The sequence below is a fragment of the Dendronephthya gigantea genome, unplaced genomic scaffold (genome assembly GCF_004324835.1).
Source record: "Dendronephthya gigantea isolate DGI-Jeju-01 unplaced genomic scaffold, DenGig_1.0 000099F, whole genome shotgun sequence".
Classification (NCBI taxonomy): domain Eukaryota; kingdom Metazoa; phylum Cnidaria; class Anthozoa; order Malacalcyonacea; family Nephtheidae; genus Dendronephthya; species Dendronephthya gigantea.
Genome location: NW_021163109.1, coordinates 644681 through 711939, shown reverse-complemented (window position 1 = coordinate 711939; position 67259 = coordinate 644681). Strand labels below are relative to the sequence as shown.

At 34.5% G+C, this 67259-nt stretch overlaps 5 protein-coding genes across 5 annotated transcripts; all 5 read left to right on the top strand.

The window, feature by feature from the left end:
• Nucleotides 1-5557: 5557 nt before the first annotated feature.
• Nucleotides 5558-10312, top strand: LOC114534387 (contactin-associated protein-like 5). Its single transcript, XM_028555827.1, has 2 exons — nucleotides 5558-5869; nucleotides 10088-10312. Exons 1-2 carry the CDS (start codon nucleotides 5558-5560, stop codon nucleotides 10232-10234), a joined length of 459 nt encoding a protein of 152 aa, XP_028411628.1. The 3' UTR covers nucleotides 10235-10312.
• Nucleotides 10313-24991: 14679 nt separating this feature from the next.
• Nucleotides 24992-30436, top strand: LOC114534399 (EGF-like repeat and discoidin I-like domain-containing protein 3). The gene is made up of 5 exons (XM_028555837.1): nucleotides 24992-25022; nucleotides 25592-25830; nucleotides 26602-26632; nucleotides 27540-27865; nucleotides 29631-30436. The coding sequence occupies exons 2-5, from the start codon at nucleotides 25741-25743 to the stop codon at nucleotides 29775-29777; spliced, it is 594 nt and encodes a 197-aa protein (XP_028411638.1). The 5' UTR covers nucleotides 24992-25022; nucleotides 25592-25740; the 3' UTR covers nucleotides 29778-30436.
• Nucleotides 30437-30549: 113 nt separating this feature from the next.
• LOC114534386 (coagulation factor VIII-like) lies at nucleotides 30550-46007 on the top strand. Its single transcript, XM_028555826.1, has 9 exons — nucleotides 30550-30968; nucleotides 31583-31667; nucleotides 34654-34784; nucleotides 35156-35394; nucleotides 35589-35619; nucleotides 37042-37364; nucleotides 38582-38676; nucleotides 39855-39946; nucleotides 45868-46007. Exons 2-9 carry the CDS (start codon nucleotides 31660-31662, stop codon nucleotides 46005-46007), a joined length of 1059 nt encoding a protein of 352 aa, XP_028411627.1. The 5' UTR covers nucleotides 30550-30968; nucleotides 31583-31659.
• Nucleotides 46008-47310: 1303 nt separating this feature from the next.
• Nucleotides 47311-52311, top strand: LOC114534385 (contactin-associated protein-like 5). Its single transcript, XM_028555825.1, has 3 exons — nucleotides 47311-47610; nucleotides 48257-48403; nucleotides 52282-52311. The coding sequence occupies exons 1-3, from the start codon at nucleotides 47311-47313 to the stop codon at nucleotides 52309-52311; spliced, it is 477 nt and encodes a 158-aa protein (XP_028411626.1).
• Nucleotides 52312-54779: 2468 nt separating this feature from the next.
• On the top strand, nucleotides 54780-55915 carry LOC114534384 (coagulation factor VIII-like). Its single transcript, XM_028555823.1, has 2 exons — nucleotides 54780-55100; nucleotides 55769-55915. Exons 1-2 carry the CDS (start codon nucleotides 54789-54791, stop codon nucleotides 55913-55915), a joined length of 459 nt encoding a protein of 152 aa, XP_028411624.1. The 5' UTR covers nucleotides 54780-54788.
• Nucleotides 55916-67259: the final 11344 nt, after the last annotated feature.

Here is a 67259-nt window from a genome sequence, read left to right as displayed (position 1 = left end):
GTGATTGACGGGAATTGAACTTTAATGGAATTAATTATCATGATTGACAGAATGGGAAGAAATTGGAGGAAATTAGTCTTGAATGCAAGTTCTAAAGAAACATTTGGATTTTTAAATACAAGAAACCGTTTAATAAAGAAGTATTGCATCTTAGTTCATATTTGACGCTTTAGTGTTTTACATTGCCAACGATTTGTGTGTGACTTCTTATAGACTAAAATGAAAAGTAGTTTAGGGCAAATTGGTCGTTGATATATTATGGCTTCGTGCATTAACTGTATTGTCAAATTTCACACACGCAACCATGCAGGTGTTTTTCGTATTAGCATTTCATGAACAGTGCTGTCCAGAAATAACACAACAAAAACCGAGGTCGAACCGCGGTGAGACGGAGGTTTAATCTCGGCCTAGCTCGGTCTGAAAGAAACTTCTTTAAGATGTTTTCGATATATTTGTGTTGTCGTTCTCAGCTGGTCATAACATTCCGTTCAAAAGCGAACGGCCACTGCGAAGGTATTTTTCCCTTTTAGATCGTCTGCGGTGTCTATCGGTCGACCGCAACAGAACCGTAACCGCAGTGTTAGGTTATTTCAGGGCAGTATAATGTAGCTTTTGACAAAAACAGTCATGCATGTTTAAAATTGTTACTTTGTCTCTACTTTTGCTTTCAATTGCAATCATTTTTGGAAATGTTACAACGGGTTAGTGTTTCATTAGACTGCCCATAATTCAAGGAGAGAATTTGTTAAATTTTTCGTTCATTGAAAAACTTTGAATTTTAGGTGGTCCATCACTGTGTTGGATTTAATTTAAGAAAAACAGAAAATGCTCAGCAGCGAATGCTTAGTAACTTTCAAGTGACCAATGTATCCAATATCAGCTGTAGCGAATTAGCGAAAAGAGATTTGGTTTTGATGTAGCTATGACGTTGAAGCAGTGTTAGAAAAGACATAATTATTGTTAAATTTGTCAAAATCTAAAGAACGAAAACTCTAAAAGTAAAAACGCAGCTAGTTGTCATAGCGACGCAAATTTTTGAACAAACAGTGCAAGAGTCATGATATCAAAGCTCGTTATCATATTTATATTACCTCCTAATTATTATCAGAGCCCTGAAGCGGTAACATGGAAACTGGGATTGTTGTATATCTTGAGAAAATGGGATTCAGTTCTAATAACTAGGATTTCGACTTTTTTAAAGGTTGGGATTTCTACAATCAATCAGTGTGGTTTTTCTTATAAAAGTCCAATCGGGACTGGAATTTTGCAAAAATTTGAGGTGGGAAATGGGTTTGGGACGTATTAACAACATCCAATAGTTAACATGTAAGGCACCTCAACTAATTATTATTTTATGCTAATTGGACTTTACTGAACTAATGTAATGCGTCATTATTGCAGGTGGCAGTAACTTCTATAAGAGAATGTAAGGACACGGCAGAAGCTTATATTAAAAGTAACAAAGTTTAGCTTTTAAGTTGCTTAGCAATAAAACGTATTTTAACGCTTGCGTGCTAACACCTGCGCTGACAAATACAGGAATCGAATTGTCCTTTACGTCGGGAAATTCAACCTTTGTGTACAGCAAGAGCAGATACTAGGATTATCAACATAAGGTGAGGTGGTGATTAAAAAATTGTTTGATTTGAATGTCAGGTTCTAAGATAAAAAGAGTTAGCTAATAATAGATTTCAAAGTATCTGAACAATGCCAGGCTACGTAGGTCTGAGGGTTGAGCAGTTCCATGGAACTGTGTCTGTAGAACTGCTCAACCCCATATAGCCTGGCAATGTTCATGAAATCGTTTCTATTCAAGAACGTATTTACATTCATTGGTGTCTTATTACGACGTCGACAAGTCCTGTACATGGTCATTGCATATAGAATCGGTGGATGTCATAGAGCTTAATTAACATGCGAACAGGACATATGCTATTGCCTGATTCGAAATCATTTTTTGGTTGTTTCTTAAATCATCTTAGATCGGCAACTATCTTATTTTAGATATTTTCCAAGAAAAAAGGAAATCAACAACTTGATTTTCGAGCTTGTGGCATATTGTTATTCTTCGATGCGATTCTTCTATTGTTATTCTTATGTTTCTTCTGTGTGTTTGTTGTTTTTGTAAATGGAATCGGGGGAGCGCCTTGCATGGGATCTCGTATTCCGTTTGCATTTTCTCCGTTAGAACATTGTTCAATAAATTTGATATAAATATAGACTTAACAATGAACAGCGGGAACCCAGAATCTCATCGGCCGATTTTGAAAAGCACATTTTGGAAGAGTTATGCCGGTTATCCGGCAACTACTTAGTTATGATGTATTATTGATAGCATTACAAATACATACCTGCAAACAGTGACATTAAGGTGAACTTTACTTTGATACCCAACGAACATGATAAAAAATCTAAAAAAAAATCGTTTATTAACAGTGCGCACTAGACATTGCGTTTAAAGAAACTTTGTTCAAATTTAACTATATATATTTTAAGTTGTAATTTCATTTGTAAATTTCACGACATTTTAATGAAAGTAAAAGAAAGATTTTGCTTTACAGCAATGCCACATTGTATAGAGAATAGTTACTAAAAAAACTTTAGGTACTGAGCAACTCGATCGGTGTAATATAAATTATAGTTATATAATTACATACTCAGTTAATGGCTGCAGTTAGCCAGTTTTTCCCACTAACACCGCGATAAAACGGCTGCGCACGCGCAAAATTATGAAAAATAACAAGCGTCGAAAAGTCCCGAAAACGGCAGTGTTTTTTTTCTTTTCCTCGCAGTTGTTACCATAATTATTGCGAATTTTTGAAAGACGCTGCCAGGCTGCTCTCTTGTTATATTGGTAATAATTATTTGCAAAATAAATTTGAATAGATAGCTGAAATTTCATTTGAAGGAACATATTTTATCTAATAGGCAATGTGGCTCACAGAAAACTTCATTACTCCTTTATTAACACTGGCAATAGCGGTGGAGGACACGATCGCAAGTCTGCACTTTTGCTATGATTCAAGTTTCGAAGGTCAGATTTAATTGCTTATGGTCGTAAATTTGTACAGATTACACCAACCCAGGACGCTACTTTTAACTTTTTTACTTCAAGAAAAGAAATATCCTAGATTATGCAAATCATTTCCGGTCATTTCTTGACCAGTTTATATGAGACAATGCTTTAACGTTCTGGGGCCGGTTTGAAAAATTCCTAACTACATTAATTTTACGTAGTTAAAGTGGTCTGATTTACACTCTCGTTGTAACATTGATTACATTTCAATAAGAATGATGACTCGATTAAGTCAAATTAAATCAGTGGTTAAGAATGGTTTGCTATAAAAATAATTACATTACAGATGCACAATTACAACTACATTACAGTTTGAATTATGCTCCCGATGAAACAAAGAACAATGCGTTCTTATGGCGAATTCTTAGGTCAATATCAAGCTTATAGCGTATCTCGTAGGCCCTGTTCATATGATCTCTGGTACCACAGCAAACAACCCCCCCCCCCCCGATACCATTGTACAGATAAAACCGTATTCATATTATGGCAGTTGTAGCACAAGTATTGATACAGAAGGTTTCAATTCGAGTAAAGAGGGTAATATAGAGTAAATAGGGAAATCGAGTATAATATTCCGCCGCAAACTTTAGGTTTCAGGCTAAATACAGCAATTCACTCAACCGTATTTGTGTATGATTGGGTTGACTGTGCTGGGGAGTGCCTCAAAGAACCGTGTTGCAGATCAATCAACTTTAAGAAAGAATTCATCTTACAAAATTCAGAAGATTATAATTGCGAAATGTTGCACAATGTAATCACCAATGTATCAAAGAACTTGTTGGAAGCAAATTCGTCCTACGATTACGTATTTTTTCATAACCCAAAAAAGGTAAAATACATCTTATGTATTACAATTTTAATGATTATTTTATAATCAGAAGTATAATTGTACTTGGTAGGTTAAAACCTATCACCTATGTCGGTTCTATTTTATAGCGTGTAATCAATATCAATAATATTAGACAACGTGCAAGCGGTAGTAAGAATTAATATCAAAGGTAGTTGAGGACATTATAGGTGAACTAATTCAAGTTACAATGTCCCAAGAACGTGGTTTAACAACTTTTACACATGTAACATACCAGTTGATCTCGCGCCTTTGTTTTAACCAATCAGCGTGCGCCATGAAAGATTCTCGAAATAGAAATCCAAATTGCAGTATTTAACCGATTATTTATTTTCTTGCACTTTGTGAAACTAATAAAAATTTTGTGAATATGTTTAGTGATGAAAATTAAATTGGATAGAGATAAATTTGATCAGAAATGAATTGACAAGATATCGATGCAACCAAAAAATGTGGATTTCTATTTCACAACCACTGAAACCTAGTCTCCTCGCGCCATTTTAGATCAGCTGGTGGCAGGAAAATTCCTATGAAACTCTTATTTACTTATCGTTTGCGCCAATAATAATAATGATGTATGCATGGTGTTTAGGAGTTGTGTAACAAAAACCATGGCGAGCTTATACTCAACATCTGTGCAACTTGATTATACAGTTTGGCTAAGAATTGACTATTCCCCCTTTGAACCAAATTGAACACTATGGAAATTCAAAAGTTAGGTTGCGAAATGTTGAAAGTAATGAAAAATATCAATATTTTGTATATTATATTTCACTTTAGGATTATAATGCAAGTTGCATAATTCCAAAAGGTATGTATGTATTCATAGGAATTAATCATAAGATAAATCTAGTAAAACATTTGGCATCACCTTTTATTCTTGTGAAATCTCACTGTCCCAATTAAGATTCTAATAGCAAGCGTGATTTAATTAATATCTGCAAAACGGTATTCGTTCTTATAATGTTGGCTAAAATAGTACACTCGCAAAACTACACGACGAGCAACAACAATAAATTTATGGATTGAAAATGAAAGGTACATAACATAACTAGCAATATTGTTGCTGGAAGATTTCAGAGTAACTAAATCTCTCAATAGCTGTTTTGTAAGTGAATTGAAGATGCATAGCAGTCGTCTTGCGAATTCTGCAACGGAGAAAATTATTGTTTTTATAATTATTTTTGCCTCTATAATTATGATTATATTGTTAACTATAACGTTTTTAGACTCTTAGTGAGTGAGTGTTCAGTATAACAGTATCTCTGCAAGATCGTTAGGTGGGAGGGAGCGGAATTATTTATACATTAATGTTAACAGCGAAAAAAATAGTCAATTAAAAGTGGAGTCAGATAAGAATAATTGTGGACACGATAAAATTTTCTGAAACCCTGCAGAATTTAGGCTTTTTTTTCTAAAATGTTGAATTTTTTATGTTGATTTGATATTTTATGAGATTGCTTTTTCATAAGCAACTTTCTACCTTCGAATCATGTAAAGCACAATTTCGTTCAGGATCTGCAGGAAAATCATGTCATGAAAACAGTTTCCAGACTGACTGCACTACCCAACTATGAAATATGTAAAAATTTCAATTTAAATTTACCAATCAATTGATCGATACAGCGTGCAAAATGGATCTCGGGATGGAAAACGGTAATATTACTGATAGGCAAATCACGGCTTTCAGCGAATGGAGAACAGATCATGGGGCGGCTAATGGAAGATTGAATTTCACACCACGAGATGGAAGAAAAGGGGCATGGTCATCGCGGAACAAAGATCTTAATCAGTGGCTACAAGTTGATTTCCAAAGATCTACTCTGGTAACGGGCATAAGTACCCAAGGACGCAATGGATATAATCAGTTTGTTAAAAGCTACACCGTCTCTTCCAGCCAGGATGGAAAAATATTTCAACATTTTTTAGAAAATGGAGCAGTTAAGGTGCGTATTCTCCAAAACTTATATCTATTACTAATTTTTTATTAATATTTTATGGAGCAAAAAATTGTTGCGCCAAAATATGCAGTTTATTAATAATTACCAGTGTGACAAGAATTGCAACGCTGGTGATAAACCCTGCATGGTATTGTGTAGCGAAAGACTATCACACAAAAGGAATTATAGTTATTTTGAAGCAGCCATGTTTTTTTTTAAATTCAAATAAAGCGATGTTATTCGCGAAAGCATCAGAAAAATTCCTAAATTTCAACATACGATAGCGCGCAAAAAATCTGAACAAGTGCCTCAAGATTACACTATTAATTTTATAAAGGAAGCTTTTAAGCTAAATAACTTTATTTTAGTGATCAATGTTACTTGCATAATCTATAGTAAACATGAAAGTTCGAATTGATAGCCAAATGCAGATTACTCGTTAATAGTGTGGTCTATATGCATGCACTGTAAATTCAAAAGAGTCGTTTTGACCAGGGCGAGTCATTTCAACACCTTTATTCAAAAGGTCATTTTTACTCCTCTAATGTGTCGTTTCGACTCTAATAGTCGTTTTAACTCCGACATTGGGTTAAAATGACAATTCGGAGGACTCGTTTAGTTCCTTTGAAGGGTCACAAGACTCTCGCAAGAGTCAATAGACTCTTAAGTAGAGTTCACATGGAGTCATGTGACTCGTTTTTGGAGCCATATGACTCTTTGTTGGAGTGGTGGAACTCTTTCTTAGAGTCATTCTGGCTTTTATAACAGCCACTTATATACAAAACAAATAATTTGCATGTTTAAAATATTAAATTGAAGTCATTAGGCATGTTACATGTATTACAAATCCTTTGTATTTGAAGCAAATAACCAGTCAACACATTAAAAAAATACTCAATTATTATGACACAAATAACTTGATATTAGTTGTTATCGTTTCTTCATGTATCGAGAAAGTCTTATAAATTTGTTAAGTTGCTTATATGTGTATGTTTGTGTCTGTCTATTTGTTGTGGAAGACATATCTCTGTGTGGTGATTCCAGCCACTGCATGTGTGTAGTTCATTTGTAGTTTATGTGTAGTTCATTCTAACTTTTTAACATGGCAAATTTATAAAATAAAATAAATATAAAAAATATATTACGCTGCATGTATATAGGTTTTATATCTCTTGAAAATGTCAGCTGGAACAGGATATGCACACATAAAAATATATTATACATAAATCCATTTTAATAGTTCTGACTCATGCTGGTAAGTATATGCTGATATCAAAAATGACAAATAATCAACAAACGTTCTGATTGGCTAAGACAGAAAGTTTGAATTTCAATGAGAACGTCAGCAATTTAACTGTCATTTCGTAAACCTTTTTGTAAAAGCGTTTCATAAACTTTGTGCAAAGTAAAACGGGAAGAAACAAGATATATGAAGCATGACAGATACCAAAGATGAACAGGGATACAATCAAGACCGAAAGCCGTGTAAGAGAAATAATTCATAATCTGCATGCAAGCTTAATTATAAGTGTTTTCAAAGGGTGCGTGTTTACTTTGTTTCTTTCGTATTTGCTTCGCAATAAGGATGAGCTGTATTGTATAATTTTCAGCTTTGTATGCCGTTTATTTGTTTAATTTTCAGCTTTTTATGCAAACGGATAAACCTGCAAAAGGCTATTACACCTTTGCTATAACTTCAAAAAGTGTTTTTGAAAGTGTAATTTGAATTTTGATATAAAAAATACACACTATGAAGTATAAAACGTTTAGCCGTCGACTATAATTACAGAATAAAATAACATTTGAGGCTTTTTCTTTGTCTCTGAAGTTTTGTACTGTTTTAATCGTTTGAAAATTCGATTTTAAACCATTACTTAATTAGTTGCTGCTAACATATGGCCATTTACCATATTTTAATTTTAAAAATGTATACCCAACCCATTTTTTAAAGACACCGGACATTTGACAGATGGCCTGTTGGCCGATATTTTAAAGCCTGCATGCTTATATATAGATATTTATTATATAAATTTCTCTTCAAAGAAACATATTTGCGGGATGCATGTATGGTATGCTGTAATACTCACTGCATATACCCAAACTCTGCTTTTGTATTATATGCAAGCTTCATGAAACTAATATTGGTGTACAGTACTATAGTAAAATTGATGCCACAGAATAGTCGTAATGACCTCAAATAAGAGTAAAATCGATGTCAAAGAGGAGTGGAAATGACTCCAAATAAGAGCAAAAACGATGCTAAAGAAGAGTTCAAATGACCCCAATAACAGTACATTGATGCCAAGGAAGAGTTGAAATGACTCCAAATGAGAGTAAAATCGATGCTAAAGAAGAGTCGAATGACTCCAAATAAGAGTAATATTGATGCCACAGAATAGTCGTAATGACCCCAAATAAGAGTAAAATCGATGACAAAAAGGAGTCGTAATGACCCCAAATAAGAGTAAAATCGATGCTAAAGAAGAGTCGAATGACTCCAAATAAGAGTAATATTGATGCCACAGAATAGTCGTAATGACCCCAAAGAAGAGTAAAATCGATGACAAAAAGGAGTCGAAATGACTCCAAATAAGAGTAAAATTGATGCCAAAGGAGAGTCAAAAATCAAAATGACTCTTTTAAAACGACACTTTTGAGGAGTTAATTTGCATTTTAACTGTTGCAAGAGTCATTTTGAAACGACTCCATGGGTAGTCAAAATGACTCTAGTTAAAGGGTTAAAATGACTCTTTACAGGTGTCAACCCAAAATGAGTCAAAATGACTCTCTTCAAGGAGTCGTCCTGGGGTCAAGAAAACGACTCCTTTGAAGGAGTCAAAATGACTCTTTTGAATTAACAGTGTGTGCTGCCACAGATCTACTATCGCCATTACATGTTTTTATTCTTTAAGGCCAAAGATTGTTAAGACCTCTTAAGATAGTTTCTTGAAAACGTGAATTTTGTATGTTTCTTATCATAGGCAAGCCCAGAAATGTTTTCGTTCTCGTGGCGTTCGCGCGTGTACGCGAGTCCACTCGATCTATTATTATGACATATCATTATATCATAATAATAAAACAATAAAACACCGCAACGGGAAATAAAACAATCATCATGCGATTATTTTTAACTTTTAACTTCGTATTTTTATAAGCTACACCGCCAATATATATAACACGATTACTCGCGTACATATATTCCTTTCCCCAATCTTCCCCCAAAAAAGACCCTAATTGCATGTACAAATTTTTTACGTGCAATTATTCCCGTTATTTCCTATTAATAAAAGCTAATATAATACGGCATGATGTTAATGAATTCACGGCAATTAGGTATATATTCCATCGTAATTATCGCTACAGTGGTTTTATTACATGAAAGTAATCACCACACAAAATTAACTTTCACGACCCAACGTTTCGACTCTTCGGTCTTGTGTCTTCATCAGGGGTGATCTGATGTTGAAACTAAGTTCCTTATATACTCTCGAAAAATACCCCGTGCCGACCAGATGCAATTCCTCAGCGGGTGATTCCTCAAAAACAGGTTTTGCCATAGTTCCATATATGCAGGGAATTGCTGATCCAATCAGGAGAATCCTGAATCATTGTGGTATAAAAGTTGCCTTAAAACCCTTTCAGACACTCGGACATACGCGAAACCCAAGGATAGCGTAAGCACTAAACAGAAAACTCATGCTGTATACTCTATACTATGCGGTGATTTTGAGGAAGAGTATCTAGGTGCAACAAAAAGCCAGTTTGGCACACGTTTAAAAAAAAATCAAAATGCCGTTTCCAACTTAGACAGTTCAAAATCAGCCTTAGCGGAACACAAATGTCAAACTAACAATAACATTGCGTGGAATGATTCAAAAGTCATTACCACTAATGATCGTTATGGACAAAGGCGTTGTTTGGAAGCCAGGCATATTAATGCCAGTCTTTGTGCCCTAAATAGGGATGAAAGAAGCGATTTGCCAAACCAATAGTTACATCTGGATTATAGATGACCTCATTTTGAGAGCATAATAATTAAAAGGAACCGAGTTTTAACATCAGATCACCGCTGATGAAGACACTAGACCGGAGTGTCGAAACGTTGGATCGCGAAAGTTAATCTTTGTGTGGTGATTACTTTCATTTATTAAAACCAGAGTAGCGATAATTACGATGGATAATACGGCATTCTAACTGTGGCAAATATTTTCCCAATATCTACAGGAATTCCAAGGTAACACAGACGGATATTCCATTGTCCATCACACGGTGATTCCTCATATTTCAGCTCGGTTCATTCGCATTCATCCAACGGCTTGGAATGTACATATCTCAATGAGAGTTGAATTTTATGGTTGTTATGTATATTGATTCAAGCAACGATTTTTCGTAGCATTAGTAACTTTATATATCTTATTTTGCAAACATATATGCAAATAAATATATATGTAAAAGCGATGATTGATAACTTTTGTTTCGTTAAAGGGCGTAAGGTTTTGATGGGATCTCTATTATATGTGATTTAACTATTCAAGTTTAGGTATAAAATTTTGAAAGTTAAATGTTGTAACATAAAATGATTTTATGTAACAAAGATAGTTAATTTGGAGATGATCATGTGTGCATTGTTATTGTTATAATTAATTAGGTTTTCATAACGCAGTCTTAACGAAGTATTTGAGCGAAGGCACTCGCATGTTTTTCATTGTTTCCAGACATGCCAGCAGTCAACGTTCTGTTGCGGCTTTCTCGTATGCTGCAATCCTACAACGAATGTAACGCTATACGAACAACAGTTTGGCATAGCAGTTTGACAACAGTTTCATGCATGAGCTTGCATACGTTGTGTTCCTTTTCTATCACGCCTGGCTCACGCTCCTTCTTGCAGGGCCATCGAGAGACGTGCATTAATTAAGGATTAATGCACTCTGTGAGTGCACTATCGGGTTTTGCATGCAGGAGTTCACAAACAAGGAACGAGAAGTTCAATACTGCACGAGGCGAAGCCGAGTGCAGTATTGAACTTCGAGTTCCTTGTTTGTGAACGAGTGCATGTAAAACCCGATAATGCACAAACAAAGAGTGCATTAATGCTTTTAATATTCATTTTGAGTAAACTCCTAAAAACTTTTGTCGGTTTTAGAATTTTCAAAAAACGAAAGCAAATAATTAATGTTTTAAAATTTACAAGAGTTTATTTATAAAATTATATTTTACAATCAATATTAACATTCAAATTGAATATTATAATAACATTATAATTAAGCCATATAAGCTACAAAATTATTGACATCTAACAGAGATAAACATATTTTCTGAACCGAACGTCCACAACAACCCGAAACGTTTTTATTATATATTTACCTCAGTTGTAAACAAGCTTTCTACTGTTTAACAATATTAAATGTGACATTGCCATTATTGAATGTTGCATCGCGAAGGAAATTTAATGTCGGGGACTGATTCACGTTGGCGACAATGTTGTTTTGCACTTGACTCCCGCAAGTCTCGCTCTCGCTGTGGCTTTCCCGAACGTCGCATTCATGTTTGTCTTGTTCTTGCAATTCGTTCCCAAATCTTGCAAGAATATTAGAAGATTCTTTGTCTTTATCCAAGGTTTGTCTGTCACAGTAGAATTTCACACTTGCTTCATTTCGATGCCCAGAGGTTTGCATGATTCTGTGAATGGGTATTCCCGCGACGTCCAAAGCAGTAATGGTGGTTGACCTCACACGATGGTTGCTGTAAACTTGGCTTAAATTTGCATCGATTGAAATTTTTTTCATCATAGTTGCTATACTGTTTACGCCAATTGGGTTGTTTTCGAACCAGATCTGATCAGCTGTGGTGAAATTTCTTTTAGGTTTCTGGAACAGAGCCATTTGATTTGGATTAAGAACAGCGAGGAACTTTTTGAAATATATCACAGGGCACCGCATAGTCCCAGTGCTAAACATTTTGGGATCTCCTTCGTCAACTGCTTTATCTGCAAGCCCGCCTTGATGGTTTTTTGTGCTCTCGCTGCGAGTCATCGCCACATATTCTGCACCATTCCCATCTCGTCTAATCTCAAAACTTTCTTTGGTAAGGGACCTTTTTCGAGGGATTTTCACGGCCTCGGCGGCAAAAATGAAGGCTTATATTGAACCAGTTTACGGGAAGTAAACTTAATGGCGTTTCGTCCCTAAACACTTTCGTTTCGTAGCACTTTTTAATATCTTCTGTCGAAATAGACGAATGATGATGGACTTTGCCTTGTCCCTCAGACTTTATCAGCTTTAGTTTGGCATTCAGAGATTTATTTGCCGCCTTGAAACTCTGGTCTCAGATGATAGATATGTTGCTGAAATCTGGCAATGAAGACAGGTATCGGTCAAGTGCTGCACAAATGGACAGATGTGCTGACGGACTGCAGTGATCTTTTAGTGATTTTTTCAGCTCTTGATAAAACTTCTTTAATCTCTGGCAAAGAATATCAGGGGCGGAACTTTCCAAAGTTTCTTGAGGGTATTTCCTTGATAGCCAATCTGTTAATTAAATCGTAAAGCAAATATATGCATGATTTGTCATTTCGAGTCTTTTTTACTTAATCACTCTTCGCCACTTTATATCATTTTTAAACTTAACTAAACAACACATGCTTACCTTTAAATACAGAAACACCCCAAACGGGCGCCCGTTTAGTATTTTTGGGTGTGGATTGATCTATTGATTTCTTCCTCACTAAGCTGGGCAAATTTTTCGTTTCTTGCCGCCATTTTGATAGTGCAATAAATCCTATAACGGCACTGCCGTGGCGTTGTTGTTATATAACATTTACTCACGTGGTACAAATCGACCAATCAGAACGTAAGTTTACAAAAAATGAATATTAAGTAGATTTAACAGTGACTACGAGTACGAGATTCGTCATTCTCACGCGTTGTTTGCTTATACGCCAGCCGCTAAAACTCGTAGTCGTTGGGCTTTCGGGTACGAAATTTACCAATTAACTTGTACTCAAAAACCCAGCGACTATACGAGTTTCGCCTGATAGCGTAAGCAGACAACGCCCGAGAATGACAAATCTCGTACTCATAATTATATAGGCGCTGCTTAAACTCCCTATTTTTGACATGGCAGCTATACATGTGCAACAGCCTCGCCTATGTTACGAACTCAAAAACGGGACGTGCTTTCCTATACGCAATAGTAAGGAGCTCAGGTTTCGATAACGAGAATAATTTCGCTCGTTTCTTCCTCTGCTTTGGCAATTTTCCGTATTCCGGATGTTCCGCAACACCCCCGGGCCCTTATTTTGCCAGCGGGACATCCAGCAAGCGCCACCACAGTTGTTATCAAACCTCCAGTCGTTGGGATCTAATCTTTTAAGCGCAGGTTGCAGTGTTACACACCAGGAGAGTGGCAAAGAGAGGAAAATTCTCAAAAGAAAGTCAAGTTTGCCAGGTTTGTCGTACATCTGTATTTGCTGCATAAGTTCATTGAAGATATTTGAGATGTTAAGCTGTTCAACTATGATGTGCAGTTTCGAGAGTTCCTAGATCCTCGCCAAAATTGAGATATTGGGCACAGTATTGTCGACGCGCCTCTTTACGTCATGATATCAGCATGGTCAGAAATGCAGGCCAACATGGTCACCAAGCATGCGTGACTTAGAAACTCAATATTCATGCCGTCGCGCTTAAGAAATGAGGGGGGAAAATTTTAATTTGCTTTTTATTTAATCCACAATTGAAAAATCATTCCAGTCCACGTCCAAAACATCATCGATCTTTAAACACTGAAAATTTGAGGGCAACCCGAGATACCTTGTAAGTTCCCGGGAAAAAATATTTAAACGATTAAAATTTTATAATCAAGTTTATAGTCCAGGCATATTACGTACCTTAGAGCTCGAATTTTTGCTCGTTGTTGGCAAACATCGGCAAATGACCAAGTCCAAGATGGTTCGTAAAGACTCTTGCTTTATGCACATCGCATCTTAAAAGCCCAAAAAGACGCTTAAATGTGTTCCCCAACGCAGTGAAGTTCATCAATTTCGTGCAGTGATTTTTGATTGCCATTATTTTCTTTCAGCTGTTGCTATGATACAACCGACATTGAGCGAGTGAGCTCTATATATATATATATATACCCATTTGCAAAAACGTTGGCCCCAGATAGATATATAGATAGATATATAGATAGATACCCAAAATCTAATTAGAATTGCATATGTTGTGTAATATGATTGAAATCCCATTATCAATGAAAGTTCTCCGGATTTATATATATATATATATATATATATATATATATATATATATATATATATATATATATATATATATATTATATATATATAATATAAATATATATATATATATATATATATATATATATATATATATATATATATATTTATTTTTCATTGATAAACAAATATGCCTGGATTACAAAGTTTTAAACATATATATATATATATATATATATATATATATATATATATATATATATATAAATATATATATATATATATATATATATATATATATATATATATATATATATTTATATATATATAAATATATATATATATATATATATATAATATATATATTATAATATATAATATATATATATATATATATATATATATATATATAATTATATATAAATATATATAATATATAATATATATATATATATATATTTTATATTTTAAAAAATATATATATATATATATTTTTTCATTGATAAACAAATATGCCTGGATTACAAATTTTTAAACATATATATATATATATATATATATATATATATATATATATATATATATATATATATATATATATATATATATATTGAAACCAAAAAGAAAATTTGTATATTAAGCTATCTTCCATAAAACCAGTAACTTGGAAAGAAAATTATCGGAAGCATACCAGTTTCTAAAACAACTGAAAATATGGCATTTTCATACGAACGTTTCATTATTAGATTTGCAACTTTAGAATCGCGTGTAATAATTTTGTTTTAAAAAAATTTAACTGTGACGATATCTCAAATAAACATAATAGTATAATATATTTTATACATGTTGATAAATGCGATTGAAAGCGTGTTTTGATGTATTATAGACATGTTGGTGTTTAAATATAATGTATTCCACAATATAGCTATTTCACTGCATGATTTATAATCTCAAAGCTTTCGATCCTCAAATCTTCATGCAATACAAAAGTATATACATGTACAGTAATTATATAGAATATATTAGTAACATATATCGTATGGATATTGTTGAACATTCAAATGTATTTATATGAATTTTATGTGCTTGTGTAGCTACTCTTTTGTCCGCTATAATTATTTGCTGTAAAAGAGAAAACTATTGAATGACCTAATTTAAAAAGTGCAAATTTTTTTGAATACGCATTCTGCAATATTTTTGGAGCTCCAAGCCTCATATAGTATCTTGTCGACAGCTGTGTAATGGCCTTTGTGAGGCTAAAATATATACACAAGATTATTATGATTTCAACTTTTCACAACCGGACCTAGATTATTGCTGAATTTTTCAAAGATTCGAGAGAAGTTATAACACGAAAAGTTCTCTACCGTTGGTTATCCGTTTTTTTTTAGATTAATTTTAATAAAGTGTCTTAGACGTATGTTTATTTGTGGAAGGTCACAATTAAATGTCTGTTCTTGAAGAATCGTGTAAAATAATCTGTTGTAATCGCAGCACGTAAGGCATGTTTTATTACCTTTACATGTCGTTATAGTATTTAATAAGCATCTTATTTTATTCTTTATTGACAGTTCGGAAAAAGACGTAGCTATATAAAACATGTCTAATATATATGAATTCCATTGTTACAGATGTCAGTAAATGTTTTAAGCGGATGAACGATATTATTTTAATATTGCTTAGCAAAGAGTTAAATTAAACTGAGTTTGCGTGAAAGCTCATGCACAGCTGCACCGAAGAGTATAAGAGGAAAATGAAAAATTGAGGTTTTTTTGAAAAAATCAAGTTAATATTTGTATACAAGGAGAGACAATATCGATATATATATATATATATATATATATATATATATATATATATATATATATATATATATATATATATATATATACACCCATTTGCAAAAACGTTGGCCGCAGATAGATAGATAGATAGATACTCGAAATCTAATTATAATTGCATATGTTGTGTAATATGATTGAAATCCCATGCAAATGTAATCATATGCAATTGTAATTAGACTTCGAGTATCTATCTATCTATCTATCTATCTATCTATCTGCGGCCAACGTTTTTGCAAATGGGTGTATATATATATATATATATATATATATATATATATATATATATATATATATATATATACATAAGGTAAGCAGTGATTCAGAATGAATCCTCGTGTTAATATTGTTTAAATATTTCTGGGTCTCAAAAAAAAGCGCGCTAAAAATATAAGCATACAGAACCAATTCATGCATTCAGCGAGTTATGTTTAGGCTGAATAAAGCCATACGTTGTCACATCCTCATGCGTCTTTTAACAATTAAAGAACAATTTTAATTTTAATTTTCACATTATTTCACATTTCACATCGTAATTTTAAAATTGAAGGCTTTGTCGGATACGATCGCCAAAATAGACTTTTGTTGGCTGGCTACGTTAACTACATTATCTAAAACTATACATTATCTACCCATAAATTATCATTTTTAGATAAGTTACTTAGACACTTTTAGGCCGAATAATATAATGTCGCCATAAATATTGATTACACCACAATTTCTACATTTACTTCAGTCTGATATTTTGTTTATTGATAATATTTTCATTAAGGGAAATTAACTGAAACAGCAATGAGGCTCATTGGTCATACATTAAGATTCTTTACTCCTTTAATAACACTCGTATTTGCTTTGGAGGATACCGTCGCCAGTGTAAACTTTTGTTACGATTCAAGTTTTGAAGGTAAGAGTGACCAATTCATAGCCAACATTTTCATGATTGTAAAGCAAGCGCCTTTAAGGAAGAACCTGTTGATTTTTTGTCATTACACCGACATATCATATTTCACCTTATTGCCAATCATTTTTCTGGCTAGTTTTAATGCCATGACAAAGGCGCTTTAGCTTTTTGGCCAATATAGACACGCTGAACTGGTCAACCAACATCATGGTGACTGTTGTGAGACTGATCAGGACAACTCTTTAAATCTTATTACCGCGACTTTACATTATCGTTTCCAACCTTTTGTGATAACAAAGAATTTATTTTAGAAACAAAGAATAGCTAAGTATTAAAGTCCTCGAATATATTTTTCTACAAACTTCAGGTTTCAGGCTAAATACAGCAATTCACTCAACCGCATTCGTCTATGATTGGGTTGACTGTGCTGGGGAGTCCCTCAAAGAGCCCTGTTGCAGATCTATCAACTTTAAGAAGGAGTTCATCTCAGAAAATGCAGGAAATTACAATTGCGAAATGTTGCATAATGTCATCACCGATGCATCCAACAACTTATTGGAACCAAACTCATCCTACGATTACGTATTTTTTCATAACCCAAAAAAGGTAAAAATTATATTCTTAATCATTAGGTATTGTGGACTGAAACAATCACTCGAGCGCAACATTTGAGGCTCTCGCACCGGCATCGCAAAAGCATCGGTTCGATTCCTGCCGGAGGACCTACAGTATCAAAAAAACGTTTACAGTTAGAAAAACGTCGTTAAATTAATCAGCGCGCAATGCTTGGTAAAGCCTTTGGCGGAAATAAGTTGTTTGACGCCCATTGGTTTATCTGACAGCAAAATTGTCTCAAAAAAGTACCATTTGTAGAGTGAGAATTTGTTAGCGAAAAGCACTTTTGAATGAGCTTGCACCGAAAAATGACACGTTTAAAATGCAATCTGATTACATGGGGGGGAAATATGGAACATGTTGTTTTAACTAACAAAGTTTTAAAGCATTTGGTCAATACCAACGCGAATGCATAGCCGCCAAATCTTGGATTATTTACTCTCTTTCGTTTTTAAATGTCAATTTTAAAGCCTCGTTAATTATGCAATGTCATGTCCTTGCACGCCAATATTTTTGCGTAAATTAGAAAACTTTTTACAGCGTTTAATTGTAAAAACTGTTGCAATGTCGATCCTTTACACTCCTCAAAATTTCGTTATTTACTGTGTTCGTAATTATGTTGTGATTAAGCAGAACGGAAAATAGCTCTGTCCTGCCTTTTATTATTATTTGTCCGTGAGTTTCGGTATGTTTGCGCTGTCTCAGCAACATTTCAGCTTTGAAATTTTCCCAAGTGTATTAAAATATAAATCAAACTGCAAAGAATTATTTTTAATATCAGACACACTGATGGCCCAATTGTTTCGCCACTCTTTTTAAATCATAGCTATGCCACAGTACACATAGTCAACAAAGAGCGTTTTTAGTTAGAGAGTATGATCGCAACAACAGAAATGTTACACGAGTTCTTGAAAGGTTTCAAGAACAGTATCCTCACGAGCGTTGTGTATCTCGTGTAACTGTTTATAACAAAGTACATCGTAAACGGGACAAGCTGCAACCTAAACAAGGGCAAGTCTGGCCGTCGCAGGACAGAAAGATGTCCAGTAAATATTCAGGCAGTTCGAGAAGCACTGGAAAACCAGAAAAATGGTGCACCTAGGATAAGCGCCCGTCGCAATGGTCTTGGTTTGACATCCGCTACATTCAACCGCATTACTCGACTTGATTTGAAATTCCATCCGTATCAGATGATCGAACGACATCAATTGTTGGACAACGATTATCAGCGACGAATAAATTTTTGCCAGCGGCTACGTCGTCAAAATCGGTGATTTCTCGAAAATGTTGTTATTGGTGACGAGGCCGGATTTGCGTTGAATGCCACTGTGAATACCCACAACGTGAGAGAATACCAACCACGCGGTCAAAAGCCTTTAGACTTCAACTACCAGTGAAGCAATGATCGCCATAAACTGACAGTATGGGTTGGCTTAATGGGTAACGGCAGCATTATTTTATCCATTCTTTTTTCGACAAAATTTGGACGGTGAAGGTTATCTGGAGATGCTGAACGAAGAAGTGATTTCTGCATTACGCAGAATGCGGCGTTTTGGGCCCAACAGAAACGGCTGATTTCGGCGTCTTTGGTGGATTCTAGACGGCGCACCACCTCATAGGAAGAATATTGTTTCAGAGCGATTATTTGGAGAACGACTTGTTGCATCAAACCATGCAGTTGAATGGCAATCGAGATCCCCAGATTTAACTCCGTTAGATGTTTTTCTCTGGGGTTACCTCAAGTCTAAATTTATGTGACACCACCGGCTAATCTAGACGACCTCGCGGATCCGTAACGAAATGGATATTCTAAGGTAGGACAGAACCATGGTTCGTCGTGATGTTAATAGTATAACTGCTAGGGCTGGTTTATGTATGGAACGAAATGGTGGTCACGTTGAAGATTAAACAGAACAATGTAATTTTTGGAAATAAACATCATTGTAAATAAATATTGTTAATAATATCTACGATCAAATTTCCGAAACAATGTTCAAATAAACACTTTATACGTTAAAAAGCTTAAACAATGCTTGAAAGCGTAAAGTCCCGTGGGGAAATCCGTGTTATAATTTATGCAAAAATCTTAACGTGCAAAGACATGACAATGCATAATTAATGAGGCTTTAAAAATAACATTTTAAAACGAAAAAGAGTATAAATCCAAGATTTGGTGGCTGTGCGTTCGCGTTGGTATTGACCAAATTTTTCCTGATTTTTTACATAAACATACATGATGATATGAATTATCGCATCACCGGCAATAATATTTCACCATAATAAAAATATCGAAAAAAATTTTGGGCAAAAAAAAGCCAAAAATCTGACCCCTAGGTCCAATTTACGGTCTTTAGCCCAAATACTCGCTGAGATATTTAATTTTTTACTTCTGCCCGTACAGCCTCATACGGACCGCTTGCGTAACCAATCAGATTGCAGAAACCCTAAAATATGAACTCGGGATGCAAGAAAAAAAATTATTGTAACTTCGAATTTGCTCTTGTAAATCGCTCTAAATTGATAAGTTCAAAGTTTGTTGGAAAACGCGGACTACGGTCTCCGGACTCTAGAGTGTTCTCTTCACTTATAGCAAATATTTAGATTAAAATATAATTGCATTAAAATTGTTATGAGAAATAATAATTTGACACGTATTTGTCGCATATTATTCAATATTAAATTACTGTTAAATATTTCAGAGTTTTAGAACCTTTTCGCTTTCATTTATATTCCTTTTTTATTCTTAAAATGTATTTTTATTCCAACATGTAATCCTAACAATACTTTTTAGTTGGTTTGTGGGTTAGAAAATTTTCTAAAATACCTCATTTGGCATTTCAATGGTGACGTAGATAAGCGGGCAGCCTCGTTCTTAAATTTCTAACATTATGATTGCGGCGAGCTGCCAGGAATATCTAACGATTACTTGCCGAAGGCGGATAATTGTTTTAGTATTTTTGCACAAGTGAATTGCATGACACAAGAATTGCATTTGTTCACTTGTCTCTTTGTAAGAAACGTCTACAAAACGGCTAGCTGTAATTTTGAAATTAGTGGTATAATTATTCACCTGAAGGTGTATATAACAAGCATAATACGTCCAATTTGATCAATCAGAATGCAGGGTTTGGTATATCCAACTGTGCAAAAATTCTAAAAGTTAATTAACACGATTCAAAACGCCCTTCGTGGAGACGCTTTTGTTTCAGTTCGTTCAAAATAGGAAGCTGTTGCATCCTATTCGCATTAACTGAAATCCCGCTTACGCTGTTAAAGTTCTATGATCACAGCACCCTGGGTACAAGGTAAAATTTACAATCTTTAACTAATTTGTAACAAATTATACGGTGAAAGAATTCAGTGTTGATCATGATTTATAACCCCAACAAATAGTAACGTGGCTATAAACTAACAGACGGTTTTTGAAGTAAGGACACAATTCGGGTACTATATATACATTCTAAGGTCTGAAATTTTGAGGTTTGTGGAATTAACATTCCGTCCAGGAATTATGGGAAAAAGATTCAACACTGTTCGAGATAATATTCTTATTAAATTTTCGATAGAAACATGTAGGTTGTATGTTCCCGACCTAATGATGCACTAGCGACGTAGACGTATGTCGCGTTGCAAAAAGCTCGACACGACCAAGCAAACCGAAATTATCACTTCGACCCGTTGCATGTAAGAATATTCCAGTGCGTGTAATTCATGTACAGTACTGTCCAGAAAGTTCCTAACACTACGGTTGCGGCTCGGTTGCGGTCGACCGACAGAAATGGCAGACGACCGCAAGGGGAAAAATACAATCGTGTTTGCCGTTCGCTTTCCAACGGAATTCTATGAAGAGATAAGAACGACAACACAATGATCATATCGAAAACATCTTATGAAATGTCTGTCAGACCGAGTTCCACCGAGGTTCAACATCGGTCTTACCGCGGTTCGACCTCAGTCTTACTTCGGTTGAACCGCAGTTTTTTATGTTATTTCTGGACAGTACTGTACATATGTCAGGTTTGCCACACATTTGTATTTCTCGACACCTAGAACAGAGCAAATTCTGGCTTTCCGCCTGAGTATATCTATCCGTCAGTCTCTTCCACACTTGACAGAAGTCAATGATAACGCATGAAGATAATTCAGCTGAAGAATTTGTGTGAATAATGAACATAAATAACACGTTGCACATCTATTTATGCATCTTCGGCAAGATGTGAGGTCAGATGTTTGAAAAAATATACGCTTAGTTTCCCTTCCTCTTTAAAATCACGTGATGAAAATATTTCGCTACTTCAGCAAAATATTTTGTTGCTTTTGATGACCGAAAGTGGTATTTCCTGACTTGGCATTTTCGTGTTGGAAATCAAGAATTATTGACAGAATTGAAAGTTAATGCCGGAATTGATTATCATGATTGAGAGCATGGGAAAAAATTGGAAGAAATTAATACTTGAGTTGAGTCAGGAATGCAAATTCTAGAGAAACTTTAACATTTGGATTTTTAAATACAAGAAACCGTTTAATAAAGAGGTATTGCATCTTGGTTCATGCATTGCATCTTAGTGTTTTACATTGCCAACGATTTGTGTGTGACTTCATATAAACTAATATAGAAAGTAGTTTAGGGCAAATTGATCGTTGATATGTTATGGCTACGTTCATTAACTGTATTGTCAAATTTCACACGCGCAACCATGCAGGTGTTTTTTCGTATTAGCATTTCATGAACAGTGTTGTCCAGAAATAGCAAAACAAAAACCGCGGTTAAACGAGGGTCAGACCGAGGGCGAACCGTGGTGAGACAGAGGTTTAATCTCGGCCTAACTCGGTCTGACAGAAACTTCTTAAGATGTTTTCGATATATTTGTTGTGTTGTCGTTCTCAGAACGGCTATTGCGAAGGTATTTTTCCCTTTGAGATCGTCTGCTGTTTCTATCGGTCGACCGCAACCGAACATAACCGCAGTGTTAGTTTATTTCTGGACAGTATAATGCAGCTTTTGACAAAAGCAGTCATGCATGTTTAAAATTGTTACTTTGTCTCTACTTTTGCTTTGAATTCCAATCATTTTTGGAAACATCACAACGGGTTAGTGTTTCATTAGACTGCCCATAATTCAAGGAGAGAAATTGTCAAATTTTTCGTTCAATGAAAAACTTTGAATTTTAGGTGGTCCATTACTGTGTTGGATTCAAATTAAGAACAACAGAAAATGCTCAGCAGGGAATGCTTAGTAACTGTCAACTGACTAATGTAACCAATAACAGCTGTAGCGAATTAGCGAAAGGGGATTTGGTTTTGATGTATGACGTTGAAGCAGTGTTAGAAAAGACAGAAATTGTTGTTAAATTTGTCAAAATTTAAAGATCGAAAACTCTAAAAGTAAAAACGCAGCTAGTTGTCGTAGCGATGAAATTTTTTGAACAAACAGTGCAAAAGAGTCATGATATCAAAGCCCGTTATCATATTTATATTAGCTCCTAATTATTATCAGAGCTCTGAAGCGGTAACATGGAAACTGGGATTGCTGTATATCTTGAGAAAATGGGATTCAGTTCTAATAACTAGGATTTTGACCCTTTTAAAGGTTGGGGTTTTTCTTATAAAAGTCCAATCGGGACTGGAATTTTGCAAAAATTCGAAGTTGGAAATGGGTTTGGGACGTATTAACAACATGCAATAGTTAACATTTAAGGCACCTCAACTAATTGTTCTTTTATGCTAATTGGACTTTACTTAACTAATGTAATGCGTCATTATTGCAGGTGGCAGTAACTTCTTTAAGTAAATTAAAGGACACGGCAGAAGCTTATATTAAAATTAGCAAGGTTTAGCTTTTAAGTTGCTTAGCAATAAGACGTATTTTAACACTTGCGTGCTAACACCTGCGCGTACAAGTACAGTAATCGAATTGTCGTTTACGTCGGGATATTGAACTTATATATGTTGAACTTATATATGTACGTACAGCAAGACCAGAGACTAGGATTATAGAAATAAGGTGAGGTGGTGATTAAAAAATTGTTTGGTTTGAGTGTCAGGTTTTAAGATCAAAAGAGTTAATAATAGACTTCAAACTATCTGAACATTGCCAGGCTACTTATGTCTGAGGGTTGAGCAGTTCTATGGAACTGTGTCTGTAGAACTGCTCAACCCTCAGACCTATGTAGCCTGGCAATGTTCAGATCGTTTCTATCAAGAACGTATTTACATTCGTTAGTGTCTTATTACGACGTCGATATGCCCTGTACATGGTCATTGCACAGAACCGGTTCATGTCATAGAGTTTAATTAACATGCAAAGAGAACATATGCATAGCCTGATTGGAAACTATATTTATTTGTTTCTTAAATCATCTTAGGCCGCCAACTATCTTATCTTAGATATTTTCCAAAAAAAAGGAAATGAACAGCTTGATTTTCGAGCTTGTGGCATATGCTTGTTCTTCGATTCGTGCAGCTATATAATTTATGTTTCTCGTGTGTGTTATTTTTTTTGTATATGGAATCGGAGGAATGCCTTGCATGGGATCAGTACCCCGTTCGCATTTTTTCCGTTTGAGCATTGTTCAATAAATTTGATTAGACTTACGACGAACAGCGGGAGCCTAGAATCTCATCGGAATTCCGGTTTTGAAAAGCACCTTTTAGAAGAGTTATACCGGATAAAACTACTTAGTTACGAGGTATTGATATAGCATTACAAATATATACCCGTAAACAGTAAAACGTAAGTAAACTTTACTTTTATTTTTCCTAACAACCCAACGAACTTGATAAAAACTCTAAATTTGATTATTTTCTATAGTTTTGCGAAAGGGGAATAACTAGATCTTCGAGGAGAATTAAGATCTTTTAAATGAACACCCTTAATTTTCGATTAGCTACTTAGTTTCAAGAATATGTTGCCACATTATAAAACTGAAATAGCAGTTTATCAATAAAAACGTAAACAAATCGTTTATTAACAGTCCGGACTAGACATTGCGTTTAAAGAAATTTTGCCTCAATTTAACTATACTTTAAGTTAAAATTTCATTTGTAAATTTCACGACATTTTAATTAAAGTAAAAGAAAGATTTTGTTTTACAGCAATGCCACATGCAATAGAGAATAGTTAGTAAAAAAACTTTATGTACTGAGCAATTCGATCGGTGCTGTAAAAATTATGATTATATATTTATTCAGTTAATGGCTACGATTAGCCAGTTATTCCAACTAGCACCGCGGGAAAACGGCTGCGCATGCGCCAAATTATGAAAAATAAGAAGCGTTGAAAAGTCCCGAAAACGGCAATGTTTTTTTCTTTTCCTGGCAGTTGTTACCCCACGTATTGCGAATTTTTTTCAAGACGCTGCCATGTAGGCTGCATGCTCTCTGGTTATATTGGTAGCATTTGGAAAATAAATTTGAATGGATAGCAACAATTTTCAATTCAAGGAACATATTTTATCTAATAGGCAATGTGGTTCACAAAAAACCTCATTACTCCTTTATTAACATTGGCAATAGCGGTGGACAACACGATCGCTAATGTGCACTTTTGCTATGATTCAAGTTTCGAAGGTAAGATTTAATTGCTTATATAGTCGACGTCGTAAATTTGACCCAGGACGCAACTTTTAAGTTTTCTACTTCAATAAAAAAAATTTCGTAGATTATACCAATCATAGTCCGTCTTTTTTGACCAGTTTATATGAGACAGCGCTTTAACGTTCTGGGGCCAGTTTTAAAATTTTCTAACTACATTTTACGTAGTTAAGGTGGTCTGATTTATTCTCTCGTTGTAACATTGATTACATTTCAATAACAATGTTGACTCGATTAAGTCGAATTATATCAGTGGTTAAGAATGGTTTGCTATAAAAAGAACTACATCACAAGATGCAACATTACAACTATATTACAACATAAGTTCAAACTATGCTCGCGATCAAACAAAGAATAATACATTCTTATGGCGAATTTTTAGATCTGTATCAAGCTTATAGCGTATCTCGCCCCCCCCCCCCCGTTACCATGGTACAGATAAAACCATATTCATATTATAGTAGTTGTAACACAAGTATTGATATAGAAGGTTTCAAATCGAGTAAAGAGGGTAATCGAGTATAATATTCCGCCGCACACTTTAGGTTTCAGGCTAAATACAGCAATTCACTCAACCGTATTTGTGTATGATTGGGTTGACTGTGCTGGGGAGTGCCTCAAAAAACCGTGTTGCAGATCGATCAACTTTAAGAAAGAATTCATCGTACAAAATTCAGAAGATTATAATTGCGAAATGTTGCACAATGTCATCACCAATGTATCAAAGAACTTGTTGGAACCAAATTCGTCCTACGATTACGTATTTATTCATAACCCAAAAAAGGTAAAATACATCTTACGTATTACAATTTTAATCATAATCAGTCTTCAATATCAATAATATTAAACAACGTGCAAGCGGTAGTAAGAATTAATTAAAGGTAGTTGCATGAGGACTCAGTTGAGGTGAATTAATAACAGTAGACAATTGGGATTCAAGTTACAATGTACCAAGAACGTGGTTTACCAACATCTACACATGTAATATACCAGGTGATCTCGCGCTTTTATTTTAACCAATCAGCGCGCGCTATGAAAGGTTGTCGAAATAGAAATCCAAATTGCAGTATTTAACCGATTATATAACAATTTTGTTGGACTTTACGAAAGTGATAGAAATTTTGTGAATACGTTTAGTGATAACAAATGAATTTGATAAAGATAGATTTGATCAGAAATGAATTGACGAGATTTCGAGCTCTTTCTTGCAACCGATATATGGGTTTCTATTTGATAACCACTGAAATCTAGTCCCCTCGTGCCATTTTAGATCTCATGGTGGCAGGAGAATTCCTATGAAATTCCTATTTACTAATCGCTTGCGCCAAGAATAATAATAATGATGCATGCATATATGGTGTCTAGGAGTTGTGTAACAAACACCATGGCGAGCTTATACTCAACATGTGTGCAACGTATTTATATACCGTTTGGCTAAGAATTGACTGATCCCCCTTTGAACTAAATTGAAAAGTATGAAAATTCAAAAGTTTGGTTGCGAAATGTTGAAACTAATGAAAAATATCACAGTGTTGTAAATTATATTTTACTTTAGGACTATAATGCAAGTTGCATAATTCCAAAAGGTATGTGTTCATTTAAGATTCTAATAGCAAGCGTGATTGAATTAAATACCTACAAAACGGTATTCGTTCTTATAATGTTGGCTAAAATAGTACACTCGCAAGATTACATGACGAGCAACAACGTTTATGGTTTGAAAAATAAATGAAAAGTACATAACATAACTAGCTATATTGTTTCTGGAATATTTCCGAGTAACTAAATTTTTCAATAGCTGTTTTGTAAGTGAATTGAAGATGCATAGGAGAGTCTTGCGACTTCTGCAACGGAGAAAATTATATTATTGTTTTCATATTTGTTTTTACCTCCATAATTATGATTATATTATTAATCATAACATTTTTAGACTCTAAGTGAGTGAGTGTCTAGTATCACAGTATCTTTACACAATGGCGTAGCCAGCCTGACGATTTTGTCCCGCTATGTAAATTTCGAGTTATTACAATTATTCATGTCTTTAGAAATCTATTGTTTCACTGTCGGCGAACACCAAAATATTAACATAGCGGGACAAATCGACTGGCTGGCTACCCTACTGTCTTTACAAGATCGTTAAGTGGGAAAGGGCGGAATTATCTATACATTCATGTTAAACGCGAAAAAATAGTCAATTAAAAGTGGAGTCAGATTCGAATAATTTTCAACAGGATAAAATGTTCTGAAACCCTGCAGAGTTTAGGCTTTTCTTTCTTAATTAAAGGTTGAAATTTTTATTCTGGTTTGATATTTTATAAGATTATAAGATTTTTCATAAGCAACTTTCTACCTTCGAATCATGTAAAGCGCGATTTCGTTCACGATCTGCAGGAAAAACATGTCATGAGAACAGTTTCCTGACTGACTACACTACCTAACTATAAAATATATAAAAATTTCAATTTAAAATTACCAATCAATTGATCGATACAGAGTGCAAAATGGCTCTCGGGATGGAAAATGGTGATATTACTGATAAGCAAATCACGGCTTCCAGCGAATGGAAAACAGATCATGGGGCGGCTAATGGAAGATTGAATTTCACACCACGAGATGGAAGAACAGGGGCATGGTCATCGGGGCGCAATGATGTTAATCAGTGGCTACAAGTTGATTTCCAAAGGTCTGCTCTTGTAACGGGCATAAGTACCCAAGGACGCAATGGATTGAATCAGTTTGTTAAAAGCTACACCGTCTCTTCCAGCCAAGATGGAGAAAATTTTCAACATTTTTTAGAAAATGGAACGTTTAAATTTAAGGTGCGTGTTCTCCAAAACTTATACCTATTACTAATTTTTTATTAATATTTTATGGAGCAAAAACTTGTTGTGCGAAGATGTGCAGTTTATTAATAATTACCAGTGTGACAGGAATTGCGACACTGGTGATAAACCCTGCATGGTATTGTTAGCGAAAGACTTTCACACAAAAGGAGTTCATTATTTTGAAGCAGCCATGTTTTTTTTAAATTAAAATAAAGAGATGTTATTCGCGAAAGCATCAGAAAAATTCCTAAATTTGAACTTACGATAGCGCGCAAAATATCTGAACGAGTGCCTCAAGATTACACTATTTATAAACCAAGCTTTTTAGGTTAAATAACTTTATTTAGCGAGCAATGTTACTTGCATAATCTATAGTAAACATGAAAGTTCGAATTGATAGCCAAATGAAGACGACTCGTCAATGTGGTGGTCTATATGCATGCTGCCACAAGTCTAGTATCGCTTTTACAAGTTTTCATTCTTTAAGGCCAAAGATCGTTAAGAACTCTTAAGATGATTTAGTGAAAACGTGAATTTTGTATGTTTCTTATCATAGGCCAGCCCAGAAATGTTTTCTTTCTCGAGTCTACTCGGTCTATTATTATGTCATATTATTATGTCAGAATAATAAAATAATAAAAGACCGAGTAGATTCGCGTACACGCGCGAACGCCACGAGAAAGAAAACATTTTTGAGTTGGCTAAGTTTTTAGCACGATTACTCGCATACATGTATTCCTTTTCCGCCAAATCTTCCCACAAAAAAGACCCTAATTGTACAGATTTTTTACGTGCAATTATTCCCGTTATTCCCATTTTAATAAAAATTCTCCCAAATCTCAATAAAAGATAATATAATACGGCATGAAGTTAATGAGTTCACGGCAACCAGGTGTATAATCCATCGTTATTATCGCTACTCTGGTTTTAATAAATTAAATGAAAGTAATCACCACACAAAGATTAACTCTCACGACCCAACGTTTCGACACTCCGTCTAGTGTCTTCATCAGGGGTGATCTGATGTTGAAACTCGGTTCCTTGTATACTCTTAAAAAATCCCCTGTCCCGACTAGATTTAATTCCTCAGAGGGTGGTTCCTCAAAAAACGGTTTCGCTATAGTTCCATACATTCACGGAATTGCAGAACCAACCAGGAAGATCCTGAATCATTGTGGTATAAATTAAAGTTGCTTTAAAACCCTTTCAGACACTGGGACATATTTTCGCGAAACCTAAGGATCGCGTAGCGACTAAACAGAAAACTCATGCTGTATACTCTATACCATGTGGTGATTGCGAGAAAGATATATAGGTGAAACAAAACACCAGTTTGGCACACGTTTAAAAGAACAGCAAAACAGACTTGGCGGAACACGTGTGTCAAACTAACCATAACATTGCGTGGAACGATTCAAAAGTCATTACCACTAATGATCGTTATGGACAAAGGCGTTGTTTAAAAGCCTGGCATATTAAAGCGAGTCTTTGTGCCCTAAATAGGGATGACGGAAGCTATTTGCCAAAAGAATATTTACATCTGATTGATAGATGACGTCATTTTGAGATCATATAAGGAACCGAGTTTCAACATCAGATCACCCCTGATGAAGACACTAGATCGGAGTGTCGAAACGTTGGGTCGTGAAAGTTAATCTTTGTGTGGTGATTACTTTCATTTATTAAAACCAGAGTAGCGATAATTACGATAGATAATACGACGTTCTAACTGTGGCAAATATTTTCCCAATATCTACAGGAATTCCAAGGTAACACAGACAAAAATTCCATTGTCCATCACACGGTGATTCCTCATATTTCTGCTCGGTTCATTCGCATTCATCCAACGGCTTGGAACAACCATATCTCGATGAGAGTTGAATTTTATGGTTGTTATGTATATTAATTATAGCAAACGTTTTCATACATACGTTTTTCAAGATTAATGTTTATTAATGTCCTGATCTGTTCTTCGTAGCATTAGTAACTTATTTATTTATTAGTAATTCATATGTCTTATTGTGCAACATATATGCATATATGTAAAGGCGATGTTTTAATAACTTTTGTTCCGTTAATAGGCGTAAGGTTTTAATGAGATCTCTATTATAATTATGTGATTCACCTCTTCAGGTTTAGGTATTTTTAATTTTGAATGTTAAATCTTGTAACATAGAATGATTTTATGCAAGAAAGATAGTTAACTTCGAGAGCGATCATTTCCAGGTTTTCATAACGCAGTCTTAACGAAATATTTGAGCGAAAGCGCTCGCATGTTTTTCATTGTTTGCAGATATGCCAGCAGTCAAAGTTCTGTTGCTGCTTTCTCGTATGCTGCAATCCTACAACGAATGTAACGCTATACGAACAACAGTTTGGCATAGCAGTTTGACAATAGTTTCATGCATGCGCTTGCATACGTTGTGTTCAATTCCTCCTATATCACGCTTTGCTCACGCTCCTTCTTGCAGGGCCATCAAGAGACATGCATTAGGGAGATTTAGCAGCGACTACGATTACGAGATTCGTCATACTCGCGCGTTGTTTGCTTACGTTATCCGCTAAAACTCGTTGGGGTTTCATGTACGAAATTTGCCAACAAACTCGTATTTAAAAACCCGGCGACTATACGAGTTTTGCCTGATAGCGTAAGCAAACAACGCCCGAGAATGATGAAACTCGTACTCATATAGGCGCTGCTAAAACTCCCTATTCTTGACATGCCAGCTATACACGAGCAACTGCTTCGCCTATGTTACGAACTCAACAACTGACGCGTCTAGCTCGCTTGGTTTTTTTTGTCTCCCTTGCTTTTCTCTCGGACGTGCTTTCCTATACTCAATCGGTAGGGAGCTCAGGTGTCGATCACGAGAATAGTTTCGCTCGTTTCTTCCTCTACCGCAGTTTTCCGTATTCCGCAAGTTCCGCAACACTCCGAAGCCCTTATTTTGCCAGCGGGACATTCCCAGCAAGCCCCACCACCGTTGTTATCAAACCTCTGGTCGTCGGTGTCTAATGTTTTAACCACAGGTTGCAGTGTTACACAGGGAGAGCGGCAAAGAGAGGAAAATTCCCAGAGGAAAATCAAGTTTGCCAGGTTTGTCACACATCTGTATTTGCTGCACAAGGTCATTCAACATATTTGAAATGTTGAGCTGTTCAACTATGAGCAGTTTCTAGAGTTCCTATAGATCCTTGTCAAAATCAAATTATCGGGCACAGTTTTGTCGACGCGTCTACCGATCTCAGCATGGTCAGAAATGCAGGCCAATATGGTATACCAAGCGTGCGTGACTTGGCCGCTAATTTAGAAATTCAATATGGCGTCACGCTTAAGAAATGAGGGAGAAAGATTTAAATTTGCTTTTTATTTAATCCACAATTGAAAAATCATTCCAGTCTACGTCCAAAATATCATCAAATTTATCGATCTTTAAACACTGAAAATTCGAGGGCAATTCGAGATGCCGTAGTATGTTCCCGAGAAAGAATAATTAAACGATTGAAATTGTATAATTAAGTTTATAGTCCAGGCATATTACGTACATTAGAGCTCCAATTTCTGCTCGTTGTTGGCAAACATCGGCAAATGACCAAGTCCAAGATGGTTCGTAAAGACGCTTTCTTTATGCACATCGCAACTGTGTTTCCCAACGCAGTGAGTTCATCAATTTCGTGCAGTGATTTTTTATTGACATTATTTTTTTTCAGCTGTTGCTATGATACAACAGACACTGATCCAGTGAGCTCTATATATATATCGAGTGGTAACTTTTCTTATTTGGCTAATGTTCAGGTGACGCTAAAGAGAATTTATATATATATATATATATATATATTATATATATATATTATATATATATTATATATAATAATATATATATATATATATAATATATATATATATATTAAATATATATATATATTATATATATATATATATATATAATATATATTATATATTATATATATATATATATATATATATATATATATATATATAATATATATATATATATACACCCATTTGCAAAAACGTTGGCCGCAGATAGATAGATAGATACTAGAATTCTAATTAGAATTGCATATGATTACTTTTGCATGGGATTTCAATCATATTACACAACATATGCAATTCTAATTAGATTTCGAGTATCTATCTATATATCTATCTGCGGCCAACGTTTTTGCAAACGGGTGTATATATATATATATATATATATATATATATATATATATATATATATATATATATATATATATATATATTTATATATATATATATATATATATATATATATATATATATATACACCCGTTATATATAACGGGTGTATATATATATATATATATATATATATATATATATATATATATATATATATATATATATATATATATATATATGTGTGTGTGTATAAAGCTATCTTTCATTAAACAATAACTTGGAGAGAAAATTATCCGAAACATACGAGTTTCATACGAGAAAACCACAAAAATCCGAGGTTTGCGGGCACTTTTAGCAACCAAGTGACATCTCCATATATATAATATATATATATATATATATATATATATATAGAGCTCACTTCACTGATCTGAATAATGCACTAAAAAACTGAGCCGCATAAGGCTCACCGTTTGCCTGCCTGCATTTCTGGCAATGAGAATACCTAGGTCTCAATCGTTTTTTTTTGTCGTGTTTAAGATATTTTTTGCATGCAATTTATTTTTGTTACGCTAGGCCAACTATTTTCAAAAATACGGCTTCTCGATTTATATCCATCTTGGATTAAAATCAAAAGCCGGTCAAATGTCTGTTTTTTCAATCAAGAAAGGGAGCTCTGTTTTTATTATACTGTCTTGAAGACATCAATAATTTTTAATGAAATGAGCTTTGATTTATCAAAATTCGCCATCGTGACTTATAATTTCCTATTTAATTTTCGCCTTTATAAAAATTAATCACCTTATTTTTGACATATATACATTAATTTTGTACCAAATTTCAGCACTTTTGCAAGGAGGTAGATTTGCAACTTTAGAATCGCGTATATTAATTTTGTTTTTAAGAAAAATTAACTGTACCGATATCTCAAATAAAGATAACAGTATATAATATATTTTATTCATGTTGATAAATGCGATTGAGAGGGCGATTTGATGTATTATAGACATATTGTTGTTTAAATATAATGTATCCCACAATATAATTCACTGCATGATTTATAATGTCAAAGCTTTCGATCCCTGATTAACCCAAATCTTCATGCAATACAAAAATATATACGTATACAGTAATTATATAGAATATAATTTATTAGTAAGATATATTGTATGGATATTGTTGAACATTCAAATGAATTTATATAATTTTTATGAGCTTGTGTAGCTACTCTTTGTTGCGCTATATTTGCTGTAAAAGAGAAAACTATTGAATGACTTAATTTGAAAGGGGCAATTTTTCTGAATACGCATTTTGAGGCTTGAAGTAGCCTATACACAAGGTTCTTGTGATTCGTTTTTGCCATGAGCAAGCTTCAAATCTTTTGTTAAAGACAAATTTTGTTGAGTATTTATAAATATTTTTCTCACCAACGGTTCGAAGCCTAAGTATTGAGAATTGGGTTAAGTCTTACCAATTTCTGCGGTGTCCTTCGAATTGCTTCTGCATGAAAGAACGTTTATTAATCCGATGAAATTCTCGGCTTTTAAACGTTTAGCCGCCGGTTGTTAAAAAGACGGTTAACTTAACGCAGGGTAAACGCTAACCTAACTTTTAACATCCGGACCCATATTTTTGCTGAAATTCGAGAAAAGTTATAGCATGAAAAGTTCTCTATCTATCTTTTCTTAGAATTAATAAAGTATCCTAGACGTGTGTTTTTTTATCGAAAGCCACAATTAAATGTCGACTCGACTAAAGAATCGTGTAAAATAATCTCCCGTGCAATCGCAACATGTAAGGCATGTTTTATAACTTTTTATATATCGTTAGTATTTAATGAAGCATCTCATTTTATTATTTATTACTGTTTTATACGTTTTTGTAATTGACACTTCACAAAAAAAGTCGTAGCTATATAAAACAGGTCTAATATGAATGTCATTGTTACAGATGTCAGTAACTGTTTTAAGCGGATGAACGACGTTTAATATTGCTTAGCAAAGAGTTATATTAAACTGAGTTTGCGTGGATGCTGACAGTTGCACGGAAGAGTATATATAAGAGGAATCGAGGTTTTTCTGAGAAATTCAAGTTAATATTTGTACTTCAAGGAGCGATAATATCGATATATAAGGTAAACAGTGATTCAGAATGAATCCTCATGTTTTATAATATTGTTTGAATGCCTGGGTCTCAAAAAATTGCACGCTAAAATATAAGCATACAGAACGAAATCATTCGGCAAGCTATGTTTAGCATGAATAAAGCCATACGTTGTCACATCCTCAAGCGTCTTTTAACAATTAAAAAACTATTTTAATTTTTATACTATTTTCCGTCTCGTAATTTTGAAATTAAAATTTGTGGCTCATTGGTTCCTGGTGATGGCTTTGTCGGATACGATCGCCAACGTAAACTTTTGTTTACTGGCTACGTTAACTACATTATCTAACTACATTATTTACCTATATTATCATTTTTAGATAAGTTACTTAGATACTTTTAGGCCGAATAACATAGGAACATAATGTCGTCATAATTATTGATTACACCACAATTTCTACATTATCTTCAGTCTGATATTTTGCTCATTGATAATATTTTTATTTTAAAGGAAATTAACTAAAACAGCAATGAAGCTCATTGGTCATACATTAAGATTCTTTACTGCTCTAATAACACTCGTATTTGCTTTGGAGAATACGGCCGCCAGTGTAAACTTTTGTTATGATTCAAGTTTTGAAGGTAAGAGTGACCAATTTATGGCCAAAATTTTATGATTATAAAGCAACCGTCTTTGTAAAGGAGAACCAGTTGATTTTTTCATCACACCGGCATAGCATATTCACCACATTGCCGGTGATTTTTCTGACCAGTTATAATGGCATCATTAGCACTTTAGTGCCAATGGGCGCTTTAGCTCTCTGACTAATAGACACGCTTATAAGTGATCAGCCAACAACTGTTATGAGGCTGATCAGGACAAATTTATAATCCTTATTACCGTGAGTTTATACATTATCGTCTCCAACATTTTGTGATAAGGAAGAATTTATTTTAGAAACAAAAATAGCTAAGTATTAAACTCCTCGAATATGTTTTGCTACAAACTTTAGATTTCAGGCTAAATACAACAATTCACTCAACCGCATTCGTCTATGATTGGGTTGACTGTGCTGGGGAGTGCCTCAAAGAGCCATGTTGTAGATCTATCAACTTTAAGAAGGAATTCATCTCAGAAAATTCTGAAAATTACAACTGCGAAATGTTGCATCATGTCATCACCGATGCATCCAACAACTTATTGGAACCAAATTCATCCTACGATTACGTATTTTTTCATAACACAAAAAAGGTAAAATATTCTTATGCATTAGTTATTATTTCAGTAAACACTAAGTGGACTGAAACAATAACTCGAGCGCCATCTTCGAAGCCGAATTCAAGGTTTTCAGCACACTAAAAATAGTTTAAATATCGAAAAGATTTTGCAAAATTTCCTTGCAAAAAATGGCTTGTATTTTATTTTTAATTTCTTTTTAATTTCAGAAATTCAATTTAAATTGCTTAGATCCAAAAGGTAAGTACTGGTGAAATATATCATAAAGATAACTTTGGTGAAAATAGGAAGAAAAAAAATTTTTTTGCTAGAATTAGTAGTCAAATAATTAAATACATCAAATCATGTGTACTAGTCTTCTTGCGATCAAATTTTCAATTCGTTTTGAGACTTTGAGCTAAATATAGCGCAGATTGTATTTATACCGTATTCAGTTATGAAATCGTGTGTACACGCGAGAACGTTTATCGCAATGTTTCATTGCACCCCTAGGTTAAGGATGAAGGTAACATGAGTTTCGAGAAAATACGAGATATTTTTCAAGAAAAAAGCCAATAAATTTTATAAACTAATGTCTTGGAATATTAATGAGACTAACGTAAATATACCGCTGGGCACAGCAAAAATAAAAAAATGAGATTTACTGGCTGATGTTGAAACTCATCCGCAATGATGCACGAACGTGATGAATGTCCACGTCCGCGACCGGCTCAGTTTGTAGTTTTTATTTCTTGAGAATGAAATATATTAGGCTATAGGATTTTATGGCGTAAATTTTACTAAATACATACATATAAATACATATATATATATATATATATATATATATATATATATATATATATATATATATATATATATATATATATATATATATATATATATATATATATATATATATATATAATTAATAACTTTATTTGAATTGTCTACCCTCATGAGGATTCCTGATTTTCATTAACATTAAAAATATACAAACATAGATTATATAGAACATACTGTACAGGGATAAGAAACAAATTATACAACAAATTAAATAGCTGATAGACAAAAATCGTTACATCGATATGAGAATGAGGACAGGTCAGCATCACTTCAAAATAGATTTTATTCTCCGTTTAAATGATTGAATGAAATCGGTAGTTTTTGCTTTGAAAGGTAGATTATTCCAATGAAAAGCTCCATTGTATTTGAAAGTTCTCTTCAGAAATTCTTTCTTAGGTTTTGCTAATTTTAAATCCGTTTCACGATTTCGAAGATCATAGGGGGAATCGTCCTCATTGCATCGTCGAAATAAATATTTTGAATTTGGAGCAGTATTTAATCATTGCATGACTATTTTATATAATTTATGTAAATTAATCTAATATTATTACGTCTCACGTCTAGAGACTCCCAACCCAACAAATTCAAGACATCTTCAGATCGAGTTAGAATTAGACCCTGTTATAACCAGTGCAGCGCGATATGATATTCAGGATGATATAACTCCCGCAGCGGGGGTGATATACAGAATGATTCAAAAGTAGACCATTTGAAATTTATCAATTTTTGTTGTAGTATGAGAGCCATCATTCTGGTCGAATATTAAATTTACATACTAACCATGAGGTCAAAAATTTGAAATCACTAACGAATACAATGATTTATTAATTGACACAGCGTGCAAGATGGCTCTCGGGATGGAAAATGGTAATATTAGTGATGAACAAATCACAGCATCAAGCGAACGTGATATAAATCATAGGGCGGCTAATGGAAGATTGAATTTTACACCACGAGATGGAAGAAGGGGGGCGTGGTCATCGCAGCAACAAGATCTTCATCAGTGGCTTCAGGTTGATTTCCAAAGATCTACTCTGGTCACAGGAATCAGTACCCAAGGATGGAATGGAAAAAAATTCTTTGTTAAATGCTACACCGTCTCTAGCCAAGATCTAGATGGAAAGAAATTTCAACATTTTTTAGAAAATGGAGCAGTTAAGGTACGTGTTTTCCAAAACTTATACCTATTACTAATTTTTTATTAATATTTTCTGGAGCAAAAATTGTTGTGCGAAAGTGTGGAGTTTATCAATTACCAATGTGGCAAGAGTTGCAACACTGGTGATAAAACCTGCATGGTATTATGTAGCGAGAGACTTTCACACAAAAGAAATTAGTTATTTTTAAGCAACCATGTTTTCTGTTTTATAAAAATTAATTCAAATAAAGCGATGTGATTATCGAAAGCATCAGGAAAATTGGTGAATTTCAACTTACGATTGCGCGCCAAAAATGAGTACCTCAAGATTACACTATTCATAAACGAAGATTTTAAGCTGAATAACTTTATTTTAGTAACCAATCTTTATAAACATGAAAGTTTGAATTAACAGACAAAGGCAGACGAGGCGTTAATGAAAATCCTATCACAAATCTATTATTGCGATTAAAAGTTTTTCATTCTTGAAACATTCTTGAAGGCCGATTCATTTTCACATTCTTTAAACATTCTTGAAGGCCGATCATCGCTATAAGACCACTTAAGATTTAGTGAAAACGTGGATTCTGTATGTTTCATATCATAGGCAGAAATCATCATATATATATATATATATATATATATATATATATATATATATATATATATATATATACGTATATATATATATATATATGTATATATATATATATATATATATATATAAATATAATATTATATATATATATATATATATAAAAAAATAAATAATCGTATTTATATATATATAAATAAATAATAGTAAAAAATCTGTACAATTAGGGTCATTTTTTGGGAAGATTTGGGAAAGGAGTACATGTGCGTGAGTATATATATATATATATATATATATATATATATATATATATATATATATATATATATATATAAATATATATATATATATATATATATATATATATATATAAATAAATAAATAATCGTATTTATATATATATAAATAAATAATAGTAAAAAATCTGTACAATTAGGGTCATTTTTTGGGAAGATTTGGGAAAGGAGTACATATATATATATATATACTCACGCACATGTACTCCTTTCCCAAATCTTCCCAAAAAATGACCCTTGCAATGATATCGGTTATTCCCATTTAAATAAAAAATTCTCCCAAATCTGAATAAAATCCAATCTAATACGACATTCTAACTGCGGCAAATATTCTCCCAATATCTACAGGAATTCCAAGGTAACACAGACGGATATTCCATTGTCCATCACATGGTGATTCCTCATATTTCTGCTCGGTTTATTCGCATTCATCCAACGGCTTGGTATAAACATATCTCGATGAGAGTTGAATTTTACGGTTGTTATGCATACTAATTATAGCAAACGCTTTCATATATACGTTTTTCAATATTAATGTTATTAATATCCTGATCTGTTTTTCGTAGCATTAGTAACTTATTTATTTATTAGTAATTTATATATCTTATTTTGCAAACATATATGCATATATGTAAAGGCGATGTTTTAATAACTTTTGTTTCGTTAAAGGGCGTAAGGTTTTAAAGGGATCTCTATTATATGTGATTTACCTCTTCAGGTTTTGATATTTTTAATTTTGAAAGTTAAATGTTGTATCATAGAATGATTTTATGGAACAAAGATAGTTAATTAACTTCGAGAGCTATCATGTGCGTTGTTATTGTTATAATTAATTAAGTATTCATAACGCAGTCTTAGGAGCCCGCATGTTTTTGATTGTTTGCTGGTAGGCTAGCAGTCAACGTGTTGTAAGTTGTTGCTTTCCCGTATGCTGCAATCTTACAACGAATGTCACGCTATACGAAAAACGGTTTAGCACCCCCTGACTTGCATACGTTGTGTTCCTCCTCTATCACGCCTGGCTCACGCTCTTTTTTGCAGAGCCATCGAGAGACATGCATTAGGGAGATTTATCAGCGACTACGAGTACGAGATTCGTCATTCTCGGCAGGTATCAGCAAATGTCCACGTCTAGGACGGTTCGTAAAGACTCTTGCTTAATTCACATCGCATTTTAAAAGCTCAAAAAGACGCGTTAATGTGTTCCCCAACACTGGCGTAGCCAGCATCGATAGTTTGGGGGGTCCATATTCATATATTCATGTAAACAGACTGTAAAGACAATTGATTTGAAAAGAAATTATCCTGCGTATCACGAATATATGAATATGGACCCCCCCCCCCAATTATCGTTCTGGCTACGCCGCTGTTCCCCAACAAAATTAAATTGATCAATTTCGTACAGTGATTTTTGGTCGCCATTATTTTCTTTTATAGCTCTTGCTATGATACAACCGACACTGATCTGAATAATGCACTAAAAAACTGAACCGCATGTGCCCACACGCCTCACCGCCTGCCTGCATTTCAGGTCATGATCAGCCTTTAGTAAAGAAAATACCTAGGTCTCAATCGTTTTGTTTTGTTTTGTTTTGTTTTGTTTTGAAGATATGTTTTGCAGGGACCACGGAGCGTTTTTCATATTGCTGGTGCTGGGAGCCGCGGTCCTGCTAGGAGAGGCCTCTGAAATGGCCGCAAATGCCTCTCATTTCAGTTAGATACTTTTTGTCTCTATGTTTTCTTTGATTTGCATATGTACTGAAGCATACATAATTTCAATCCATTTGTAAACATGGCGGATTTAGTACGACAGATATCGTTAGAAATTTGAATGCTCATTTGTTTGGTTATTTAATTATACGTTGAAGAAGTAAAAATTACGATAATATTCAAGATACATAAGATACACTGCATATACTTGTAAGCAAAGATACCAATTGCTAAAAGCATTGTTTGTAAATTTGAGCGAACTTGAAAATATTCGAAATTGAAGACTAATTACGGAAAAATTATTGGTGGAGCTAAAGCCCAACCCTGGTCCGCGCTTCCTATTTTGTATGTAATTTATTTTTTTTACGCTAGGCCAATTATTTTCAAAGTTACGGCCTCCCGATTTATATCTATCTTAGATTAAAATCAAGAGTTCAGTTTTTATTACTGTCTTGAAGACATAAATAATTTTTAGTGAAATGAGCTTTGATTTATCGAAATTCGCCATCATGACTTACAATTTCCTATTACATTTTTGCATTCATAAGAATTGATAGCACCTAATTTTTGACATATCTACATTAATTTTGTACCCGATTTCAGCACTTTTCCAAGGATGCAGATTTACAACTTTGGAATCTCGTATATATGTTAATTTTGCTTTTAAGAAAAATTTAACGATGTCTCAAGTAAACACAAGATATAATATATTATTTTTATGCATGTTGATAAATGCGATTGAAATGGCGTTTTGATGTATTATAGACATATTGTTGTTTAAATATAATGTATTCCACAACATAATTCACTGCATGATTTATAATCTCAAAGCTTTCCATCCCTGATTAACTCAAATCTTCATGCAATACAAAAATATATACATATACAGTAATTATACAGAATATTTTAGTATGATATATTGTATGGAAAATGTTGAACATTCAAATGGATTTATATAAATTTTATGTGCTTGTGTAGCTACTTTTCGGCGCCGATCATCATCATAATCATCATCATCATCATCATCATCATCATCATCATCATCATTTTTTACGCTGAGAGGTTGCTCTGATGCGCGTTCTCAGCTTCTGGGTCGTCGATCACTTTCCCAAATTTCGTTCTATCTTGCATTATTTTCAAAATCTGCGCCTTTTCAATTCTTCCATGCATCATTTCACTTATTTTCGGCCAAATATCTCTTGCATTCGGCACTTCCTTCTCCATAAATAGCATCTGCTTTTGCCAACTGTTGTTTTTCAATGGTGTCCTGTGGGCATGCAATATATATTTAAGAAACTGCTTGTCAATGAAGGATTCTATAGTTGTTGTTTTCGAGATTTCGTGGAGCTTTTTGTTGCTGATTTTGAGAGCGAACGGGTTTTTGGCTTTGGGGTTATCTTCTCCCTACCTCGTGTTACCACATTTGATAATTTTCCTCAAAAATAATCATTAAACGACTTCCAGCCGGTTTTACTTCTTTGCTTTCATCTGCCACGCTTGCTTCGGACTAGTGACTCTGAAAGGGAGATTCTAGCTTCGAGGTTTATCCTGCGGTCTGTGAGTGCGTGCTTGTGTTTGTTGAAAGGAGTCCAGGCTGCAACGATTTGATAGTTCACGAAGTAATCAGCGTCTTTTGCGCTGATGTTTGCCATCAAACGATGCATGTTAATTGTTTGTCAGGTGTATTTGCTGTAAAAGAGAAAATAATTGAATTTCTGCAATCTTTTGACAGCTCATCATACACATCTGACAGCTGTGAAATGGCCATTTTGGGGCTAAAAGTATACACAAGGTTCTTATGATTCGTCCATGCCATGCCCAAGCTTCAAATATTTCGTGCAAGACATATTTTTTTGAGTATTTATAAATATTTTTCTCACCAACGGTTCGAAGCCTAAGTATTGAGAATTGGGTTAAGTCTTTGAATTGGGTTAAGTCGAATTGCTTCTGCATGAAAGAACGTTTATTAATCCGATAAAATTCTCGGCTTTTAAACGTTTAGGTGCCGGTTGTTAAAAAGACGGTTAACTTAACCCAGGGTAAACGCTAACTTAACTTTTAACAATAGGACCCAGATGTTGCTGAATTTGTTTAAAAACGTTTTTTAGATTCGAGAAAAGTTATAGCACGAAAAGTTCTGTATCCGTTGGTAAACCTTTTTTTCACTTTTAACAAAGTATCCTAGACCTGTGTTTTTCTATGGAAGATCACAATTAAGTGTCGACTTATGAAAAATCGTGCAAAATAATCCGCTGTAATCGCAGCAGGTACGGCATGTTCTATTACTTTTGTGGGCCCCCCATGTCGTTATTATTTGATGAAGCTCATTTTATTATTTATTACTGCTTTATATGTTTTGGCAATTGACACTTCAGGAAAAGACGTCGCTATCTAACATGAATGTCATTGTTACAGACGTCAGTAAGTGTTTCAAGCGGATGAACAACGTTTAATATTGCTTAGCAAAGAGTTAAATTAAACTAAGTTTGCGTGCATACTAACAGCTGCACCGAAGAGTATAAGAGGAATCGAGGTTTTTCTGAGAAATTCAAGTTAATATTTGTACTGTCAGAAAAGACAATATCGATACATAAGGTAAAGCAGTGATTCAGAATGAATCATCGTGTTTATTATTGATTGAATGCCGGGGTCTAAAAAATGCACTAAAAATATAAGCATGGAGAACAGAATCATTCGGCGAGCTACAGTACTGTTCAGAAATAACCTATCAAAAACCGGTTAACCTATAGGTCAAATGTTGGTCTGATGGCGGTTGAGTCAAGGTCAGACTGAGGTCGAACTGCGGTGAGACGGAGGTTAAACGTCGGCCTAACTCGGTCTGACAGACATTTCTTAAGATTTTTCGATTTGGTTATTGTGTTGTCGTTCTCAGCTGTTCATAAATTTCGTTCCGAAAGAACAGCCACTGCGAAGGAATTCCCCTTGCGATCGTCTGCGGTTTCTATCGGTCGATCGATCGCAACCGAACCAGAGCCGAACCGCAACCGCAGTGTTAGGTTATTTCTAGACAGCACTCTACGTTTAGGCTGAATAAAGCCATACATCGTCACATCCTTATGCGTTTTTTAATAATTTAAATTTTCATCATAATATATTTTAGTTTTGGGAACTTAAACAGCAATGAGGTTCATTGGTCATACAATCAACATCTTTGTTCCTATATTGACCCTCGTGATAGCTTTGTTGGACACGATCGCCAGCGTAGACTTTTGCTACGATTCAAGTTTTGAAGGTGAGAGTTGCTGATCAGAGCTACAGTATACATGCAGCAACGGCTTCAAGACGAAACGTTTTAAAATTTTCACTATGCACGTATAAATATACACATTGTTCCGGCAAGTTAATGACATAATGATTAACTTTCGCCTCGATAGACACACTGAATTAGCCTTTCTTACGATGGCGAATATATGCCGCCATTTTTGGGGACCTTTTTTTCAAAACCGCATGCGCAAGACTCGTAACGGCGACTGTCTTTAATTTTAGTTTTAGGCTGAATTTATTTTTCAAATGGTCTGTTGATTCTAAAAAAATTATTCTCATTTTGGTATAATATTTTAAACCTATTTGAGAAAATTGAAAGTACCCTAAAACGTCATCGTGAGAAAGGCTAATTGGTTTGAACCAATACAACCATATGCAAGCTTCCATTAACGGCGCGTCCAAAATAAGGTTTTGAAAAGTTTGAATTAATGAGTTTTTCAACGGAAACACATTTGTTTTGACACTCAAACGTTCTCTGGGAGGGGCCAAGACAATTAGTTTCGCGATCAAAACATTACACTTTTGCCCATATTTTGCCTACACTTTTGCCCAAAATTTGTAGCTTTGTTATAGAGTTTAAATAAACAGACATGGTAGCTATAGATCTTGTTGCTCAAGAATGGATTCCCCTGAAATTAGTTGCTTCACAAAAAATAATATATAATATAATTGCACCTGTCAAATCGCGGATATTTTCGTAATTTTCATCTTATATATAGCGAATTTTAGAGAATTCAACTGTAAATCCATTCTTCAGCAATAAGATGTCTATATCTACCATTTCTGTTTATCTCAAACTTCATAAGAAAGCTACAAATTTTGGTTACATATATAGGCAAAAGTGTAAAGTTTTGATTGCAAAACTAATTGCTTTGCACTCTCCCAAAAAACGCCTCAGTGTCAAAACAAATGTGTCTCCGGTGAAAAATTCATTAATTCAAACTTTTCAAAACCTTAGCTTGTTGCGCGGATGCGCAGTCAATGGAAGCTGGCAAATGGTTGTACCTCGCGGTGAGAAAAAAAATTGAGGCCGTATTGGGTCATACTATCGTCACCAAAAGTGTATTATATAGTTTTGTAGAAAAGTAAACAACCTCTGTAGAATGGCTGATAACATTTTGCAACACACTTTAGGTTTCAGGCAAAATACAGCAACTTCAACATTTTGTGATAACGAAGAATTTATTTTAGAAACAAAGAATAGCTAAGTATTAAACTCCTGGAATATATTTTTCTACAAACTTCAGGTTTCAGGCTAAATACAGCAATTCACTCAACCGCATTCGTCTATGATTGGGTTGACTGTGCTGGGGAGTGCCTCAAAGAACCGTGTTGTAGATCTATCAACTTTAAGAAGGAATTCATCTCAGAAAATCCGGAAGATTATAATTGCGAAATGTTACATGATGTCATCACCGACGCATCAAAGCACTTGTTGGAACCAAATTCATCCTACAATTACATATTTTTTCATAACCCGCGAAAGGTAATAAAATTGTGCCGCATAATAATTCCGACTTTAGTACTTTCTCAAGCATCATTTCAGACTTAGAATAAATTATCAGTGGCGTAGCCAGGCTAACAATTTAGTCCTGCTATGCAAATTTCATATTCATTACTCCGCCTGCGTATGCGCAGCGGAGTCTTAAAATGCAATGGTCTTTTTTTCCTTTTAGTAGTCGTAGTTTTGGGTGACAGAAGTTAGCATTTCTACAGGTAACCCAAAACAACTTCATTTTTGACCGAGAAGCCCTGGGTTACATGGTCCACAGATGAATTATGTACATCAGTTGGCATGCAGAAGGAGTGTTTTTATTAATTCCTTTCGAAATTCATTGTCTTCACAGTGAATCAATACTAAAATATTAGCATAGCATTACTAAATTGTCGGGCTGGCTACGCCACTGAATGATACAATGAGTGAAGGGTATATAGCTATCATGGTAGATCATTATTTATACATATGCTTTGACTCTCTTTAACTTATTTCAAAATGACAAATATGCCAGGTGTTTTTTGCAACTTTTTGAATTTGACGACAATACACCTGAAGGCCTGTTTCAAGCGTTGAACCTAATTTATAATATACAAAGTCCTCATTTGACGTCTGAAACAGACGTAATTAACTTAAATTGTGTACAATATCATGAAACTGCATTTACATTTATAGAACTACAATTCAAGTTGTCTAATTCCAAAAGGTAAATCTTAACAAAATATATCATAAAGATAAATTATTAGTGGGGAAGGACAAAAAGGAGAAGAAAAAACCACAATCGTATTAGTTAATTAAATAACACAGATGACATTTGCTGTGCATGCATTCAGTTGTTAAAATATCGTGCGTACGACTGCACGTTTTTCTCGTCTCATGGAAGGCGTACCACAAAATTGACGAAAGCGAAGGCGGAGAAATATAAAAAATGAGTTGCCATGGCGAATCTGGCACACAGATTTCACTTCCAAGGAGGCGGGACGTCCTCTCCTGTAATTTTTCCAAACTGTACAGTCTCGTTTAAATAAATAAGGAACCAACGATGGCGATTACATCTCTGACGCATGTTTCAATTCGTTGAATGTCTTCTTGCGTGACTTTAGCTTGGTATACTCAATTGCACGATGGTCATTTTTTTGTCTAGTGCCGGATTTCTTTGAAGCAGACTTAGCAGTTATAATTGTTGAATGTTATAGTAGTTATGATAGTTATGAATGTACTGAATGTAAATTGGCTAACTTTGGATTGCGAGAAGAGTTGAAATTACTCGGGTTGCTGTGGTAGCCTAGTCTCGGTTTCGCAATTATTTTTTTGTGTGGCAGGCTTACACCTGTATTCAAAAAGCTCGCTCACACTCATTGAGTGCGACATTGAAATTTTATTATTACTGATTATAATAAGAAAGTTTTTTTCTCAATCATTGGAAACATTCATGATCAAGGGCGTCTTAATTTTTCATGTCAGTTGATGGTGAGAATAATATTTTAAGCATTCAAAGATAGATATTACCCTATGTCAGTTTTTAACCTCTAATTTAAAGTATGACCATAATGAAAAAAATATCGCAAAAGGTTAATAAGTTACATGCAATGTCAGACTAATATAAACACTTCTCCCATTGAAAGCTCGTCTATCATTCTGATATCGCGGATTTTCGATTTTGCCGAATCGTTTTGTGATCGTATAATGCTCGCGAATATACAATATTTGCAAATTTTGCAGAATAGTAAAACACTAAGAATAATGTCGGCCATTACTTTTCGATTCTCACTGCGTTCAGGTTTAATCTGCATTCTATCGTGGATTATACTTCCGTTGTTCCATGTGTTCGATTAATATTGTAATTCAATTGACTCTAATATTCATATTTAGACACCTGGGGCCAGTTGTTCAAAAGTCCGTTAGCTAACCCTGGGTTAAAGGAAATCTTTACAAAGTTGAATATATTTTCCTATAAATAATTTCTGGACCGACAAATGCTATACTTTGTCACGGTTTTAAAACGAACAGCTGTTCAGAGGCACTTAAACCAAAACAGTTGATTAAAATTTAACCCATGATTAACGCTAATCATGACTAACGCTAGCTTTGAAGAACCAGCCCCAGATTAATTAGCTATCGTAAATGGGTTAGATTGCAATCTCGTGCTTACACAAAATGCATGCTTACACAAAATAGCGACGAAATGTGGGTATTTTGAACGGCCGATCCCAGGGCCTTTCATCTTCCCCCGTCCCCCCAACCCTCCCTACAAAGTCCCAAACGGCCCTAGGAACGAGGTTGGTTACATTGGAATAATTTAGTGAGGAATCAAATGTCTTTAAGCCCTGTATGGTTTCTTAGATTAGTTTTTTTTATTTAATTAGATATTACAATATAAGATTGCTTTTCCAGAAATAATATAATCACTGATGTGAAAAATGATTTCGTTTCGGACCTGTTGGAAAAAAATGTTATGTGGGAACAGTTGCCTGAGTAATAAAGACGTTGCTAACTATGAAGTATAAAGAGCAATTTCATTTTAAAATTACAAAGAAATGCAACACTTCTTTCTATTGATATAGCGTCGTGCAAAATGGCTCTCAGAATGGAAAGTGGTGATATTAAAGATGACCAAATCAACGCATCAAGCGAATTTGATAAAAAGCATCGGCCGGCTAATGGAAGATTAAATTTCACACCGCAAAATGGAAGAAAAGGGGCATGGTCATCCAGGAACAATAACCTTCAGCAGTGGTTTCAGGTTGATTTTCAAAGATCTACTCTGGTAACTGGAATCAGCACCCAAGGACGCAACAGTTATAATCAGTTTGTTAAAAACTACACCGTTTCTTTCAGCGAAGATGGGAAAAAATTTCAGAAATATTCACAAAATGGAGGAGTCAAGGTATTCTGATCGTTTCAAGTTATGAAATTAATACACACGCAAGCATACGTATTCATTAAGAAGCTATGAGCTTCCCATAGAATATACATCGTTTAGAGACAACATAAAAGTATAATAGAACTCATTAACTATGTCGGGGAACATTTACGCGAAAAATTGTTCCCGCTTTGTCACGTGTCTATTTTATTTTGAGTTATTTAAAATTTTCTTTACAAAGCAAACATAAAAACATTATCAATTAAAATCATTAAAAATCCTTAGAAAAAGGAATAACCTTAAAATTAATCAACTCAGATCTAATTTGAGGTGCATGCGAGAACTAATATGGCGACCAGACTACATAGAACTGCGCAATACTAATATTGTAATTGGACGCCACATTAGTATATTATAAATTGGCACTGAGGTTTTTCAAATTTTATTTTCCAAATTGCACCTGCGTGACTCCTGCCTCTTTCCTTGCTAGTCATTTTGAAACATACACAAAAGCCTCTGTAGAAGAGGGTGGGGCCACGGTTATAAGTTTTGTTCGCATATTCCAGCAAAATGTAGGCTACTACGTGCAATTCTGAATCTTGAATTAAGAATATATTACGATGAAAGCTGTAATACGACATAGCGTCAAATATATTTTTCACATGTACAGGAATTCCAAGGAAACAGCGACAGGGATTCCGTCGTTCATCACGTGCTTTTTCCTTGTATTTCTGCTCGGTTCATTCGCATTCATCCAACGGCTTGGAATGGACACATCTCAATGAGAGTCGAATTTTATGGTTGCCATGAAAATTATGTTTTGCAAAACATTTCGGACGATTTAAGGTGGCTCCCTACAGTTTCTCGAAATTTTTAGATGCACATTTCAAACGGAGATATTCAGCATCTAAACGTTTGACTAGAAGACTAAAATTTTATGTAACTTTCTGGCAACATACCTAAAGCAGTAATCTATTCAGAACTTGTGCTTGGCAGTCGTTGCCATAGCAACAGAGACGTTTCAAAATGGCCGCTAATGGCGCTAAAAAGTATTCAATCGAGTTTATATCGCAAACGAGTTTGATAACCCCCAATTTTTTTTTTATCATAATTTTACCCCACAGATGCTTTATCGATCGTAAAGTTTTAAAAAAATTCTGTCTAGTGCGATTTTTTCTATTGCAAAAAACGTTATTTTAGTTTTTTAAAAAAATCGCACTAGACAGAATTTTTTTAAAACTTTACTATCGATAAACCATCTGTGGTGTAAAATTATGATGAAAAAAAATTGTGGTTCACCGAACTCGTTTGCGATATAAACTCGATTAAATGCTTTTAGCGGCCATTTTGAAACGTCTCTGTTGCTATAGCAACGACTGCTAAGCACATGTTCCGACTAGATTTCTGCTTTAGGTATGTTGCCAGAAAGATATATAAATTTTTAGTCTTCTAGTCAAACGTTTAGATGCTGAATATCTTTGTTTAAAATGTGCATTAAAATTTTCGAGAAACTGTAGGAAGCCACCTTAAGTTCGATCATACATCTTCAGTACACTTGTTATTGTATGTAGTGTGCAGCAATATAACCAAGGAGCAGCCTGGCAACTTCTTCAAACAACTTAGCATCCTGACGAAGGCCCTCTGGTCGAAACGTCGAGAAGTGTTTTGTTTATTTAGGCAGTTGTCACACCACATTTGATGCTAAAGTGTGCAGCAATGTTCTCATATCTTACGAATTTCGTTAAAGGCGCTAGTGAGAAGGGTATATAACGGGATGTCTATTACGATACCTCCCCTCCTCCCTTCTCCGGTGTCTGTGGAGTACGATGATTTGAAAAGCATATTTCGTGCTGGACCATATCATGGTGGCACCTGGAGAGCAATAACCCGTTGCCACCAATCTTCAACGTTTTGGATCGGACGTGCTCATGTTTTCATTTTGCAAGCATATTTGTAGATTAAAAATAGTTTGCGATCTAATTTTTTGTGCATTAAAATTTTGCGGTGTTTAAATAAATCCGCCCCACATGTATTGGCCCAATTAACCATTTCCCAAATGAGCAGGGTACTGGGTCTAATCGTGAACCTCAGAGCATCTATGGACTGTAGGGACGGATAAATGCATGTCATTTGTAATCAATTGTCCCATCAAATAGTCCATGGATACTTTGCGGTTTGACATTAGACCCAGTACCCTGCTCCATTAGGAAATGGCTAATTACGAGTGTTAACTTGCCACATCTTGTTAATATAAAGGCAGGTGTTATAAAGTGCCTTCATCATGCTTGTGGATTATGATTATATCAAAAGTGTAAGATATTTTAAAAAACTTTGTAGTATATTTTGTTATTGAAAAATTTTATCTTGTTCGTGCAACCTAAACAAAAGAAAACTGATTTGCAAAATTCCAAAACTTTTGATATAAAAATTCAACATCTGCAACCATGATATTTAAGATTGAATTGTTGGAAATTACCTACATCGAGTGAAGTGCCATAAAATCGTAATTAATATTTTAAAATGCTTAAATTAAAATAAAAAATATTCCAGTGCCTGCGAAGTTTGAAGCCATATATACGTGTCTAAAAACAAAATGTTACTATAACATATATAATATTCTTGTATGTTTGCATGGTGACAGTCGATAAGTGATTTGGTTTGTATACGTAGGTACACCATGTTAGTATTTAATACTGCAAAGCTCTCAGTCCGTTAACCCGGGCCTTCATCAGTGCAATTATCTGAATACACATTCACACGTCACTTAAAAATCACGTAAGTCGTGATTTGTTGGCTTGCGCCGTTAATTTAAACGGTTTCACTTACCAAATAATTATGAAAAAGAAATAGTTCTAATTAGGGCTAAATTACTTACTATAACTTGTTACCATGTAGGACGAAATTTAAATGAAACTTGCTTCAGCGAATATTTTGATACTTTTGATGAAAAAGTGCTATTCATTTTCTTGGTGGAATTCAAAGTTATTAGGGGAAATTGAAAGTTAGTGGAATAAATGATTGACCGAATCGGAAGAAATTAAAAAATGAGTTAGGACCGCAAATTCTATGCTACCTCTATTCTCGATATATGTTTATAGGAAAGAATAACTTAAATTGGATTTTTGAATACAAGACGCCGTTTGAAGAAATATTGTATCAATTTTTCACGCTTACCCATTACCAGAAATTTGCAACATAGTGATTTGCAAATATACAAATTTTCATTTAACTTTCAACAATCATTTACCTTCAACTTTTACTATAAAATACATATAGCAAAAGTACACCTAAAATTGACTTGCTCTGGATCAATAGAACAGCAATTTCGCAACGTTTTCACGATCGAATTACTTACCTTGGGTGTTTCTACGTTCCGTTCCTGTGTTCAAATGTGTATATACCCTTCGCATGGTTGAGTTGCCTTATAATATACTGTGTTAGACTGATAATAACCGAGCGCGAGGTGTTTACCGAGAAATATCGGACCGAGGTCTTTTTGAACATACCGAGCTTGAAGAGCGAGAAGATCGAAAAGATCGAGCAAGCGAGGGTAATAAAAAGTTTATCATTTGGCATAAGGCATATATTTGCGTTTGAAACAAACAAGAAATGCATGAATTCGTATCACTAGCCTGTCACGCATTTGCATGACAAAAACAAAAACAAAATATTGAATTATTTACTTTACCTAAACTGTTTGAATACGTCATATTAATTTAAAAAGCAATTAACTTTTCTCTTGAGCATTTATTTGTGCCTTTTTCGTTTAGAATTTTCCCGCCGGTCTTCCATCTCGTAATGGATCACCGCTAACGCCGGGCCATTACGGGAAAGTAATGGACCGCTGAAAATTCTTCTCAGCCAATTACTGATTTCCATTCCACCGGAAGTGACGCTTGCCTTATATAATAATATTTTTAAAGTGACTGCGGAAAATAACTGACCCATTAAGGAAAATATATATCAGGAATGGGAAAAACAACAACTTGAACAAAATTTCTTGGCATGTTACACGTTCTATGAATGTGAGCGATTTTATAAGTTCGTTGAGAGAACACGGCCAAAATTTTGAGACATATATATTTTAATTTAGCAGACTGCAGAAATACCCAAAGTGAAAGATTCCGTTAAACCAAAACGTCTCTAAACAGCTGTTCTATCCATCTGTGGCTCTGACTTTGCGACGTTTTATATTTTGACACAATTTATTTTATATGAAAACTCGGAAGCGCCTATGAATTAAATGCAGACTAGCGCACAAGCGACAGCAATTTCTGGTAATGTTAAGTGTTTTACATTGTGATCGATTTGTCATTTGTGGGTGACTTCATATAAACTAAAATAGAAAGTCGTTTAGGGAAAATTGAGCCTTAATTTATTATGCCTAAGCTCATCTAGTTTTATTGTCAAAAGCGACAAATGCAGGTGTTTTTCGTATTAGCATTTTCATATAAGCTGGCAAAACTTGCTATTATTTCACAGATCCGTGATAGCTTAAAATTTGTCAAAGTGAATCATGCTCAAAATTGTTACCGTGTTTCTACTTTTGCCTGCGATTATTGCAACCATTTATGGAAACCAATGTGGACAGAAAAATTACATCGTCGCGACGGGTTAGTGTTTTATTAGACTGCTCATAATTCCGGGAAAGAATTGGTTAAATTTTTTATTCAGTGTTAAAATTTTGAATCTTAGGTGGTCCATCACTGTTCCCACATGAGATAATATCAAGACACCACATCACCACTCCGGTTGTCGTATTAGAATGTTATACTCACTGCCAAAACGAAGCTCAGTGTGTCGGATTCAATTACAGAACAACAAAAGCTGTTGAAAATTGTCAACTGACCAACGTATCCAATATCAGTAGAGAATCGAAAGGAGATTGGATTTTCATGTATGACGTTAAAGCGGTATGTTGGAAAAGAATAGAAATTATTTCCTTAATTTTTCAGGATATTTAAAATCTAAAGAAGTAATACTCTAAAAGTAAAAACGCAGTCACTTGTCATGGCGACGCACTTCAAATTCAACGTTTAATGTCAATATATGTATAGGAACCAGTTGTAGTAGAGGTAATGGCCTGTACGATCGAGTCATTATCATTATCATTTGCAAGTTTCCCTAAACTTTTCCCGCCTATTTCTTCCGACATAAAATATAAACGGTTACTCGCCGGTCATTACACAGCAAAATTTACATTCTTATTTCAAATTAAGTAATTAAATATTATTTATTTTAAGTTGTTTATTACTCAAAACAAGGAAAATGTTACTTGTCCGTAAAGTGAGAAAGTTTTTACATTCCAAGAATTGAAAAGATTCTTAGCAAGAAATTTAGTGCTTGAAATAAGAAATATCCAGTTCTTGTTTTAGAACATAACTACGAGTTCTAAGAGTACTACCAAATTCTCATTATTGTCTTAAGAAATTAATAACTTATTTCAAGTGGGTTTTTCACTTGAAACGAGTAAAATGTTACACTTTTCCGTATAGTGAGAAACTTCGTACCAGTTAAGAATTCTTAGCAAGAATTTTTTTTGCTTGAAACTAGGAATTGTTTCTGAGACATAATTGCTAGTTTTAAGCATGTTTCTGCTTAATTTTAGCTGGAAAATACTTATTACTAAAAATTTGAACTCTTGTTTCTAGACATAATTACTTGTTTCAAGTATATTATTACTGCAATTTAGTACAAATATACTTGTCAGTATAATTTTAGTTCTTGTTTGAAGAAATAATTTATTAGTTTTAAGCATCTTATTACTATAATTTAGTAAAAATATACTGGCACACGTAAATCATTTTCTTCTTTCTAGAATATAATTACTGGTTATTACCTAAAATTAGTAAATATTGAAGAATTTAATGGTTTATTGCCTAAAATTAGTAAAACATACTTGTTCATATAATTTTAATTCTTGTTTCTACAATATATGTAATTACTGGTTTTAAGCATGTTATTGCCCAAAATTAGTAAAAAAATACTTGCTCATATAATTCTATTTCTTGTTTCTAGAACCAAATTACGTACCTGCATGTTATACTGTCAGTATATGAGGTATTCACACCCCAATTAGTCTGTTGTTACCAATTTTATATAAAAATATTTATTGCTTGAATTTAAAACTATATTTGCAATTCAGATACAGACATAATAACTGAAGTGTTTTTCAGTCTGACAAAAGTAATCATTCAAATTTCGTGTATATACATGATGCTTTTTACGATAAAAACTACAATGTTGCTTAGTGTTCTTAAGGTTGCTTGGTGTCCTTGTTTAAATAAGCACAACCCTGCTTGGTGTTCTTGTTTTGTTTGCTGTGTTTGAAATGACGAGGGGCGGAGGGGCTATTGCATGCATGGATTTCTAGTTATATTTTGAAAATTAGCATAAAACAGCGCATTTAATTAAAATTTAGTATACTTGTTGATTTTTGTTATCTTATTGAAATAATGCGCTTTTTACTCCAAAAGGGAGAACTAAATTTAGGAATCAAGAAGAAACGAATTTTTGGGGCGCATAAGATTTTATCCTGATCAGCTACAACGGATTTCTCCTCGAGAAATTCTGAGGGTTAGAAATTCTCCGCTTGATTACTACAGCTTGTAATGAATTTTCTATAGATAAAGAATAAGGAAGAAAAAAGCAGAAGTTCAGGTCTGTTTTGTAATAATTATTGATAATATTAAATTCTTCAATATTCGAATTGGTCTAAGAACCATTGCATACAGGCTAACATGCATACAGGCTCACATTGTATGTAGTTACTTCAACAGGAGAGGCAAGACCTGTACTTAATTAGAAATATGTTCGAATAAGATAATTGTTTTCGGTGTGTCATCAGGGCTGCACTTACACTTTCTAGGAGGTGGTGGTGTAGCATGATAAAATTTCTTAGTAGCTAGAGCATATAAAGTATCCAATGTAACCCAAATGCAATAATTATGTAATTAATTTCATTTTGACATTGATTTAATGTTGCATAATATTGTTTTTCCATAAATATTTCGACTCATCAGCTTCGAATCACTGATGTAAAGAATGATTTTGTTTCGGACGTGTTTCGGAAAATCATGTTATATGAGAACGTCAGTTCCCTGAGTAATAAAGACGTCACTAACTATGAAGTATAATAAAAACTCAGTTTAAAATTACCAACAATTGCAACATTTATTTCTACTGATATAGCGTCATGCAAAATGGCTCTCGGAATGGAAAATGGTGATATTATTGATGAACAAATCACGGCATCAAGCGAATTTGATACAAATCATCAGGCAGCTAATGGAAGATTAAATTTCACACCGCGAAATGGAAGAACTGGTGCATGGTCATCCAAGTACAATAATCTTGCCCAATGGCTTCAAGTTGATTTTCAAAGATTTACTTTGGTAACAGGAATCAGTACCCAAGGACGCAATCGTCATAGTCAGTTTATTAAAGGCTACATCATTTCTTCCAGTGAACATGGGAAAAAATTTCAGAAATATTTACAAAATGGAACAGTAAAGGTATTATTCTAATTGTAAATTATGAAAAATAATACGCATGCAAGGATACGTATGCATCAAGAAGTTTACGCTCCCCATAAATCATAACATGTGATTTGATGTCACAACGGTGATATTTTTATATGAAACAAAGTGGAATATTTCGAGTAAGAAGAGACTCAGTAAAACTCCATGAAACATTGCTTTGTTTTTTTCAAATCCATTTAAAGGGGTCGGTACGTACCTATATGAACAAGCTTTGCTATTGGTTGATAATAACAATAAAAACCATGAACTATAGATATTTATTGCTATTGGAGTTGATTTCTAAGAGAACGAATCATAAACAATGTTCACTATTTTTACAAATTTGAAAAGGCCAAACATAAAACTCCTTCATATTAGGTAGATACTAGATACTTACTGCTTTACAAAGCAAACATGAACATTTTGGGTTAAGTTTTGTGTCATGGGCATTTGAAAGATATCCAGCTTTCATAAAATGCATTAGCCCAAATTGAAATAATTATTAAACAAATCCCTAGAAATTTGAGGATGGCGCAGCGGGAATATTATGATAAATATGGGAATATTTGATCAAAATCTCCTACATGCAATTCTGATCACTGATTTAAAAATATATTACGATGAAAGCTGTAATACGACCTATATATTTTTCACATCTACAGGAATTCCAAGGAAACAGCGACAGGGATTCCGTTGTCAATCACGTGCTTTTTCCTCATATTTCTGCGCGGTTCATTCGCATCCATCCAACGGCTTGGCACAAACACATCTCAATGAGAGTCGAATTTTATGGTTGTTATGAAAAATAATTTTTGCAAAACCTTTCGCACGATTTAAGTTTAATATGAATACGGTCTGCAAGGTTTTTCTCTTACTTTTAATATATGAACGATCATACATCTTCAGTACATATTGTATTTAGTGTGCAACAATGTAAATAACGGGATCTCTATTACGATACCTCCCCTCCTCCCTTCTCCGGTGTCCGTTGAGTACGATAATTTGAGAAGCAGTGTCTTATATGGATAAATTGGCGATAAAAAGCCGTTTTAGACCTTCTTTTGAACATATTTCTTGCCGGACCATATCATGGTGGAACCTGGATAGCAGTAACCCGTTGCCACCAATTTTCAACGTTTTGGAGGTGCTCATGTTTTCATTTTTCATGCATATTTGTAGATTAAAAATCTTTTGCACCCTAATTATTTGTGCATTAAAAATTTTGTGGTGTTTGATGTGTCTGATCTGATGTGTTTGACATGTCAAAATTTTGATGTGTCTTGCCACGTCTTGTTAATATAAATCAGGTATTAAAGTGCCTATATCATCGTTGTGGATTTTGCATATATGAAAATGCAAGGTATTTTAAAAAACTTTTCAATATATTTTGCTATTGAAAAATTTTATCTTAACGGATTTATTAGCCTATAAAGTTATCGGACAGGACATCAAATCGGAAATTTCGTGCAACTTAAACAAAAGAAAACTGATTTTCAAAATACCTTTAACTGTTGATAAAAAAATTAAAATCTGCAACCATGATGTTCGCGATTTAAGATAGGTGATTTTAAAAACTGTTAGAATTTACCTACATCGAGTGTTTGCCACAAAATCGTAATTAATATTAATGCTTATTCCAGTGAGGGGGAAGTTTGAAGCCGCTTATAGTTTTCTAGAAATAAAATGTTACTATATCCATGCCATGACTATGCCATCAAGGACGAAGTTGAAATGAAACATCTTCTGAACAATCTTCAGCCTGTCGACGTCCAAAAACTTTTTTGGTCATAGTTTGACCTGCTGAAATGTCAACGATCCCTTTCAAAAACACATACTAGATGAAAATATTTTGCTGCCTCAGCAAATATTTTGGTAGTTTTGGTGAAAAGCGTCCGAAAAAGTGTTCCAAAGTGGCAGTCATTTTCTAGTGGAATATAGGGTATACCTCTATTCACGATAAATGTTTATAAGAAAAGATCAACTTGAATTGCATTTTTGAATACAAGAAGCCGTTTGAATACAATAAGAAATATTGTGCTTTAGTCAATTTTTGACGTCTGCCATGCATTGTGATGATTGAATTAGCTACCTTGCGGTTTCTACTTTCCGTTCCTGTTTTGAAATGTGTATATACGTTTCGCATGGTTGAACTGCCACTGATAATAACATTAATCGAGCGCGAGGTGTTTACCGAGAAATATCGGACCGAGGTCTTTTTGAACAGACCGAGCTTAAAGAGCGAGGTTTGTTCAAAAAGATCGAGCAAGCAAGAGTAATAAAAAATTTATCATATGGTATAAGGCATGTATTTGCGCTTGAAACAAACAAGAAATGCATGAATTCCTATCACAACCTGTCACGCATTGGTATGACAAAAACAAAAACAAAATTGAATTATTTATTTTACCTAAACTGTTTGGACACATCTTATTAATTTCAAAAGCAATTAACTTTCTCTTGAGTATTTATTTGTGCCTTTTTTCATTTAGAATTTTCCCGTCGGTCTTCCATCTCGTAATGGATCACCGCTAACCCCAGTCCATTACGGGAAAGTAATGGACCGCTGAAAATTCTTCTCAGCCAATCACTGAGCTCCATTTCACCGGAAGTGACGCTTGTCTTACATAATAATATTTTTAAAGTGACTGCGGAAAAAAACTGGCCCATTAAGGAAAATATATATCAGGAATAGGAAAAACAACATCTGGAACAAAATTTCTTGGTATGTTACACGTTCTATGAATGTGAGCGATTGTCTAAGTTCGTTGAGAGAACACGGCCAAAATTTTGAGCAAAATATTTTTTAATTTCGCAGACTGCAGAAATACCCAAAGTAAAAGATTCCGTTAAACCAAAACGTCTATAAACAGCTGTTCTATCCATCTGTGGCTCTGACGTTACGACGTTTTATATTTCGACACAATTTATTTTAAAGGAAAACTCGAAGGCGCCTATTGAAATGAATGCAGACTAGCGCACAAGCGACAATAATTTCTGGTAATGTTAAGTGTTTGACATCGCTAACGATTTGTGGGTGACTTCATATAAACTAAAATAGAAAGTGGTTTAGGCAAATTGAGCTTTTAATATATTATGACTACGCTCATTTAGGTTTATTGCCAAAGCGACACATGCAGGTGTTTTTCGTATTAGCATTTTCATACAAGCTTGCAAAACTTGCTATTATTTTACAGATCCGTGATAGCTTTAAATTTGTCAAAGTGAATCATGCTCAAAATTGTTACCGTGTCTCTACTTTTGCTTGCAATTATTGCAACCATTTATGGAAACCAATGTGGACAGAAAAATTACATCGTCGCAACGGGTTAGTGTTTCATTAGCGTTTCATTATAATTCCTCGAGAGAATTTGTTGAATTTTTGATTCATTGTTAAAGTTTTAAATCTTAGGTGGTCCATCACTGTCCCCACATGAGATAATATCAAGACACCATATCACCACTCCAGTTGTCGTGTTAGAATGTTTATCTTACTGCAAAGACAAAGCTCAGTGTGTCGGATTCAATTACAGAACAACAAAAGATATTGAAAATTGTCAACTGACCAATGTAACCAATATCAGTAGCGATTTGAAAGGAGATTGGATTTTGATGTATGACGTTGAAGCGGTATGTTAGAAAAGACAGAAATTATTATTTTAATTTGTTAGGATATTTAAAAGCTAAAGAAGGAAAACTCTATATGAGTAAAAACGCAGCTAGTTGTCATGGCGACGCACTTCAGATTCAACGTTTAATGTAAATATGTATAGTACAAGCAGCCAGTTGTAGTAGAGGTAATAATAGTCTGTACGATCGAGTCTATATCAACTGCAGGTTTCCTTAAACTTTTCAAGTCTAATTTTGCGGCTGGTCATTACAAAACGTTTATTAGTGAGCTTAGCCGAGTGACGTTTTTGACAAAATAAAGGGCATGGCTAACTTCAAAAAGATGGATCAACGTATGTGTCGTCAAAAACGTCATTTGCTTAAGCTCACAATTATGCGCTAAAGTTGTGCTTATATAGGCATACCTGAAAACAGAAGCGAACATTGATAATTATTTCCTCCATTGGTTGTCTAAAAATCCCTCCTTTTTGAAATTTAGTCCCTTAACTTGAGTGTATACGAAAGCTGGAAAGTGCTATCTACCGGATGGTGATTTTTCAGTAATCGCTCCAAAATTGCCGGAATATGGTACATTCGACCTTGGTGAGGTTCGTAGTAAGGTTCGACGGTTAGCAAGGTTTAACCTATGTAAGGTCGTGTAGATCGCATTCAGATATATTTTACATCACCAAGATCAAATAAACCATAATTATTTTGGTATATTGGATTGAACCTTAATATACCAATACCCTTACCATGGTCGAATATACCATATTCATACCAGGTTTGGGTATATTCGATTATACGATACCTTAAATTCAAATTGTTCAATGAGAAAGCTAGATTTCTGCCACGTGATCATGACATTTTCACCGTATCGTTCTTACGTCATCCGTATTCGCTGCAGTGGCAAATTTTTTATAATCACCAGTGAATATCACTCATAATCGCGGGAAAACACGTGGCGACTACGCTAGCGTCCGTGTGTGAAGAAGATGGCGGGAATAATGTTGTTGTTTGTTTTAAATCAAGAAAATAACGATTCTGACGAGAAAATTAGCCATATTCTCGACTAAAGACATACAGAAAAGGCAACATTTAAAATACGTTTTACGGTAATTTTTTACGTCTTTTACTCATTTTACTCATTTTTTTACTTTTACTGATTTCTAAAAATACTTTCCTAGGGCCGGTTGTTCAAAAGGCGTTTAGCTTAAACGGTGCATAAGTTAAAAATAGAAAACCAAATGATCTATTTATTGAACAACTGAGCTGAAATATTTCGATGTAAATAGTTTAATTGTCAATGGAAGTACATATTAAATGCATAAGATGCAGGTTCAGCCATTCACAAGATCTATGAGAGTATTTTTAAACTTTGGCTTACCCACCGTTTAAGCTAAACGCCTTTCGAACAACCGGCCCCTGAACCTTTGTACTGTATGTTTGGCTATTCTACAAGCTTTTTTCGGTATAATATATATTCATTATATAGACCCTTGCTCGTGCATTTCGGCAAAATATATTCCTCAGTTCTGATATTTCCCTCGGGCCATCACTTGCATGGGGAAATATTTCGCCCAATTCCCCTCACTCTAAGCCTATATAAATGATAAATATACCATATTTTGTTTATATATAAAACAGAGAATATAAAACAATAAGGTCGAATAATTTGATAATACTTCCTTACCAAAGTCGATTATTTATCATTTTATAGACCTGGAGTGAGGTGATTCGGCGAAATATTTCCCGAAGTGGAAACATCATTAATGAGGGAAATATTTTGTCGAATCCTCCCAGCGCAGGGGTCGATAAATCATATATTTGATATACCGAAAAAGTATTGTAAGCTTGTAGAAGAGGCAAACATACAAAGGTTTGCAGGAGAATTATTTCTATATTCTATAAATCAGTAATCATATGATAGCTATGGACTCATTTGAGTCATTTCATGTGAGCTGCGGTCTCTCTAGCTCAGAATATTGTTACGCAAAGCTTTATTGTGTTTGGAGATATGCATAATAAATAGCTGCAAAAATAGGAATATCAATAGCATGACAGGGATTAGTGAATGATTTTTGCCACAAGACGCCTGAGTACGTAAGTATATTTTTCGGCCATTAGCAAACATTAATCGCCTTTCCCTTTCATGTGTGACATATCGTGGGATTAAATAAGTAATAAGGTGAAAATATTTATAATCCTCTCAGAACTAATACCTGGATAAACAGTTTTAAGTCTTCACTTATCTTAATGGTTGCATTTTTATAAAAAAATGTGCGTGCTGTTGGCCATTCAAGTTCTTATGTCAATCAATTGTGTTAAAAATGTTGCTCGGTCAAGCATGTACTAGATTACGTCATCAAAAGTTCAATTCAATAAAATAAGAGTGAAAATAGTTTAAGTTGAAAGATATTGTTCACAGACGTATTGTTTGTAAATTTTACTAGTTGTTGATGATAAATATTTTAAGTTGTGAACATTTTTAAGTATTGATCGATTGAGCAGAAGACCAACTCGACTAGTGCGACAACGCCTTAAACAAACAAGATATGAGAGCTGGAATGAGCTTCTAAGACCAACCCACATTTCTAACTTACAACGCTGATTGGTTGGATAAGAATCAGCCACTCTGGTTGATGACGTCTGCAAGTTTCCCTCAACCGTAACTATAAAAGGGCGTGCACAACACCCAAACCTTCAGTGGACTAGTGGAGTAAAAAGCATGTGAAACGTTAGGAAGCTCAACCTTACAGGACAGACAACCAAGACAAGAACTCAAAAACGACGAAGATCAGAAGATCAAGTGAAGAGTAGAGAATCCAGAAAAGAAACTGAACATTAATGAACATTAGTTAACAATTGTAAAAGATCTCCTACCTCGCGGAAAAAAAGAAAAACTATATAACAATATTGTTCGCTGTGTTTGAAATGGCGATGGTTTATTGCATGCATGTATTTTATAGTTATATTTTGAAACAAATATTTTGTATAATGTTAAAGATTAACATAATTAGTATCGGCGCATTTCATTCAAATTTAGTTTACTTGTTGATTTTTGTATTCTTATTGAAATAATGCGCTTTTACTCAAAAAGGATGAACTTAATTTAGGGATCATACATAAACGTCTTATCGTTTGAATGAAGGTGAGAAATTCTTCGCTTTCTCACCACTGCTTGCAATGAATTTTTTATAGATAAAGAATAAGGAAGAAAACAGTAGTAATTCAGGTACTCTTGAAATAATTATTGATAAAATTAAATTCTTCACTACCCGAATTGGTTTAAGAACCGCATATAACAAGCTAACATTGTATGCCTTTCCTTCAACACGATGAGAAAGACCTGAAATAGGTGCTAATGAGACATTAGTTTTGAGTGTGTCATCAGGGGGCAACTACACTTTCCCGGGGGGTGGCGATATACCATGAAAAACATTTATTAGTAGGAATTAAACATTTCTTAGTAGTAATTTGATGTTGCATAATATTGTTTTTCCCATAAAATATAATAACATCCATCAGTTTTGAATCCCAGAAGGGGAAAATGAGTTTGTTTCTGACGTGTCAACAAATCAAGTATGGAGTATAAAGAAAACTTTCAACTCAAAATTACCCACAAATGCAACATTTATTTCTATTGATATAGCGTCGTGCAAAATGGCTCTAGGGATGGAAAATGGTGACATTAATGATGAACAAATCACAGCATCAAGCGAACATGATACAAAACATCGGGCGGCTAATGGAAGATTAAATTTTACACCGCGAAAAAGAAGAACAGGGGCATGGTCATCCGGATACAATAATCTTAACCAGTGGCTTCAGGTTGATTTTCAAAGATCTACTCTGGTAACTGGGATCAGCACCCAAGGACGGAACAATGATATGGATAATCAGTTTGTTAAAAACTACACCGTTTCTTTCAGCGAAAATGGGGAAAATTTTCAAAAATATTCACAAAATGGAGCAGTGAAGGTATTTTCTTAATTTTGAATTATGAAATTAATACTCATGCGAGGATACGCATTCATCAAGAAGTTGACGCTCCCCATAAATCTCATCATGTGATGTGATGTCACAACGGTGATATTTGAATATTAAACAAAATGGAATATTTTGAGTGCGAAGAGAGTTAGTAAAACTCCATAAAAAATTTTTAAGTTTCTTTAAATTTCCCCCTTTTGAAAGCAAACATAAACATTGGGGTTCAATTTTGTGTCATGGGCGCTTGAAATATATCCAGTTCATAAAATGCATTAGCCTAATTAAAATCATTACACTGATTCCTAGAAATTGGAGGGTAGAGCAGCAGTTATAAGTTTTAGTCCAATATTTGAGCAAAATGTCCTACGTGCAATTCTGAACAATGATTTAAACATATAATTATTACGATGAAAGCTACATGTAAAGGCCGGCGCACACTAGAGCTATGTGCTTAGCAAAAAGTCATTCGTGGCCATTGGCGTAAGCCAGTTGCTCTCGTGTGCGGGCGACTTTTCCAGTGACTTTCGTCATTCCTGCCAAAAGTCGCCGGAAAAGTCGCCCGCACACGAAAGCAACTGGCTTAAGCCGATGGCCACGAATGACTTTTTGCTAAGCACATAGCTCTAGTGTGCGCCGGCCTTAATACGACATATATCTTTCACATCTACAGGAATTCCAAGGAAACAGCGACAAGGATTCCGTCGTCCATCACGTGCTTTTTCCTCATATTTCTGCTCGGTTCATTCGCATTCATCCAACGGCTTGGAATGAACATATCTCAATGAGAGTCGAATTTTACGGTTGTCATGAAAATTGATTTTTGCAAAACATTTTGCACGATTTAAGTTAAATATCAATAAGGTCTGCACGGTTTTCTCGTGCTTTTAATATATAAACGATCATTCATCTTCAGCACAGGTTATTGTATGTAGTATTGCAGAAATGTTCTCCAATATTTTGAATTTCGTTAGGGCGCAAGTGAGAGGGGTATGCAACGAGATCTCTATTACGATACCTCCCCTCCTCCCTTCTCTGGTGTCCGTGGAGTAGGATGATTTGAGAGGCAGTGTCTTATATGGATATATTGGCGATAAAAAGCCGTTTGAGACGTTCTCTTGAACATATTTCTTGCTGGACCGTGGTGGCACCTGTAGAGTAATAACCCGTTGCCACCAATCTTCAACGTTTTGGACGTGCTCATGTTTTCCTTTTGCATGCCTATTTGTAGATTAATAATAGTTTGCGTCCTAATTATTTGTACATTAAAATATTATTGTGTTTATATATAATAAATATGTATAAATTTTCATTGATTGATAGTTCGATTTATTCGCCCCTACATTTATTGGTCCAATTAAGGTTACTTCACACGATGAACGTGCATTCTGGTAGATTAGACATTGCGGAATGAATTTTTGGTGTAGGTTTACCAAATTTTCGGTAAAAAAAAGCCAGAAAAATGCAGATTTCGAAAAACTACGTTTGATGCGTGTTTGTATAAAACCTTTCTAGTTTTAGCTGGCTGAGTAAATATCCCGCGAAACTTCAAACTTAATTTTCTCAATGATGAAATTCTCACAAAATTACAGTACAAAAGTATGAAATTCATACTGGGGTTTACTTCGATTTTCTTCAAATTTTGACACAATGTTTGTTGTGTTGCAAGTTACACCGTGTTGGTCGGCAGCTATACCTTTTTTAATTACCACTCTTTTTATAGGGGTTTTAATCTGACCTATCATGATAGTTTACGAAGCCGTAAAAAAGAATGGCATATCAAAAAAACCGTTGAAGAAGAGAAATTTTCCGCACACGTTTTTTTACCATGCCTATGAAGATTCAAATTACGATATCTAGATAAACTTTGCGGTGAACAGTAAACATAGTTTGATTTTTTTATGAAGTACCTACATATTTACTCAGCCAGCTACAACTAGAAAGGTTTTATACTAACACCCATCAAACATAGTTTTTCGAAATCTGCATTTTTCTGGCTTTTTTCACCGAAAATTTGGTAAACCTACACCTAAAATTCATTGCGCAATGTCTAATCTACCAGAACGCACGTTCATCGTGTGAAGTAACCTTAAGAGAGTTAAATATATATAAATTTTCATTGATTGATAGTTCGATTTATTCGCCCCCACATTTATTGGTCCAATTACGAGGGTTAACTTGACACGTCTTTGATAATATGAAGACGTCCAAAACTTTTTTGGTCCTGGTTTCACATTCTGAAATGTCAACGATCGGAAAATTTCAGTTAAAATATCTCGCATTTTCCCCAATCGGCTATTTTATATTCACTTGTTCGAGAGGGAAAATCGGAAGGAAATCCTATTTCTGGAGAGAATTTTAGCCTACTCCTTCATTCCATGATTTGCCAGGTTTCAGCTTAAATATCAGTATATGACAACCTCCTTTACAGGTCTTTTTCGAGGCTCCTTTTCTCGCCAAGTAAGTTTACTCCTTAAGAGGTACCCCCTTAAGCAACTATACAAGTGAATTAGACGTCGTAATAGAGAGCTTTAGATAGCCACGTTTTGATAGTATTGTTTATCACGTGTACATACAGCAGAGGACCGAGGTGGCACAAAAGGAGAGGAGAGGAGGAGGAGGAGAGGAGGAGGAGGAGGAGGAGGAGGGAGGAGGAGGAGGAGGAGAGGAGGAGGGGGAGGAGGAAGGGAGGAGAGGAGAGGGGGAGGGGGAGGGGGAGGAGGGGGAGGAGGAGGAGGGAAAAATGGGAGAGGGAGGAGGATGGGAAGAGGAGGAGAGGGGGAGGGAGGAGGAGGGGGAGGAGAGAGGGGGGAGGAAGGGAGGAGAAGGGAAGGAGGGAAGGAGATGGGGAAGAGGAGGGAGGGGAACCTCACTTGTCGAACCTCGAGTCGGAATTTGGACCAGACAAACAGAAAAATAATTTTGCGCATCATAAACTAGAGAATATTATATGGATGCGTGGAATTTATTTTGACTACACGGGACTTTTGATTTTTTATTGGCTTGCGAAAATGTTACTGCGCGTGTTTATATAAAATAAATACGATCAGTTTTCTGGGTGGCGTAAAACTCTATACATAACACTCATGTTCATATAATAAAATGTTGCTTTAATTAAAAAGTTAAAAAAAGAAAAACGTACTCCGAAAAAGGACATCTTACACACTCAAGATATGAGCTAAAGACTGCAAGACAAATATTTTAAGGTGATATTTCGACTTTATTTTAAAGCCATTGTCAAACCAGAATAAACTATTCACAAGCTTGCTATCATACTCAGGGGTGTAACTAGAGCAATAATTGCAGGGGGGGTGAATATTCATAGCTATATTCAGTTCTGCCCGAGAGATTTCTATTGTAAGCCATTGCACTAACAAATGGCAAAACTGGATGTATGAATATTGACAGAATTTTGTTATAGATTGCCATTCTGTCCGTTCGTAGTCGGTAGTCCGTTTATTTTTCAGTTTTATAATGGAAGCTAGGTCACATTTAATTTGGATTCTCTCAGTTCGGAGACCAAATCGCGCTAGCTCGTTGTGAGTGTTTTGATAAAGCCAAACACCGTCTTTGTGTAGATTGTGTTTTGATGAGAGAATCTTGAAGCAAGCTTTTTTTTACTTTCACACGTCGAGAGTAGTTTATGAGGCATCTCATTTCATTATTCATCCATGTTTCTGTTTCCGACACATAAGAAAAAAGATGAAAATAAAGTAGCGGCATGTATAAAATAGGAACTTTACTGAAATATTAAATATACGTGAATGTCATTGTTGCAGGTGACAGTAATTACCAGAAGTGGATGAAGAAAGAAATATAATTGTCGTTAAATTTCAGAATAATAAGAGCGAAGTAAAATTAATTAAACAAAATTTTTGAGGTTGCTTAGCAATTAGAAATGAAAGATGTATTTTTTTTATTAAAGTTCTGTGCTAACAGCTGCGCCGAAGGTTACACTAGGTATTGAGGCACTCCTTAGGCTGAGGAGATAAATCTTATATTTGTACAGTAAAAGCAAACACTGGTATATCGATATATAAGGTAAGATAGTGAAGAAAGACTATATTATCATGTTTTAATTTTGTCGGTTTGTGTGAATATCCGGGTTTAAAAAAGGTAACTTTATGTATACGCAAGTATCGATAAAAGAAACCCTATATATACGAATTTGAAGTCATCGAGCAGTTGTTGAAACAATGGTTCTCTAGTAAAGATAATGAACTATTTGTAAGAAAGATCATTTCCCCAGAAATACACATGCAACGGTATTACAATGGTTTGCTCATAGACTTCTGCGCATTTGAGTCGGATGCTCTGTACGAAATAAACTTGCTTTGAGGACTCTAATATACCAATCTAATTTCCTATCCCGCACAATATGTTTGAGAAGATTAATAGAAAATTAAAGAAGAATGAATTGTAATCGATAGATTGAAACGGCATTTTATAAGCACTTAAACAAGTAGAGTCGCCATCCAAACGATATCGCTCCACTACACAAGTTATTACATTTATAACTTTAATTATTATAAGATTTTTTTTAGAAATTGATGGCTTTCT

Bases quoted from the DNA above. Each gene is read 5' to 3' on its own strand.
- LOC114534384 (XM_028555823.1), top strand. From the start codon at position 54,789: ATGGCTCTCGGAATGGAAAATGGTGATATTATTGATGAACAAATCACG. The intron at 55,101-55,768 runs GTATTATTCTAA...TCACATCTACAG, and splicing joins TACAAAATGGAACAGTAAAG to GAATTCCAAGGAAACAGCGA.
- LOC114534386 (XM_028555826.1), top strand. The intron at 34,785-35,155 runs GTAAGAGTGACC...TACAAACTTTAG, and splicing joins TTATGATTCAAGTTTTGAAG to ATTTCAGGCTAAATACAACA. The intron at 38,677-39,854 runs GTATAAACATAT...TATGTTTTGCAG, and splicing joins CGCATTCATCCAACGGCTTG to GGACCACGGAGCGTTTTTCA.
- LOC114534387 (XM_028555827.1), top strand. From the start codon at position 5,558: ATGGATCTCGGGATGGAAAACGGTAATATTACTGATAGGCAAATCACG. The intron at 5,870-10,087 runs GTGCGTATTCTC...CAATATCTACAG, and splicing joins TAGAAAATGGAGCAGTTAAG to GAATTCCAAGGTAACACAGA.
- LOC114534399 (XM_028555837.1), top strand. From the start codon at position 25,741: ATGTTGCACAATGTCATCACCAATGTATCAAAGAACTTGTTGGAACCA. The intron at 25,831-26,601 runs GTAAAATACATC...ATTTTACTTTAG, and splicing joins TTATTCATAACCCAAAAAAG to GACTATAATGCAAGTTGCAT. The intron at 26,633-27,539 runs GTATGTGTTCAT...TGATCGATACAG, and splicing joins AAGTTGCATAATTCCAAAAG to AGTGCAAAATGGCTCTCGGG.
- LOC114534385 (XM_028555825.1), top strand. From the start codon at position 47,311: ATGGAAAGTGGTGATATTAAAGATGACCAAATCAACGCATCAAGCGAA. The intron at 47,611-48,256 runs GTATTCTGATCG...TCACATGTACAG, and splicing joins CACAAAATGGAGGAGTCAAG to GAATTCCAAGGAAACAGCGA. The intron at 48,404-52,281 runs GTTTTGCAAAAC...TTTGAATCTTAG, and splicing joins ATGGTTGCCATGAAAATTAT to GTGGTCCATCACTGTTCCCA.